The sequence below is a fragment of the Suncus etruscus genome, chromosome 2, assembly GCF_024139225.1.
Source record: "Suncus etruscus isolate mSunEtr1 chromosome 2, mSunEtr1.pri.cur, whole genome shotgun sequence".
In the NCBI taxonomy this organism is placed as follows: Eukaryota; Metazoa; Chordata; class Mammalia; order Eulipotyphla; family Soricidae; genus Suncus; species Suncus etruscus.
In genome coordinates this window covers 2237127-2298074 of record NC_064849.1, presented here as the reverse complement: position 1 = coordinate 2298074, position 60948 = coordinate 2237127, and the positions used below count along the sequence as shown (strand labels likewise).

Sequence of the window (60948 nt, the reverse complement as noted above, 5' to 3'; positions counted from 1 at the left end):
GAGGCTTTTTTTTCCTTTTGTTTTTGTCTTGGGCCACATTCTCCTGTTAGTCTAGGATAGCTCAGGGGGCCAAGTGAGGTGCTGAGAATCGAACCCGGTCATCCGCGTGCAAGGCAAACAGCCTAGCCGCTGTGCTATCGCTCAGAGCCCTAGAATCGCCTTTTCTTTGTTTGTTTGTTTTTTTTGTTTTTAAAGCAAAATCATTGAAAGAACCACCCAGTCCGGCTAGTATTTGATCAGATAGTGAGCTTGTTTGCAGCCCAGGTCACCTGGACCTCAGTGGCCCAAAGGGGACTCCTGACCCTTTTCTGCCCTCCAGGATCTGTGATAACCCTCAGGCGTCATCCTTCGACTATTTTCCCCTGAATGATGCCGCATGAGGGACGCATCCCATCCCATTTTAATCCAGCGCCTGGCTCTTCCTCCCGCTCAGAAAAGGGACCAATCCCCGCGGGCCCCGCCCCGCCCGCCAACGACCGGTTCGAGGACACCACAAATCCCCGGCATGCCTCGGCCCGTCCTCGCGGGAGCGCGGCGGGGAGGGGGCGCACCGTTGCATCCTGGGAGTCGTAGTTTCCGGGGCTGCGCGGCGGCGGCGCGGCGACCTCCGACCTCCGCACCTCACGCCCCGGTGGCACCGACCCCGCAGCCCAAGATGGCGGCCGAGGTGGACTTCGGCGACCTGGAGCTCTTCGAGGCTTTCGACCCGCCGCAGGAGGCGCCTCCGAAGCCGGTGCACACGCGCTTCCCGGACGCGGACGGCGACGCCGACGCCGAGGAGGACGAGGACGAGGGCGCGGGCGCGGGCGCGGGCGCCAACGGGCTGGAGGCCGCCGGGCTGCGGGAGCGGCTGCGCGAGTGCGAGGCGACCGTGGCGCAGCTCCGGGCCGAGAATATCCTCCCGCCCGCGCGGCCCAGTTGCGTTCCGAGGGGCCGGGCCGGGGTCGGGGTGCGCCCTCGCCGCGTTCCACCGCCGTGGGCCTTGGGGGGACCCCGGGCAGGGCGGGCCAGGCCCGGACGCGCTCCTCCGGGCCCAGGACAGGAATTCGGGGTCCCCCCAGGGCGGGCCCCCCGAAATGCTCCCGCGCTGACGTCTCCTGGGCGCTTTATTTCGGGGGGTTGGAAGGTCGGGCCTGCTACTCCCGGGACCCCGATTCCCGGCCTCCCTTTCCCCCCAAATGTCTAACCCATACAGAAGGAATTTGGGGCGTGTGCTCCTGCGCCCCCATAGATTGGGCCCCGACCCATTCTGGGTGGTGTCGCACTTGGGGACCAACCTCTGCAGCTCCCCAGGTTCCCCGGGTTCCAGTGCTCAGCACTAGGGAGCCTTTTCCCGCCTCCTCCGGGGCAGCTTTGGTGGCACCGCCCGCCTGGCTCAACCTGGTTCACCTCGTCGGTTCTGGGGTCCCCTAGAAAGCGGGGTGCGGGAATCTTAAGAGTTTCTGTCCCCGGGTCAAGAGCAGTAGGACAGCCCAGAGGGTGCACCTCTTGCACACAGCAGGTCCATTTCGATCCCTGAAACCCCCAGCAGGTTCCCCTCCTAGAGTGATCCCCGAGTGCAGATCCGGGAGTAACACTCCCAAAATGACAACATGTTGACAGTTTACCAGGATGTCAAAAGTGCAAATGACTGGTTGAATTAGAGGGGGGGGGGTTGTGCCTGTTGAATCCTGGAATAAAGGTTCCTTGACAAGTCAAACATCAAGAATTGAAGAGAAAATTGAATATTCTGACTCGACCAAGGTATGATATCTTGGAATTGACATCCTAGATCCTTTACTTTATATCCTAACATGAGTATATAATCCGTTTCCCTTATCAAAAAAAGTATTTAGGATTATCCTAAATCCAGAGTAAAGATGTTTTTTTGTTCCGTACAGTGATGGGGGGGGGGGGTACCAGTGCAGAGCCTACCAAGCACAGCACCCCAGTGCATTAACATTCTCCTTTAACATGTGATGGTACATTTTGAATTCTCTTAACTGTGTTTAGCTTTTTGTTTTTTTAAGTTTATTTGTAACACAGAATCCAAAAACTTTGTATATCAGAATTCAGAAAAAAAGTTTGACTAAACGCATTGCACAGACACCTTCTCAACACGGACATTTCTAGGAAGTTAGAACCAAGATTGTATAGTATTACTTAAACAAACGATTTCAGGCGCCAGAGCAATAGCACTGTGGAGAGAGTGCTGGTTTTGCATGCTGCTGCTAATCCAGTTCAGTCCCTGGCACCCCATATGGCAGGGGTCTCAAACTCGCGGCCCTCCTACAACATTTTGTGGCCCGCGGCCGCCTTCAAATATCGCAGATTTCGCGATTATTCGCTTACCGAATAATTGCAATAAAAATCGCATTAAATATTCGCATACCCCGAGCAGTTCTGTTCGGGGTATGCAAATGTTTAATGCAAATTTTTGCGATTTTTTTTTCTTACTAATGCGATTTTTTATTGTGAATATTCGGTAAGCGAAATCCCTTATGCGGCCCTGCCTCACCCCGACTTTGCCTCCTGCGGCCCCCAGGTAAATTGAGTTTGAGACCCCTGCCATATGGTCTCCTGAGCGAATCAGCCAGGAGTGAGTCCTGAGCATCACTGTGCGGCTCAAAAGACAAAAATTTAGGGGCCAGAGCAGTGGCGCAAGCAGTAGAGTGTTTGCCTTGCACATGCTAACCCAGGACGGACCACAGTTTGATCCCCCAGCGTCCCCTATCGTCCCCCAACCCAGGAGCTATTTCTTTTTTTTTTTTTGGTTTTTGGGCCACACCCGGTAACTCTCAGGGGTTACTCCTGGCTATGTGCTCAGAAGTTGCTCCTGGCTTGGGGGACCATATGGGACGCCGGGGGATCGAACCGCGGTCCATCCAAGGTTAGCGCAGGCAAGGCAGGCACCTTACCTTTAGCGCCACCGCCCAGCCCCAGGAGCGATTTCTGAGTGCATAACCAGGAGTAACTTCTGAGCGTCACCTGGTGTGCCCCCACCCCATTCTGCTCAGGAGTCGTTCCTGGCAGTGCTCAGTGCCCGAGGCCTCCGGCATTGCCAAGCATACACTCAGCTCATTACTGTTGCCTTCTTTCTGAAACGGGTTCTTCTTGAGAAAACTGAAGTTCTTAATGTATACATGATCTTTGGAGCTCATGACATTTATCTGTATATAAATATCTGTAAATTTTACTTTAATGTCTTTTAAGATTTATGTTTTAACTTCTGTTTTAGTGGAATATTGGTGAACAATACTAAGTTAGATGGACCTTTATTACAGATTCTATTTATGAACAACGTTATTTCAAAGTAAGTATTTTCCCTTTACTAACTATAGTGAGTTAACAGTGTCCCATGTTAACATGCTGTTTTTATTTGTACTTAGCCCATCATTCTTTTTCCTTAAGTTTGATAAATTTATGATTAAGAGCAAGAACAATAGGGTCATAGAAGTCAGTCCTCACTGGGAAAGAGAATAAGAGTAGTAAATGGCAAGATGTGGCCCTTGTAAGCATCTAATAAAGACCTAATAAAAATCACCACTGCGGTCATTTTAATTAATCCTCAATGCTGGGGATGTAGCTTAGGGGGAGGACAAGAAAGAACATGCTTATGAGTTTGAGGCCCAGGCCTCCTGCAGTCCCCAGCACCATTCTTCCTCCTCCAACCCAGGGAACTGAGTTCTTGATTGTTGTCCGCAGAGTTTACCCACGTAATTTGGTTTGGGTTTTGAACCACATCCAGGTTCCTTAGGAATCACCCCAGCAGACTCAAGACCCATCTGGGGTGCCAGGATAGAACCTGGTAGGCTTTGTACAATTACAGGTGCCTTGACCCCTTTCTATCTCTGGCACGCACCATTTTGTGTGTGATTTTGTGCGTATGTTTAGTAGTTTTAGTTGTTATTTGTCTTGGGGCTATATTGAGGATCAAACCCAGGTCTGTCACATGCACGTAGCACTGTGCTATGTTCAGGCCCAAAGGTTCAGTTTTATTAAGCAGGTAGGGCACTTGGCTTGCACGCAGTCTACCTGGGTTCAATCTCAGGCATCCCATAGAGTCCTCCAAACCTCCAAAGCCAAGAGTAACCCAGGAGTGCAGTCCTGAGCACCGCTGGATGTGCCCTCCAAAACAAGCAAAAATACCGTAGAACCTTGTGAAGTTTCCAGCATCCCTTCCTGCAGTACATGCCAAAATGTTCTGAAATACTGTGGGACCGTCCTTATTTTCTGCCCCAGAGCACGGAAGAGATCTTTAGATGTTCCCGGGCCCTCTCAAGGCCCCTCCTTTTTTTTTTTTTTTTTTGGTTAGTGTTTTGTTTTGTTTTTTTGACCACACCCTTTGTGTGGAGCTACTCCCAGTTTAGGGCTTCCGGGTTTACTTAGAACAGTGCTGATGGACCACTTAATGCTGTTCCTGCCTGCAGCACTTGTTCCTGATCCTTAGGAACTATCTCCTGGCTCCAAGGAGCCCTGTGGAAAGTGTTAGCTGTATGACAGGCCATTTCTTTACTTGGTGTTGACCTGGGCAGAAACTGGATGGTGAATCAGCGTCCAGGTACTGGGCACAACACCTCCTGGCTTTGTCATTGCTACCCTATCAGAATTGGCATCTGCTCCTGCTCATACCAATCTCATCACCCTCCTCCTCCTCATTCACCTAGCGCTGTACCAGCAGATATCTGAGAATTCAAAGGGAGAGACCCCCAAGATGCAGTCTGTGAAAAGAAAATTCACTGCCCTGTTGCACCTGAACTAGGCCCTGGTGGCACCTCCTGTGTCAAGTCTTAAAGTATATTCCCTGGTGGGGCTAGAGAGATAGTGTGGAGGTAGGGTGTTTGCCTTGCATGCAGAAGGATGGTGGTTCAAATCCCGGCATCCCATATGGTCCCCTGAGCGCTGCCCAGTGTGACCCAAAAACCGAAAAAAAAGAGTATATTTGCTGGGGCCACAGCAATAGTGCAGCTGGGAGGGTGTTTACACTGGTGAACTGGATTCGATCCCCAGCATGCCAAAATTTCAAATGGTCCCCTGAGCCCAACAGGCAGATTCCAGAGTGCAGTGCCTGAGTATCCCTTGAGCGTCTCTGGACATTGCCCAGAAACAAAACTTTTTTTTCTGAACATTTCTGGAGAAAAATTGAGCTGGGAAAATAAAACTCAGTGATTTTACTTTTAGTACACTTTAGTTTGATTTTTTTGTTGTGTTTTGGATCACACCCGGCAGTGCTCAGGGGTTCCTCCTGTCTCTGCACTCAGAAATCGTTCCTGGCAGGCTCAGGGGACCATATGGGATGCCGGAAATCAAGCCAGATTGGCCAGGGTTGGCTGCATGCAAGGCATACCACTGTGCTATCACTCCAGCCCGTGGTTTCATTGTTCCCAGTTGACATTGATGCAGGTGCACTGGGTGGGTCTGGAGGTTCCTTTCCACTGGAGACTGGAAAGCTGGGAAGGACACTTGCTTCTCTTTCTTTTTTGGGGGGGGAGGAGGGTGGACACCACAGGCAGATTATGCCTGACTTCATTCAGGAAATTACTCCTAGTGGGCTCAGGAGACCCCATGGAATGCTGGGTACCGAATTCCAGTCAGCTCTGAATCCCAGTAAATTCTTTATGCAACCCTATTTCTTTTTTTGGATTCTGTATCATTTCCACATTATGTATCCAAAAATTAAAAGCAATAAATTTAGAGATGTGATCGATTCTTTACAGGAAGGTTTTCTGCATTTAGTATACTACTGTTGCTTTGTCAGAATGATGGGTAATTGGCAACTGTGATTGTTTTTCTCCTAAGAAATAAATTGCTGAGTGTTTGAAGGGGTCAGTGTTAACAAAAATCAGTACTAGCATGTGGTATCTTCTGGGATTCCATTGTTTTTACTCTTGGGTTCTGACCTTTCTGTCCTCTTGTACAGGCAATATCATCAAGAAATAGAGAAATTTGTGTCACATTTAGTAAAAAGATTTGAGGAACAGCAGCAAAATGACATGGAAAAGACTTCCTTTAATCTTTTGCCCCAGGTATTTCGAACTTAAAACTTTGGAATTGGGTTTAGCTTTTCTCTGCCAAATGTTATAGGCTTCCCCCACCCCACCCCCGCCGCCCCAAGGCGATGGCTGGGTGCCCATAAGTCTGCGGCCCCTGGACTTTCTTCAGGCTGTGTCTGCTTCACCAAGGTGCAGCCTTACCCTTTGGGCTTTAGCTGTACTTCCTAATTTAAATTTACTGATTTGGGCAAGAAAATTAACTTTAGGCCAGGGTGGTACATAAAAACTTTATTTCTGAGGTTTAGGAGGCTTTTTTTCCCTTTAAATTTGTTTTTTGTTTGGGCCACATCTGCTGGTGCTCAGGACTGACTCCTGGTTCCTTACTCAGGAATCTCTAGTGGTGTGCTTGGGTGCTGGGAAGCTGAGCTGAGTCAGTTGCATGTAAGGCAAGCACCCTTCCCACTGGACTTTTTCTCAGGCCCATTTCTTGACATTTTGAGCCTTACGCAAGGCTGCTCAGGATCTATACAAACAAAAAACTTAAAGTCGCTCCTGGCTTGGTGCTCAGGAGTTAGACTTTCAGTGCTCTGGGCCTCCTGTGTACAAAGCCTGTGCTCAGTTCATTGAGCTCGCTCAAGCCCTAAAATAGACATGTTCCTTTTTTTTTTGTTACCCTAAAAAAACATTTCCCTGATGTTCTTTGTTCCCGGTTTTTTGTTTTTTGTTTTTAAACAGCTGTTGTCTAGAGTCCTTCATGGTTGAATTTGAGATCTACAATGAGTCAGTGTCAACCTCCCTCCACCAATGTCCCCAGAGTACATCCCAGACACTTCCCTTTCCCTTTGTCCCCTGGCCTGCCATTTTAACAGGCCCCTTTAAGTTTAGATTGTTGGGGCCGGCGCAGTGGTGCTAGAGGTAAGGTGTCTGCCTGCCAGCGCTAGCCTAGGACAGACCATGGTTTGATCCCCTGGTGTCCCATATGGTCCCCCAAGCCCAGAGCGACTTCTGAGCGCATAGCCAGGAGTAATCCCTGAGTGTCACCGGGTGTGGTCCAAAAACCATAAAAAAAAAAAAAAAAAAAAAGGTTTTGATTGTTAAACTTAAGACCTTGATTCTATTATCGTTGACTTTGGTTTGGATATTTAGTTCTGCCCTTACTTATTTCCCCATCGATGCATCCAAGACAACTTGGCCCCTGGCCTACAGCCTTTCTTTATTCCTTTTCATGTTCCTTTTATTTTTTTTGTTTGTTTTGTTTTGTTTTGTTTTGGGGCCACACCCGGTGGTGCTTGGGAGTTACTCCTGGCTATGTGCTCAGAAATCGTTCCTGGCACGGGGACCATATGTCCTGGGATGCCAGGATTCTACCAACTTTGGTCCTGGTTTGCAAGGCAAATGCCCTACCGCTGAGCTATCTCTCCAGCGCCTCCTTTTCTTTTCTTTATTTTAAAACTTTTGGTGGTATTGATGGACTCCAGGGTCACACTTAATGTAAGCACTGTGCTTTATCACTGAGCCACATCTCTGACACCTAAAACCACTCATTTTCTTTTTTTTTTTTTTTTTTTTTGGTTTTTGGGTCACACCCGTTTGACGCTCAGGGGTTACTCCTGGCTATGTGCTCAAAAATCGCCCCTGGCTTGGGGGGACCATATGGGACACCGGGGGATCGAACCGCGGTCCTTCCTTGGCTAGCGCTTGCAAGGCAGGCACCTTACCTCCAGCGCCACCTACCCGGCCCCAAACCACTCATTTTCTTCCCCGTCTACTTTTATGTTTTAATCAGTATACTAATGAAGTTGCTGTGTGGCTATTGAATTTGTGGTAAAACATTAAAATGATATGCCTAGGGTATCTTTTCATTTGGTGAAAGTTAATGTAGTTCTTAAAATAGACATTCCTTGGAGCTAGAGAGATGGCAACAGGGGTGAGGCACTTGTCTTGCACACTGCCTTCCCCTTGAGCACCACCAGAAGTAAGCCCTGAAGACCAGAGCAATAGCACAGCCGTAGGGTGTTTGCTTTGTGAAGGAGTCAAACCCCCCCCCCCATGGACCGGGTTTGATTCCCCGCAATTTCTTTTTTTTTTTTTTTTTTTTTTTTTGGTTTTTGGGCCACACCCTGTGACGCTCAGGGGTTACTCCTGGCTATGCGCTCAGAAGTTGCTCCTGGCTTCTTGGGGGACCATATGGGACGCCGGGGGATCGAACCGCGGTCCGTCCTAAGCTAGCGCAAGCAAGGCAGGAACCTTACCTCCAGCGCCACCGCCCGGCCCCATTCCCCGCAATTTCTGATCACAGAGCCAGGAGTAATCTCTTGAGTTCCACCAGGTGTGGCCCAAAAACAAACAAAAATAAAAGTGAGTCCTGAGCATTGTGACCCAAAAACAAAGGAAACAAACAAAGAAAAATAAATAGGGGCCGGAGAGATAGCATGGAAGTAGGTGTTTGCCTTGCATGCAGAAGAGCAGTGGTTCTAATCCTGGAATCTCATATGGTCCCCCGAGCCTGCAAGGAGCGATTTCTGAGTGGAGAGCCAGGAGGAACCCCTGAGCGCTGCCAGGTGTGACCCAAAAAACAAAAAATAGAGAAATTAATGTATTAAAAATATTTTTTAAACCCTTGATAATCGTTTTAGTAAATCCTTTGATTTTAGCTCAACAGCATAACGTTCTGCCCCTATTATCTTGAATGACGATAATTTATTAAATAAATTATATATATATTTGGTTTTTGGGTCACACCCGGCAGCGCTCGGGTTATTCCTGGCTCTATGCTCAGAAATTGCCCCTGGCAGGCACGGGGGACCATATGGGATGCCAGGATTCGAACCAATGTCCTTCTGCATGAAAGGCAAATGCCTTCTCTCCATGCTATCTCTCCAGTTCATAAATTACATTTTTTAACAAATATTCAACTTTTCAAGCATCGAAATTATGATTTCTGGGCTTTCTTATTTTTTTTCCCAGTGCAGGTGGCGAGGGCATCAAACTTACTTCTGAGTTAAAGGCACCAGCTTGATCACTTAACCACATTGCTAGCCTGGTTTTGGGTTTTGTTTTTTTTTCTAATTATTGATAAAGGTAAGTAGAGTTTCAATTAAGAATCTTTAGCTGTTTATTCTCTGGTTGAAAGTGTTCATTTGTAATTAAAGTTTTTATGATATTTGGTTTTCACCTATCAGACATCTTTTTTAATCAATTGGTTTGATGGCCCTCAGGGGTTTCTCAGGGCTCTACACACTCAGAAATCATCCTGGAAGGTTCAGGGGATATATGGAACCTGGGTTGGCCATATGCAAAGCAAGCACTCTCCCAGCTGTGCTATCACTCCAGCCCCAGAATTTTTTCTTTTTTTTTTTTGTTTTGTTTTGTTTTGGTTTGGTTTTGGGGCATCACCCCTGGTGATGCTCAGGGGTTGTTACTCTTGGTGGTAGCGCAAGCTGTAGGGTGTCTGCCTTTCGTAGGATGGACCCCCGTTTGATCCCCCGGCGTCCCTGGACCCCCCCCAAGCCAGGAGTAATTTCTGAGCACAGAACCAGGAGTAACCCCTGAGTGGGTGGGGTCCCAAAAAAAACGCCCCCCAAGAATTCAGTTTATATACACCTTAATGGTATATATTAGAAAGTAAGTGCAGGGGCCGGGCGGTGGCGCTAAAGGTAAGGTGCCTGCCTTGCCTGCGCTAGCCTTGGACGGACCGCGGTTCGATCCCCCGGTGTCCCATATGGTCCCCCAAGCCAGGAGCAACTTCTGAGCACATAGCCAGGAGTAACCCCTGAGCCTTACCAGGAGTGACCCAAAAACCAAAAAAAAAAAAAAGAAGAAGAAAGTAAGTGCAGGGCCCAGGCCAAAGACTTGTCCCAGAGGTGGGCCACTTGCTTACGTGGCATGTGATGTGTGAGACGGAGAGTTCAATCCCAGGCACTGTAAAATAAAGGGGAGCGGATACTTCCAACATTTAGGATTTAAGAGTTGTTCAAATTGGTTCCCTGGATGACTGATGGAGACTTTTCTTTGTGCCAGCCCTCCAGCGTCCTGCTAGAAGAGGACCATAAAGTAGAAGAATCCAGTTCGGTCAAGAACAACAAGGAAGCGTTCAGCGTAAGTCGGGGACATTTGGGTTTGTAACTGCAGTTCTGTGGTTGCTTCCTGGCCCATGTCACTTGAGTAGCACTAGATGGTCACAGTCTGGCTGGGCAGTGACTAGTGATTTTCTTGTTGTCGTTTTTAGGCCATACCCAGTGGCGCTCAGGGTTTACTCCGGACTCTGCGCTCAGAAATCGCTCCTGGCAGGCTCGGGGGACCATCTGGGATGCCAGGATTCGAACCAATGACTGTCTGCATGAAAGGCAAATGCTCTACCTCCATGCTATCTCTAGAAGAGTGTATAAAAGGTTTTGGTAGAATTTGGCTAATCCATCAGAGGATAAACTCTGAGGTGGCAGCCGAGGGGTGGGGAGGTGTAGCTTTCACCACACATCAGAATCTGATTCCTCGCTGGTGAGCACATTCTAATCTCTAATAACTTCATCCAAAAATAAAATGGTTGAGGCCGGAGAGATAGCGTGGAGGTAAAGCGTTTGCCTTGCATGCAGGACAGTGGTTCAAATCCCGGCATCCCATAAGGTCCCCCGAGCCTGCCAGGAGTAATTTCTAAATGTAGAGCCAGGAGTAATCCCTGAGCACTGCCGTGTGTGACCTAAAAACAAAACAAAAAAAAATGGTTCAAGCAGGTAATCATAGTCTTATATTATTTAATGTCTTTTTTTTTAATCCCTTCATTTTCAGATAGCAATGTTTTTTTGACTTTTCTGCAGGTTATAGGAAGTGTCCTGTATTTTACTAATTTTTGCCTTGATAAGTTGGGGCAGCCACTACTAAACGAGAACCCTCAGCTCACAGAAGGATGGGAAATACCCAAGTATCCTACCTAGTGAATGAAGACCTTTTACACGCCTTGCCATTCCTTGACTTCGCCTTCTAAACAATGATCCAATTTTGCAGCCTCTGCTAACTATTCCTTAATTTAAACGCACTAAGGTACCAGCAAGTCTTCAGCCATATTGTTTCTCTAGAAGGGCAAGAGATACAAGTAAAGGCAAAAAGGTTTGTGCCTCTCCTCTCCGTTCTCCTGTTTTGTTTTTTTTTTATTTGACACAATCCAGAACAGATCAGCTCATTGGCTCTGTTTAAAAACTTGGTAAAGGGGCCAAAGAGATAGCACAGGGGTAGGGCATTTGCCTAGTAAGCAGCTAATTCATACAGACGGTGGTTCGAATCCCGCATCCCATATGGTCCCCTGAGCACCGCCAGGTGTGACCCAAAAACCAATAAATAAATAATAAATTGGTAAAGCTATCTATGGTTTGCTCCTAAGTCAGATGAGAATACACCCACTATTACTGATCCTAGTCAACTGGGGATCTTTCTGCTTGTTTTTCTGATAGAGGTTTGATGTCATGTTGATTATTCCGAGTTTACTTTTATATTTTGGTTTACACTGTGATTTTTTTTCCCCCACTAAATAGGCCAAAGCCGCACTGTTTCAATTGTGGCTCAGAAGATCATCAAATGAAAGACTGTTCGATGGTAAAATTTTCTCATATTAAGAAAAATATCTGTTTTCCACAGGCAACCAAAAATAGGAATTGTTATTGAAAGGTGGCTTTAAGATGACACCCATCCTGCTTCCTGCCATAGGGCTCAGGGCAGGTGGGAAACACTGGGGGACTGGGGAAGCAGACACGGGTGGCCTACAGTGCTGGGATGTTTCTGTATGAAATCCGTAGTTGACAACTTTGTGACCTAGAGCTTTGCCTTGCCCACGGCCAACCCAGGTTCAATCCCTGGCATCCCATAGGGTTCCCCAAGCCTGCCAGCATCGCCAGGTATAGTCCCCAAACCCACAAACAAACAAACAAAAAAGAGTTTTATAAACCAGTGTGCGTAAAAAAAAAATAGGTTTTTTTTGTTTTGATTTTGGTTTTTCGGCCACACCCGTTTGATGCTCAGGGGTTACTCCTGGCTAAGTGCTCAGAAATTGCCCCTGGCTTGGAGGGATGCTGGGGGATCGATCTGCAGTTCTTCCTTGGCTAGCGCTTGCAAGGCAGACACCTTACCTCTAGCGCCACCTCACTGGCCCCAAAAAAAAAGTTTTTTGTTTTTTTTTTTTGTTTGTTTTGTTTGTTTGTTTTGGGGCCACACCCGGCGTTGCTCAGGGGTTACTCCTGGCTGTCTGCTCAGAAATAGCTCCTGGCAGGCACGGGGGACCATATGGGACACCGGGATTCGAACCAACCACCTTTGGTCCTGGATCGGCTGCTTGCAAGGCAAACGCCGCTGTGCTATCTCTCCGGGCCCCCAAAAAAAAAAGTTTTAAAGAAGAAAAATCTCTAGGGCTGGAGAGATAGCACAGTGGTAGGGCATTTGCCTGCATGCCTTCGATCTAGGACAGATGGTGGTTCAAATCCCGGCATCTGATATGGTTTCCTGAGCCTGCCAGGAGGCATTTCTGAGCATAGGGCCAAGAGTAACGCCTCAGCGCCAACAGGTGTGACCCAAAAAAAAAAAAACTGTATAAAAGGAAGAACAATCTTAAACCGGAGCTTTTCTGATGTGTTGTAGTGTTCATAGCCTTGTGTACTGGAAAGGAACCTCTTGTGTTACTTTGCTATCCTTGATTTGAAATCTTTTCAGATCAATACAAGGTTTTTCTAAACAAGGCTTTGCCATGTTCCCCATTACAATGAGTAGTGTTGAGTGAGCTGATTAGTTCAACTTGATTTTTTTGGTTTGATTTTGGGCCACACCTGGCTGTGCTCAAGGATTATTCCTGGCTCTGCTCTAACAAATCACTTTTGCAGGCTTGTCGTCCCAGATGGGATGCCAGGGATCAAACCTGAGCTGGCAACATGCAAGGAAAATACCCTCCTGGCTGTGCTAATCACTTCAGCCTTTGTTCAACTTGATTTTAAAGAGTAGTCCAGGGTCTGCCTCTTTGTTATCTGGATCTCCTCTGTTGCCCCCCCTTCCATCCTGCTTCTCATACATGAAAGCAGAGTGCTTGGCTTGACATTTTTTCTGAAATGCTTCAAAGACTGCCTGATGCCTTTTTCCCCCGTATCTTGGGATTTAGCCTCGCAATGCGGCTCGGATAAGTGAGAAGAGGAAGGAATTCTTGGATGCTTGCGGGGAGACCAGCAGTCCCACTCTGTCACAAGCGCTACCACGAAGAAAGGTGGAAGAGCGGTTTGGGAGGTTCAAGCCCGGATATCAGGTATATGGGTCCTTCTCACCCTGGAACAGACCTAAGCCACCTGACGTAACATCAGGGTGGTTGTGAGTGAGTGAACGTGGCAAATTCTAGATCATGCACATCAGTTCATTCGGCAATTAGTGTACATAGATATATATGTCTCAAAAATATGTATGTGGGGGCCGGGCAGTGGCGCTAGAGGTAAGGTGCCTGCCTTGCCTGCGCTAGCCTTGGACGGACCGCAGTTCGATCCCCCAGCGTCCCATATAGTCCCCCAAGCCAGGAGCAACTTCTGAGCACATAGCCAGGAGTAACCCCTGAGCGTCACATGGTGTGGCCCCCCCAAAAAAAGTAATAATATATATGTATGTGGGTTTTGGGTCACACTCAACTCTGCTCAGGGGTTACTTTCGAGTAAGGGATCACTTCTCAAAGGTCTTGGGACCATAGAGGATGGTGAGGATCGAACCCTGGTATGCCCCATGCAAAGCTCTCTGCCTGCTGTATTATCACTGTCACCCCAGAAGTACGGATAATTTTTGAGGGGCAGACCACACCAGGCAGCGCTCAGGAGTTACCCCTGGCTCTGCACTCAGAAATTGCTCCTCATAGGCTCAGGGGGAACATATAGGATACCAGGACTCAAACCCATGATCGTCCTGGGTCAGCCATGTGCAAGGCAAACACCCTACCACTGTGCCATCACTCAGCCCAGTAAGTGTGTTTTCTTCCCCATTTGCTTATATTTAGCGAGGAGCTTCAGGATGCTCTGGGGGTGACTGACAAGAGCCTCCCACCTTTCATATACCGGATGCGGCAGCTGGGGTACCCACCAGGATGGCTGAAGGAGGCCGAGCTGGAGCACTCCGGCCTCGCGCTCTATGATGGGAAAGGTAAGACAGACCGGCCTGCTGGTGTCTTCTTTTAAGTTTTGAATTTGAATACAAAAGAAGAGCTCTGGCTAACACCATAGCTGTGCTGCTTTAACTACCCCAGTGGCATTTACTTATTTAGTCAATGAAGAACTGAGTTTTCTTCAAAAGTTCCAGTTGGCCATCTGGAATCTCAAGTAGCTACCACAGCCACAGTGTCCACTCTGGCTTTTACAAAACTTTCTTAACAGTAGTAGCTAGAAATACATCTATCTATGGAACCACACACACAGAAGTCTGCTTTGGTTTTGAATTTTGAATCACAACTGGCAGTACTCGGGAGTTATTTCTGGCAAACTCAGAGAACCCCATGGGGTGCGGATTTTGAACCTGGTTCTGCCACATGCAAAGCAAGCAAGTGCCTTCATTGACACGAGGCTCTGGCTTTGGGCCTCCTCACCCTTGTTCTTTATTGAGTCCTCTATCCTACATTTTTTTTTCTTTTTTCTGTTTCTCTTTTTTTGGGGGGTCACAACTGGCCTTGCTTGGATTCCTCCTTGCTCTGCACTCAGGAGTCACTCTCGGTGGGCTCAGGGGACTATGGGATGCTAGGGATTAACTGGACCGGAGAGATAACACAACAGTAGGGCATTTGCCTTGCATGTAGCAGACCCAGGATGGACAGTGGTTTGAATCCCGGCATCCCATATGGTCCCCCGTGCCTGCCAGAAGCGATTTCTGAGCACAGAGCCAAGAGGAACCCCTGAGCGCCACTGGGTGTTTTGGGGCCACACCCGGTGGCCTCCCATAAGCCACATTCAAGGCAAACACCTTACCTCTACGTCACTGCTCTGGACCTAAAGTAACTTAATTTTTATTGGAGTGTGTCAGAACTGTTTGACAACTCTACTCAGTCAGTGGTCTAGGCTGATTTACCACAGAGCCATTTCCCAAATGGTTGTGCCGCGGGAGTGACACTGCTGTGGTGTGTGACAGATGGCAGCGATGACGGGGAAGCAGACGGCGGGGGAGCTCAGCCACACAGGAACATTACATACGATCTGTCCAAGCTGGTCAACTATCCTGGCTTCAACATATCCACTCCGAGAGGAATTCCTGACGTGAGCACATCTGACATGGGGGATGGGACATTGTTATTACGTTGAAAAGTTGATAAGGTGCTCGTTGGCCTTTCTAATAACAGGGTCTGGCTTCTCTGCTGGGGTGAAAGGCAGGAGGCACTAGACGCTGAGCCACTTACCGCCTACCCAACTGAGGGATTTGACTTTTTAACTTCTTTAACTACAACTGTTGTTTTGTTTTGGGGTCACACCCAGCAATGGTCAGGACTGACTCCTGTCTCTGCCCTCGGGAATCACTTCTGGTAGGAACCAGGGGTCCATATGCGATGCTGGGGATCAAACTCTGGTCGACTGTTTGCAAAACAAGCTCCCTGCCTGCTGTGCTCTCTCCAGCCCCTAAAATCTTAAGTCAACTCTTGTGCTCAGGAGCATGCAGCCAACCCAGGTTCAGTCTCACCACCATGTTCCTCATAGCATGGCCTTAGGTGGTCCTTGATCATAGAGCTGGATTAAATCCCTGGGCACCACCAGGAGTGGCCCAAAAACACACAAGAAATGTGTCTTCCCTGGCTCTGCTCCTTAGTCCTGACTGGCCGACCGTGATGGACTTTGCGCTTTCCCAGAGCCCTGAAATATATACTAGATTCGTGATCGCATCTGCTATTGGAGTTGAGAGAGAAGTGAGTGGAATCCAGGCTGGAGATGAGAACTTTTCCCTTTGGTGAGGGAAAGGCTGACAAGAACCTGGCAAGAGGCCTGTCAGCAGGAGCAGTGAGTCTGGAGAAGCACCAGGCTCACGGCTGAGCGGCCCTGTCACACCTTTGGCTCCTCATAGAACCTTGTGGGCCGATTGAAGTCGTCTTAGTATTCAGCCCTGATGGTTCTATCAGCAAAGCTGCACGGCGTCTTCCCAAAGGGAAGGTGCTCTAGGGGGTGGGGAGGTAGGGTGTATTGAGATTGTTTTGAGCTCACTCTCTTCTCTCTCCTCTCCTCTCTTTTCCTCGCCTCTCCCCTCCTCCCCTCCCTCCCCTCCCCCTCCTCTTCTCTCCTCTCTTCCTTTTCCCCCTTCTCCCCTCCTCTTCCCTCCTCTCTCTCTCTCCCCTCAGGAATGGCGGATGTTCGGCTCCATACCCATGCAGGCCTCTCAGCAGAAGGACGCTTTTGCCAGTTACCTCACTGCCAACTTCCAGGCTGTAAGTAGATTTCCAGGTTGTGGTTTCTCCTGTTTCATTGCATCTGGCTGTGGGATTTTCGAGCTCATGAGAGTCTTCCTGGCCTTTGGCCTTTTCTTGCTTGGGCCTTAAAGCTCAGTTTCCTGGCCAGTCCAAGAGAAGAGTCAGCTAACTTGACAAGTGCCCTAGGTTGGCTCCACAGTGATTCTGGGTGTTGCGTCACAGTGAAGGGATAGGCTTTGTGCTGCATGTACCCCATCTCTAACCTGCATTTCCTTGGGCTCCCCACTAGCCAAATATGAAGTCTGGCACCAAGAGGTCTTCGTGTCAGTCCAGTCCAACAAGTCCCAAGAAGCAGAAGAAGGAAGGCCTGGCCTCCTTGCCCGCCGACATGGAGCTCGACTCAGGTGGGTTCAACGGTGGTGGTGGTCGAGGTTCCTGCAGAACTAGGGGATCTTGATTTCACCCTTTCTGACCAGGGGTTGGAGAGATAGCATGGAGGTAAGACGTTTGCCTTTCATGTGGAAGGTCGGTGGTTCGAATCCTGGCACCCCGAGCCTGCCAGGAGCAACTCCTGAGCGCTGCTGGGTGTGACCAAAAAAAAAAAAGTCTCTGACCCAGCCCCCACTGGGTTTCAAGCTTCCTGGGCATGGGTTGTGGGTAGGTTGGGGTGTCTTTAGAGCTGGGACCCAGATTCCTGGTCTGCTGTCCCAGCTCTGCTCACTTGCTGCATCTCTTCCTCTAGGGGACCAAAGGAACAGCCTGCTTCCCTCCCTCAGCTTTTGTGTTATTTGTTTGGTATTTGGGTCACACCTGGCAGCGGCTCTGTGCTCAGAAATCACTCCTGACAGGCTCAGGGATGATATGGATGCTGGGGATCGAGCCCGGGTCCGTCCCAGGTCTGCCATGCACAAGGCAAATGCCTTCCCCACTGTGCTATCGCTCTAGCCCCTGATTCACATTTTAGGGGTGGGATTTGGGCCACATCTGGTGGCACTCTGTTGTGTCAAATAATTAAAGATTGAGCTGGATGGAGATGGATTTCTCTTTGCCATCCCAGGCCACGTGGCTCCGCAACCCCCATTCAGCCGGCGGGTCCCAGGTTAAGGTGAACGGTGGAATCAGACTCACAGGCAGGCATCAGGAAGCATCAGCTTTATTCATCCCTATCCACCACATGGTGTGGTCTCTATCATAACCTTTCAAGCACAGCCATTCTTCGCTAGCCCTGCGTCTTAACTCCCTTTCAGCCACCTTCCCTTTGGGCTCCATGCTGGTCAAAGACCAGAATGCAGAGACCCAAAAGCCAGAGAGCCCTGCAGGGCAAACGGGCTAATCCCCTCGCTCAAAAGGCTATCTACTTATTCCAGGAATGGGCAGGGTCATGCAGGGTAAGGTCACACATAATATCTGGTTCCCAAGACCCCTCCCAGAAATGGGTGGTCTCAGGTAGCTACACCTAAATCCAGGGTGGAGTTACCAGCGCTTCAAGGGTTACTCCTGCTCAGCATTTAGAATTTCTTCTGGCAGGCTCAAGGGACTGTATGGGATGCCAGGGATTGAACCCAGGCTGGCCACATGCAAGGCAAACTTGTAAAACCACCCTGCGCTGATGAGATAGTATTAGAGATTGCACGTGGATGCTTCTAAGCTCCACTAGGTGTCACCCAAAACACCCCCCAAAATTAATTTTTATATATATATTTGTATATATATATTTTTTTTTGTTTTGTTTTTGGGCCACACCCAGTAACGCTCAGGGGTTACTCCTGGCTATGTGCTCAGAAGTTGCTCCTGGCTTGGGGGACCATATGGGGACACCGGGGGGATCGACTGCGGTCCGTCCAGGCATATTTGTATATATTATTATATAATTTGGGGGGGCTCACATCCGGCAGGGGTTACTCCCTGGCTCTAACACTCAGAAATTTGCTCCTGGCAGGCTCGGGGGACCCTATGGGATCCTGGGATTCCAAACCAATGTCCTTCTGCATGCAAGGCAAATGCCTTACCTCCATGCTATCACTCCTGCCCTTTTATATAATTTTTTATATAAGTTTGGGGGCCACCCCATATGTGCCTAGGCCCTTACTCCTGACTACTCAGGAATCACTCTCTAGGCAGGCTTCTGGAACTATATGTGATGCTGGGGACTAACCCCAGGTCATTTGTATGCAAAGCAAGTTCTCTACCCACTATACTGTTACTCTGGTCCCCCAAAAAATAGATTTTAGGGGCCAGAGAGATAGCCTGAGGGTGGCCATTTGCCTTTTATGCAGAAGGACGATGGTTCTAATCCTGGCATCATATGGTCTCCCAAGCCTGCCAGGAGCGATTTCTGAGCAAGAAGCCAGGAGGAACCCCTGAGCACTGCCGGGTGTGACCCAAAAACCAAAAAAATGAGTTAAAAAAATAGGATTTTAAATGCCACTCAAGAGCTCCCTTCTAGTTCTATTTTTCATCCGGAATTATGCCTCAATGCCTTAGTTCATATGTTCTGAGATGAGATTCCAATTGGTACTGAACCAACTCTGAGCACTGTCCCGTGTGGACCTAACCCTCACTCCTGCCCCCAAAGAAGTTACACCAATCAAAAACCCAGCTCAGACACTTTCTTGGGGTGCCTGAACGGCTAGCAGCTGTCCTGGGGCTCCTTGATTGGGGACTCGACGACACTTGGTCATGTACCTAGGAGTCAAGCACCTGTTTTCTCCTCCCAGGCAGCTTCCTCAGGGCTGCCAGAGGCCCAGCTGCATCTGGGGTCTGCCCTCTACCACTTCTTTCCTTGCTTCCTGCAGATGCTGATGGCCCGCCTGGCTCTCTGAGTGCCGAAGCTTCCAGGTTCCAGCCTCCTTTGCCCCCTGGCACTCCCCTATCCCCCCTCTTCACTCCACCACTTCCCAAGGGCACCCCACTGCTCACGCCCAACACCTCGCCGCACACCCAGCGGGCCTCTGCCAGTGTGGATGAGGATGCTCTGACTCTGGAAGAGCTGGAGGAGCAGCAGCGGCGAATCTGGGCAGCCCTGGAGCAGGCCGAAGGCAGCCCCAGCGACATGGAGCTTCCTGGCGACACCCCCTTCACTGGCCACTCTGTTGCCTCTTCCCCTTGTCCTTCTGCACAGGAGCCAGACCTCTCTGGGGCAGAGAGAGAAGCGCCTGGAAAGCAGGCGTCCGAGGAGCCAGAGCTCGCAGACTCTGGGCTGGAGCAGCCTGAAATCAAGCCCTCTAGTCCAGGGCCCAAGGCTCCAGAGCCTTGTCTCTCGGAGTCCCAAGGCGCGCTGGGTAACGGCAGCGCTCTGTCGGACTGTGACATGACGAATGGGAACAGCCAGAAGCCCCCAGAGATGGACCCCCAACCCTCCCGCCCCTGCTGAGGTGACGCGCTCAGATGCCAGCCCTTCCCCTGCTGTCAAGACACACAGTCCTGTCCCGGACATGAGCAAGTTCGCCACCGGGATCACGCCGTTTGAGTTCGAGAACATGGCAGAATCCACGGGCATGTACCTCCGGATCAGGAGCCTGCTCAAGAACTCGCCTCGGAACCTGCAGAAAAACAGGAAGTCCTCCGAATAGTGGCTTGCCGCAGCTGCCCTCAGAGCCACAATTTAGTTACAGTTGTAGCTGCTCCCTGGTCACTCTGGAAAGACAAGACTGATTTCGCTGTGCATCCATGTGCACGATGATCCGAGGCCTCGCGAGGGGCCCTTTTTAATTAACAAAGGGAAAAATCGGGCTTGGCTGGCTTATATCTTATTCTCGCTGATGGAAATCGGGGGGTGGAGGGGAGGTAATGAGTTGAAACCCAGACAGTTTATTAAGGTTTATACTATATTTGGAAGTGAATGTCTGTGGAGACCAATGGTTTTTATGTCTTTTGTACATCGTTTTTCCCTTTCTATATTTTGCTAATTATCTTGTACATACATTTAATATATCCTTTTTTTACAGAAACTTCCCACCGTTTTAAATTCATATTTCAAATCTGACAACCATTGAGAAAATTCAGGGATGAGCAGCTCTGTCCCAATTGGGGTATTTTTCTAAGTGATTTAGATGCATCCGTTTGAATACCACTTGACTTCTTCTAGAACCTCATTCTTCATATAACCTTGTTATGCCGGTATGCCCATCTTTGTGTATAGGGTTTAATAAATTAGTTTTCATATAACCTTAAGTCTTTAAATACCAAAACAGGTACCCACAGTTAAATTAGTATTTATAGGCCTTTTTTTTTTTTTTGGCCACACCCACCGATGCTCGGGCTACTCCTGCCATGCGCTCAGAAATTGTTTATGGGGCCGGAGAGGTGGTGCTAGAGGTAAGGTGTCTGCCTTGCAAGCGCTAGCCAAGGAAGGACCTCGGTTTGATTTCCCCGGCGTCCCATATGGTCCCCCCAAGCCACGGGCAATTTCTGAGCACTTAGCCATGAGTAAGCCCTGAGCATCAAATGGTGTGGCCCCAAAAACCAAAAAAAAAAAAAAAAAATCAGAAATGGTTTATGGATTGGGGGACCATATGGGACACTGAGGGATCAAACCACGGACCGTCCAGGCTACTGTGCGCAAGGCAGGCCTCCCACCACTTGCGCCAAGGCTCCGGCCCCTAGCATTTATAAGCCTTTTATGTCTTTTTGTTTTTGATTTGGGGGGAGCCACACCTATCTGTGCTCTGGGGTCATTCCAATTCTGAACTCGGGAATCACTCCTGATAGGGCTCAGGGAACCATTTGGGGTGCTAGGAATCAAACCCAGGTTGACTTCACAAAGCAAGCAAGTGCCCTTCCCATTGTACTGTCACTCTGGCTTCAAAACCTTTGAAGTTTGAAAATAACACGGTTGCAGAAATTGATAGTAAAAGAAATAGAAGCCTTTGCACATTTGGGTGTTGTCTGTGGATTTCAGCCATTAAAACAGCAGTTAAAAATTCCTTTAAGTAGGGGCCGGGCGGTGGCGCTGGAGGTAAGGTGCCTGCCTTACCTGCGCTAGCCTAGGAGACGGACCGCGGTTCGATCCCCCGGCGTCCCATATGGTCCCCCAAGCCAGGAGCGACTTCTGAGCGCATAGCCAGGAGTAACCCCTGAGCGTTACCGGGTGTGTCCCAAAAACCAAAAAAAAAAAAAAAAAAAAAAAAAAAAAAAAAAAAAAAAAAAATTCCTTTAAGTAGGGGCCGGAGAGATAGCATGGAGGTAAAGCATTTGCCTTTCATGCAGAAGGACAGTGGTTTAAATCCCGGCATCCCCTATGGTCCCCTGAGCGCTGCCGGGTGTGACCCAAAAACCAAAAAAAATTCCTTTAAGTTGGGGGCCCAAAGCAGTGGTGGCAAGCGATAGGGTGTTTGCCGTGCATGCACTAACCTAGGAACGGATCACGTGTTCTATCCCCCAGCATCCCATATGGTCCCCCAAGCAGGAGTGATTTCTGAGCACATAGCCAGGAGTGACCCCTGAGCTCACCAGTTGTGGCCCGAAAAGGAAAAAAATGTTCCTTTAAGTTGAAGATAGAGGGACCAGAGCAGTAGTACAGCAGCAGCAGGCACTTGCCTTGTACATGATCACTCAGGTTCAGTCTCCAGCACCGACTATGCCCCCCCCCCCCACGCCAGGGATTATCCCTGAATACAGATTGGATTAAACCATGAGCATCACCAGATATGGCCTGAAAATAAAGTGAAATTTTGGGGGCCAGAATGACAGCATAGCATTAGGGCGTGGCCTTGCACGCTGCTGACCTGGGTTCAATCTCTGGCATCACATATGGTCTACTGAGCCTGCCAGGTGTGATTTCTGAGTATAGAACCAGGAGTAACCCCTGAGTGCTGCCGGGTTTGGCCCCAAAACCAAAAAAGTAAAAATAAAATGAACGATGTAACTAGAGTTGTGGCTACGCAGGGGACAATTCCTCTGCACATAAGAGGTTCTGGCTTTGACTGTGTCTCCCCAAAAAGTAGTTTATTTTGTGGGCTGGAACATTAATACAACAGGGAAGGCAAGTGCCTGGCATGTAGCCAACCCAGGTTAAACTCCTGGTCCCCCTTATGATCTCCCAAGCCCCAACAGGAATGATCCTGGAGCACAGAGCCAGGAGTAAATACTGGGTACCACTGTGTGGCCCAAAAGCTAACAAGTTAAAGAATGGAGCCCTGGGATCAAAGAGATTGTCTAAGGACTAAGCACCATGTCAGCTGCAGTCAGCCCTGATTCCATCCCAGCCCTGAGCAGGAGAGATAGCACAGCAGTAGGGTGTTTGCCTCACAAGGAGGAACCAGGTTAGTATCCCATGTGGTCCCCAGCCTGCCAGGGGCAATTTCTGATTACAGAGCCAGGAGTAACTTCTGAGCACCTCTGGGTGTAGCCCCAAAACAATCAATGAATAAAGTTTAAAAAAAACCCACAAAGGGCCCGGAGAGATAGACAGCTGTGTTTGCCTTGCAAGCAGCCGATCCAGGACCAAAGGTGGTTGGTTTGAATCCCGGTGTCCCATAGGGTCCCCCGTGCCTGCCAGGAGCTATTTCTGAGCAGACAGCCAGGAGTAACCCCTGAGCATCGCCGGGTGTGGCCCAAAAACAAACAAACAAACAAAAAAAAAAAGCCCACGAAGCCCTATATATATGGTCCTCTAAGCACTGGTCTTTCCTGACCACAGAGCCTGGAGTAGCCCAATCCCTCTTCTCACCACCTCTAACAGAAGAATAAAAGCACAGCTAGCCTTTCAACAAAAATAATTTTTCTAGCTTTGAAGACTAAGATGATTGATTAGCAAAGATGAAACAAAAATGTCAATGCCAGTTGTCAGGGCCTCCTGCCTGCCCATCTTTGCATCCTCGGCCTGGCTGCAGGCTGGCCTTGACCTACCTGGGGTTCCCACTTCTCATTCAACAGAGGAAGAAAAATAGAACCAACAGGAATTGTTTTTAAGGATTTACCACAAAAAGGAAGGAAAATGCTGTAAAAGGCAAGCTTTCTTTGCATGGCATAGGATATTCTAGAAACAGGACATAGTCTTTTTTTTTTTTTTTTTTCTTTTTGAGCCACACTCAGCGGTACTTAGGGCTCAACTTGCCTTGCACTCAGGAATTACTCCTGGAGGTGCTTGGGAGACCATATGGATGTCAGGGATCAAACCTGGGTGAGCCAATGTACAAGGCAAGAGCCCTCCCTTCAGTACTATCTGGCCCCACATTCTTTTAATATTTTAAATTTTTTTTTTTTTTTTTTGGTTTTTTGGGCCACACCCGGTAACGCTCAGGGGTTACTCCTGGCTATGCGCTCAGAAGTCGCTCCTGGCTTGGGGGACCATATGGGACGCCGGGGGATCGAACCGCGGTCCGTCTCCTAGGCTAGCGCAGGTAAGGCAGGCACCTTACCTCCAGCGCCACCCGCCCGCCCGGACCCCTATTTTAAATATTTTTAATACTTGTTTTCTTGTCTATCATCCCCATATTTGGAAACTTGAAGTGACAAGATTTATCTTGGGTTAGGGACTTGCCAACATTGAAACGATCAGGGGACCGGGAAGGTGGCGCTAGAGGTAGCAAGCGTTAGCCAAGGAAAGATCTCGACGGCAGTTTGATTCCCCCAGCGTCCCATATGGTTCCCCCAAGCCAGGAGCGATTTCTGAGCGCTTAGCCCAAAAAAAAAAAACAAAACAAAAAAAAAAAAAAAAAAAACGATCAGTTGCAGGGATCGATAGCACACCAGTAGGCCATTTGCCTTGCACAGGAACTATGGTTCTATTCCTGGCATCCCATATGGTCCCCTGAGCCTGCCAGGAACGATTTCTGAACACAGAGCCAAGAGTAACCCCTGATCGCTCCGGGTGTGACTCCCCCCCCCCAAAAAAAAGAGGGGCCTTGGAGGTGCTCCCTCCCCAGCACCACCAAAATCAGAAGGGGTAAAGGAAATTCCCTAGCCTGGCCCAGAATCTTAAAAGGCTTTGAAAGGGCCTGCAAGCTCTGTTAGCTTATCTGGATGCCAGAGATTTTCTTTTTTCTTTTGGTCACATTCAGGGGCGGTACTCAGGGATTACTCCTGGATCGCTATCTGAAGTTAACTCCTGGCAGGGACTGTTAGGGATGCCAGGATCCAACTCAGGTCAGCCTGGGCAAACCCTCCCCCCGCGGTGCTATCGCTCCAGCCCCCAGAGAGAAAAATGTTGACAGTTGTCCCAGCCTCACACCGCTTGACATTTCTGCCTTTTCACAACCACCCAAGGAAGCAGGTACTAACTTGGGGTTTTGTGTATTTGCTTTTGTTCACCAGGGATCAAAGGGGGACCTTAACATGCCAGGCATGAACTCAGCCCCCTAGCCACATCTGCAGCCCGAGGCAGGCAGCTGGCAAGGACCCTACTACATCTAAGTTCAGGTGACTCACCCCAAATCTGTGTTCCCACCCACTGCTGCCCTGTCAGACACTGTAGGAAAACACCATCTTTGTTCGCTAATATAAGGGGCCTGTGCAGGGGCTCGAGAGGGAGAACACTTTCCTCTGAATAAAGCTCTTAAAGAAGATAAGTTAGGTGGGTGATTTAAAGCTCCCAGGAGAACACATAAGTTTCCGTGTTCCTTAACGAGGCATGTTCTAGAAAGAGAAATCCCTTGAGCTATCAGTAGAGATAAGAGGATTTCCACACCAAAATGAGCATGAAAATATCAGTAAATAGCAAGAGTTAAAAAAAAAACAGAGAATGGGGCCCGGAGAGATAGCACTGCGGCGTTTGCCTTGCAAGCAACTGATCCAGGACCAAAGGTGGTTGGTTCGAATCCCGGTGTCCCATATGGTCCCCCGTGCCTGCCAGGAGCTATTTCTGAGCAGACAGCCAGGAGTAACCCCTGAGCACTGCCGGGTGTGGCCCACCCCCCCCAAGAAAAAAAAAAACAGAGAATGGGTAGAGCGATATAGCTCAGCAGTAGGATGTTTGCCTTGCACTCAGTCAATTCGGAATGAACCCAGATTCAAATCCCAGCATCCATATGGTCCCCAGAGACTGCCAGGAAGGATGATTTCTGAGCACAAAGCCAGGAGGAACCCCTGAGCACCACAGGGTATGGCCCAAAAACAAACAAACAAAAAAACCGAAGATAGGGCCAGAAAGAGCATAGCAGTAGGGTGTTTGCCTTGTACACTGTTGACCAGGACAGACCAGGGTTCAATCCCCAACATCCCATACTTGCCAGGAGCCATTTCTGAGCACAGAACCAGTAGTAACCCCTGAGTTCTGGGTGTGGCCAAAATAAAAAAAAAGGGAAGGGGCCAGAGTCAGAACTCAGTGCTAGGGCGTTTGCCTTGCACAAAGCTGACCCAGGTTCAATTCCCGGCATCCCATCAAGGCTGCCAGGAGAGATTTCTGAGCACAGAGCCAGGAGTAACCTCAGTGCCGCCAGGTGCGGCCAAAAAAAATGTAAAAGATTGGGCCAGAGCCATATAACACAGCGGGTAGGGCTTTGCTTTGTACACTGCCAACCTGGGTCCCCCAAACCTGCCAGAGATTATTCTAAGCACAGAGCCAGGAGTAACTCCCTTGAGCGATGCTGGGTGTGGCCCCAAAGCATAAACAAAAAGTGAAAGGTTTAATGATGGAGCCCTAAGCTATAGTACATCAGCTAAGGCTTTTCCTTTCCTATGACCAACCAGATGCGATCTGCTGCACCCTAAGCACTACCTGGAGTGATTCCTGAGCCCAGAGCACCCCTGGGTTTGGCCCTCCCAAAAAAAGAACTGTTCATTACTAGAGAAAGGTATCTGATGAGTGACCTCTTCCAAGTGTCTCTCGGGAAAAAGAAAATCTTGTTATCTTTCTAAATGCTGAAAAACATCCCAGAAGACATTTTAGTAAGAGGGGAAGGGTTTGCCCTAAGAAGGTATCTCCTCTCAGAAACTAGTTCTAGGGGGCGGAGTGGTAGCGCAGTGGTAGTGTGTTTGCCTTGCATGGGACTGACCCAGGACGAACCTGGGTTCAATCCCCAGCATCCCAGATGGTCCCCAGAGCCAGGAGCTATTTCTGAGCGCAGAGCCAGGAGTAACCCCTGAGAACCGCCGGGTGTGGCCCCAAAACCAAAAAAAAAAAAAAGAAAGAAAAGAAAAGAAACTTGTTCTGGCAGCTGAGTTTGAGTATTTGGAGAATAGAAGCGGGTGGAGGAGCGAGGAGCTGTTCGAACCTGTCCTGCGTGACTGGTATCCAGGTGTGGGCCGGTGAGCTCACCACAGCCACTTGTTCTTGTTGTAGAAGGGCTTGGAGCAGAGGTGGGGTTCTGCAGCGGCCCAACTTCGCCAAGGCGAAAGGAATGTGAAACGTCATGTCACCTCGTTGCCAAAACAAGGCCAGCACTGTGCTGTCATGTGTGGATAAGTGGAAAGAAGGCGTCTCACTGAAGAGCAAAGGACCGATCTCTTTCCCAAAAAGACTGCACCAAGGTAAGGTCGGCTTGCTAGCAGATTTGTTTTCTTCAACTTAATATATTCATTTGACTTTTTAAGAGTATATAACTTATTAGGCGTGGCGCTCAGGGATTACTCCTGGCTCTGCTTTCAGAAATTACTTCTTTTTTTGTTTGTTTTTTGGGCAACGCTCAGGTTGTTCCTGGCTCTGTGCTCAGGAATTACTCCTGGCAGTGATCTAGGGACCATACGAGATGCCAGGAATTGAACCCAGTTAGCTGCCTGCAAGGTGAATGTCCTACTCTCTGTGCTGTTACTCTAGTCCCAAAAATATATAATTTTTTGTTTTATTTTGTTAAGGGCCCTGGTGTTTTGTTTATTTTGTTATGCCCTGGTGGTGTTCAGGGCATATTCCTGGTTCTCTGCTCAAGGATCCCTCCTGGCAGGCATCAGGGGGGATCCTATCGGGTGCTGGGATGGAACCCAGGTCAGCTGTGTGCAAGGCAAGTGCCCTTCCCGATATGCTGTTCGTCCAGTCCCCGAAAACCAAAATTCTAACCAAAGGAAGAAACAAATCATGGGATCAGAGGTCCTGACTATGAGGGCCCTGCCAAATCATCAGGGCTGACCTCAGCAGCGAGCTGTGCTGTTCCCACTCCAGAGGCTGTGCATGACTCAGACTGAAGGTGACAAGTGTCCCTCACTGGCCTGGGCCAGGCTGTGGAATTGGAGGCTCTCAGATTTCTCCCAGGGTAGATCCCTCTGTCCTTCCACGCGCTGTCCTGCCCTGCCTGGCTGACACGGGTTGTCTGCGTCATTTCAGCTGATTTTCCTTCTCAGCCAGTGTAGATGCTGTGTGGGGCAATGGATGGTGTCAAAGCCTGACACCCTCACTTTACTCCGCTGTCAAAATTCCTTTCAGAAGGTTTCAGAGACAATGGGTGAGCTGAAACCTAAGTCTGTGGGTGATTAATTAGGCTGGAAGGAGCCAGAGTGGCTGTAACACAATGTGGGTCCCCAACTCGCTCAGAAGGTCCTGAACTTTCCATTACACATCTCACAATGGGCCCCCCCAAAGGACAGCACAGTGAGGAGGGCGTTTGCCTTGCACATGGCCAGCCCTGGTTTGATCCCGGCATCCCATATGGTCCCCTGAGCCTGCCAGGAGTGATTCCTGAGCTCAGAGTCAGGAGCATGGCTGGGAGTGGCTCAAAAACCACCAACCAAAAAAGGTCTCACAATGGATGGGGCTGGGGAAATAAGACTACAGGGAAGGTGCTTGCCCTGCACATGGCTACCTGGGTTCGATCCCTGGCAACCCCTCTGATTCCAACCAAACCCCACCAGGAGTGACAGGAGTGAGCCTTGAGGATAGCAGGACGTGTGGCTCCCCGTCACACACACCCACATAAACAAAACAAGCTCAAATTAGAGCACTAGGGAGTTTTATTTTAGAAATGACTTGAAGTATTTTCCCTGTTTGCAAATATCTCTTTATATTTGGTTGCCTAACTCCACCCGTCTCTCTTTCAGCTGCTTTAATATCACCTGATTTAAAATTCCCAATGGGGGGTTGGAAAGATTGCACAGCGGTAGGGCGTTTGCCTTGCACGTAGCCAACCTAGGACTGACCTGGGTTTTATGCTCAGCAGCCCATATGATCCCTCAGGCCTGCCAGGAGCGATTTCTGAGCATAGAGCTAGGAGGAACCCCTGAATGCTGCCAGGTGTGACCCAAGGGAAAAAAAAAAAAGAATGTAAGTTTCAGGGGCATGAGCGGTAGGGTGTTTGTCTTGCATGCAGTCAATTCTGGATAGACCCATGCTTGGGTTCGATTCTTGGCATCCCATATAGTCAGTCCCCCCAAACCCCTGCCAGGAGTAATTTCTGAGTGCAGTCAGGAGTAGCCCTGGAACACCGCTGGGTGTGACCCAAGAACAACAACAATAACAACAAAAAAAGTAAGTTCTAGAGAATTGGAAGATTTTTTTAAATGTTATTTATTGGGGCTGGAGCAGTGGCGCAAGCAGTAGGGCGTGTGCCTTGCACATGCTAACCTAGGACGGACCATGGTTCAATCCCCAGGCGTCCCATATGGTCCCCTGCAGGGAATCTGTGCTGTTAAATCCTTTGTTAGGTGTCTGTGAATCCACGAATAATCCCCAGATTGAGAAATTACTTCCCATCCTCTTGCCCCTTTCAGGGGGAGATCTTGGTAATATTTATCCGCAGCAAATAATAATCCACACAGACAAGAAGGATAGGGCGTAAAAGATTGGGCAAAGAGAGAGAGAGCGAGAGAATCCTCTTGCAGCCTGCAGTTTTCGCAAAAGGACCCCTGTCCCCTGTCCATCAAGCTATTTATTGCCAACTCCACAGCGCCCCCACCTGGAAGGTCTAGGTGGGGCAATAGTCACAGAACAATCCTAAGGAAATATTTTTACAGACAACAATTCCAAGAATAATCTTATGGAAACTTTTTCATATACTACAGTCCCCCGAGCCAGGAACAATTTCTGAGAGCATAGCCAGGAGTGACCCCTGAGCATCACCGTGTGTGGCTCTCCAAAAAACTTTATGTATTGATTGATTAATTGATTGATTGGTTGGTTGGTTGTTGGGCCACACCCAGCGGCATTCAGGGGTTACTCCTGGCTCTGCTCTCAGAAATTACTCTTGGCAGGCTGGGACACCATATGGGATACTGGAAATCGAACCAGGTTCCTCCCGGAGTGGCCGCATGCAAGTCAAAAAGTCAAATGCCTTCCGCTGTGCTATCTCTCCAGCCCCTGAACTGGGGTCTTTTCAGTTGCCGAGAGGCGCCAGGCACAAGGACATTCTGGCATATATGTTTGTTGATCATGTGACCAGATTTGAAATTGCCGAATTCTACCTGGGGTTTGTCTCTGAGAGTTTCGCTGACCTGGTGGAGGGGTGGCTTCAGGCCACCGGAAAAAAGGGACTCACTGATTCCTCTACCTCTTTCTTTGTTCTGGGCATCACAGCTGAAGTGGCCAGTGCTTACTCCTGGCTCTGCTCAGGGTTCACTCCTAGCTGGGCTCAGGGAACTTTCCCTGCTGTCCTCTCTCTCTAGTCCCACATCTGAAGTTTTGAAACTATTTTGCAACTAACTTCTTTGGGAACTGTAAGAGCTTAAGTCTCCAGAATAAGAAAAACAGTTAAGCAGAGAAATGAGTCAATAGTTAAGATCAGACTGGCCCGAATAACAATGTCAGGAGTAATCCTAACAAACACTCGCTAATTTTAGCTCACGCTCCTGTCCCCAAAGAACAAACTGCGCTTCCAAGGAATTGTTTGTCTTATGATCAGCCCAGAATACCAGGCTCAAGTCTAAGTCTAAGGTTTCCATGTTGGGATCAAGTGAAAAGTGGACAGGAGGGACCGTAGCGATAGCACAATGATAGGATGTTTGCCTTGCACATAGTCGACCCAGGACGGACCCGAGTTTCATTCCTGGCATCCCAAAAGGTCCCGCTAGCCTGCCAGGAGTGATTTCTGAGCACAGAGCCAGGAGTAACCCCTGAGCACCTCTGTGTATGATCCCTCCCCACAAAAAAAGTGGTCAGGAATTGAATCCCACCCACCTGATAAAGGTAGCAGGCAGCAACCCTGCTCCAGATGCTTGAGTGGGCGTGGGTTAGGCTGCTGGGGGTGTGATAAATTCTTGCTGACTGCATGGCAAGGGAACCCTGGGACCCCAGCTAAAGGCCAACAACTAACAACTCTGCTGTCTTATCAGGACCAGTATGCTTTAGAAAAATAGATGAGAGGCCCAAGAATAACTGAAACTTGGTCCAGAGTGATAGATAGCACAGTGAGGAGGGCATTTGTCTTGCATGAGGCCAATCTAGGTTTGATCCTTTGCATCCCATAGGGTACTCCAAGCCTGCCAGGAGTAATACATAAACACAAATCTAGGAGTAATCCCTGAGCACCGCTGAGTGTAGTGGGAAAAATAGGAAACATAAAGTGTCTTAAGGGGCCAGAGAGATAACACAGTTGTAGGGCATTTGCCTTGCACGCAGCTGACCCAGGATAGACCTGGGCTTGATTCCCAGCGTCCCAGATGGTTCCCCAAGCCAGCCAAGAGCAATTTTTGAGCACAAAGCTGGGAGTAACCCCGATCACCGTCAGGTGTGGTCCAAAAACAAACAAACTTGTTTGTTTAACGAAAAGAAACAAAAAAAAAAAAAACAAAACAAAAAAAAACAAACCACCAAGGGGCTAGAGTGGTGGCGCAGAGTGGTAAGGCGTTTGCCTTGCCGGCGCAAGCCTAGGACAAACTGCGATTTGATCCTCTGGTGTCCCATAGGGTTCCCCCAAGCCAGGAGCGATTTCTGAGCGCAGAGCCAGGAGTAGTAACCCCTGAGTGTCACCAGGTGTGACCCAAGAAAACAATAAAAAAACAAGATACTTTTAGGGGCTGGAGTGGTAGCACAGCGGTAGGGCATTTGCCTTGCACACTGCCAACCCAGGACGAACCCATATCTGGGTTCGATCCCTGGCATCCCATAGAGTCCTGGAGACTGTCAGGAGCGATTTCTGAGCGTGGAGCCAGGAGGAAACCCTGAGCATCTCTGGGTGTACCCCTTCAAAAAAAGAGAAAGTTTTTTTTAGAAGGCCACACCTGGCAGTGCTGAAGGGTTACTCCTGGCTCTGTGCTCTGAAATCACTCCTGGAAGTGTTCAGATGACCATATGTGAGAAGATGGAATCCCGGTTGAACACTCCAGCACCTTAAACAAGAGATTTCCTTCTCTCAAACACGGAAGTCCAGGCTGGGGAGAGGGCGGAGGTGGGGATAGGGGTGGATGTCTGTTGTGGTGTCAGGAGAAGCTTGGGAGGGCAGGCAGAGGCCCTGCACATGTCCCCAGGCACATGCAGCAAATGCTTTCCTGTTCCGGTCCTTAGCTGGTAGAGTTCCTCCTCCCTCTACACAGGACACTCTTCCTGTGTCTCTGCATGGTCTTTCCTGTCAGGCACCTCCTTTGCTTTCAAGTCCCTTTTTTGGGACCGAGAGATAGCACAGCAGGCAAGGCCTTTGCCTTGCACGTGGCCAACCTAGGTTTCATCCCCAGCACCTCACGTGGTCTCCCAAGCCTGCCAGGAGTGATTTCTGAGTGCAGAGCTATGAGTAACCCCTGAGCACCGCTGGGTGTAGCCCCCCAAAATAAAACACACTCACATGTCTCTTCACTGCAGATCAGCTACATGCTGCTGAATCAAATAGGGGCCTCTCCTACAGCCTAGGGGGTGGGTATCCCCATTGCTGTTCCTCAGAACAGAATCAAGCTGGATTCAGGGCCTTGGGATGGTACCCCACCTTCATTGTCGGGGACCCTGGAGTCTGCTCTGTAGTCATTCTTAGTCACAAGGAGTCAACTTCCCCTTGTGGCCAATATTACAGCTGCAGCCATCACGCCCTGAGTCCCACTCAGTAGGTAAAAGAAACAAGCGAGATTCGTCCACATACTGGGACCTGGTCGCTACTTCAGCGTGAACCCAGAGACTCTGGTCAGTCACCCAGGAGACTTGGAAATAGGCTCCTCATTTGGAACGTCCTTGGAAGAGGAGAAATCACGTGTGTATGTGGGAGGGGACACACAGCAAGAATGTTCTATGGGCATCTTTTCCCATGTGTGAAAACAGAAGCCAAAGCTGAGCAGGGAATGTAACAAAAGCAATTCTCCTCCAAGCCTGTTCCTGGCATGCTGAGAACCAAGGCTTTGGGGAGAAGGTTTCAGACAGTCTCCCTATCTTCTTGACCTGCATATGCATATGCAACTTCATCTGCGTCTTTTTGTTTGCTGTTTGTTTGTTTGTTTTGAGCCCGGCAGCGCTCAGAGGTTACTCCTGGCTTCTATGCTCAGAAATCGCTCCTGGCAGGCTCAGGGGACCATATGGGATGCCGGGGTTCGAACCACTGACCATCCTGGATCAGCTGCGTGCAAGGCAAATGCCCTACCGCTGTGCTATCGCTCTGGCCCCTATTTAGCATTTCTTGCTGCCTGGAGGAATCTGATCCAGAAGCAGAGTTCTCCCATGGGATGAGCTTGGGAGACCAGGAGCCACCGAGGGAGGAACAAGCACGCACCAAAGGGCCACAGTCCAGGAGCTCTTCCTGGCTCTCAGCCAGAGTTCCTCCTCTCTCAAGGTTGGGATTGTTCCACCTGTCTTTCACCTCCAGATACTTCTTGGGAAATTCCAAGAGAAAATAAATGTATACTGGCAGCTCTCATACAGGTGTCAGTCAGTCAGTCCTTCCAGCCCTTTGCTAAGACTTGAGTGAGGGCCAGAGATGGGAGATAAGCACTGAGCTTTCCAGCACTGGGAATAACAGAACTGTCCAGGATCCTGGATCCACGGAAGTAGTTATCTTGCACCGCATGGCCGGGCCCAGACGTGTGGAGGCACAGCCTTCACTGCCACATACCTTGGCGTAAATCAGGAGTCCAAAAAAAAAAAAAAAAAAAGAAAATCAGGAGTCCAGTCCAAGTTCACTCATTGGATTAAGTGATAGTAGTTACTTATTTCCCTTTTGTTATTTATTATTCCTTTATAAATATTATTAGTTTTTATTTTTATTTATTTTTGGTTTGGGCCACACCTGGCAGCATTCAGGGGTTACTCCTGATTCTGCACTCAGAAACCACTCCTAGAAGGCTCAGGGAACCATATGGGATCCAGGGTCAGCTGCCTGTAAGGTAAACACCCTATCTCTGTGCTATCACTCAGACTCTATTTTTATTTTCTTTTTTTTTTTTTTTTTTTTTTGTTTTTTGTTTTTGTTTTTGGGTCACACCCGGCGGTGCTCAGGGGTTACTCCTGGTTGTCTGCTCAGAAATAGCTCCTGGCAGGCACGGGGGACCATATGGGACACGGGGATTCGAACCAACCACCTTTAGTCCTGGATCGGCTGCTTGCAAGGCAAACACCGCTGTGCTATCTCTCCGGGCCCTCTATTTTTATTTTCTTTGGAGCTTCTGCAGTGATGCTGGGGGCACAGGAGCTACACCTGGGTTTCTGGATGGAAATCCAGCTCTGCGGGCCTGCCCTTTCCTTCAACCCTTTGTGCTTGCTTCTTGGCCCAGTATAGTCTTTTTTGTTGGGGGGGGGCGAGGGGGAACACCCAGTGACACTCAGGGGTTACTCCTGGCTATGTGTTCAGAAATCGCCCCTGGTTTGGGGGACTATATGTGACGTCGTGGGATCGAACCGCAGTACATCCTAGGTTAGCGCGTGCAAGGCAAACGCCCTATCGCCTGTGCCACCACTCCAGTCCCAGTATTGTCTTTTTTTGAGGGAGAAATCTGAGATTTGGGCGCTCAGGGATTACTCCTGGCTCTATGCTTAGAAATGACTCCTGGTGGTCTCAAGGGATCATATAGGATGCCTGGGATCAAAGTCAGGATGGCTGTGTGCCAGGCAAATGCCCTCCCCACTGTGCTATCTCTTGGGACCCCGTATGGCCTTTTTGGGGGCTAATATTTCATTGCCGTAGAAACTGACATATGTATGCATGTATTTAACTCCGTTCTACTCTCTGGCTATGAGGTGTTCCTGTGAACATTTGTACCTGGTTTTGAGTTTACTCGCTGAAAATACAATCATCTTTACCTCACTCAGCAAATAGTTGTTGAATTCAAATAAAAATTCACTGCACTGGGCCCGGAGAGATAGCACAGCGGCGTTTGCCTTGCAAGCAGCCGATCCAGGACCAAAGGTGGTTGGTTCGAATCCCCGTGTCCCATATGGTCCCCGTGACTGCCAGGAGCTATTTCTGAGCAGACAGCCAGGAGGAACCCCTGAGTGCCGCCGCCGGGTGTGGCCCAAAAACAAAAAAAAAAAAAACAAAAAAAAAAAAATTGACTGCACTGGGCACAGCGGGGAGGACATTTGCCTAGCATAATGCGGATTTGATCCCCAGCATCTATAGGGTCCCCTGAGCCTGCCAGGAGTGATTTAGTTTTTTTCCATTTGTTTGTTTTGGTTTTTGTTTTTGGGCCACATTTGGTGGCACTCAGGAGTTTTTCCTGGCTCTGTGCTCAGAAATCACTCCTGGCAGGCTCGAGGGACCCTTTGGGATGCTGAGGATGGAACCTGGCTCAGCAACTTCCAAGGCCAAATGCCCTACCACTGTGATATTGCTCCAGTAATTTATGAATGCAGAGCCAGGAGAACCCCCTGAGCACTGCTGGGTATGGCCCGAAAACCAAACACACACACACAGAAAAAAAGAAAAAGAAATTCACTGCACTGAATACATGCTTTTCAGCAGGAGGTTCTGGTTCAATTCCTAGCACCTGAGCATTGCATCAGTGGCCGAGAGCCAAGAATTGTCCCTGAGAATGCACCTCCCCTCCCCTAGGGGAAAATGGAACTCTTGCATCAACCACTGATTTCACAAGTATTTTGTTTTACTGGATTTTTGTGTATGTGTGTGGCCCGCACCCAGCAGTGCCAGGGTTTACTCTTGCTTCTGTGCTCAGGGCTCATTCCAGGCAGGGCTCAGGACACCAATAGGCTGCCAGGGATCAAACCTGGGGAGAGCATATGTAAGACAAGTCCTCCACCTGTTGAACTACCTTTGTGGCCCTGGTTGATGTTCATTTTAAAAATCACTGTGGCTTTATGTGAAAAAAAAAAAAGCCATTGATATTAAAGAAGAACAAAACAACTTATTTTATTCTATTTTTTGATTTGGGGACTGCTCTCTCCCCCTCCCCCCATCACTCTGGGCCCTGAGCTGCTTCTTTAATCCAAATCTGGCCACTGTTCGACTGAGCACAGCCAAGGTCCTGGCAGCAGTGTGGGGACGCCCGGTGACATTCAAGGCAGGACAGAAACTCAGTTGTCAAACTGGCTCTGTGGTCAGGCCTGATCCCTCGTCAGACTGAGGAGATTTGAACCTGGTTTCAGCAGGATGCCAAGTTAACCAGTAGAACAATCTTTTTGGTTCTATTTTAGTACCATATTAAAGTTAATTAGCATTAATTAATGGGGATAAGGCATATTACCCTGTCTCCCCGAAAATAAGATAATGTCTTATACTGTCTTATAGGGTACACATTTATTATTAAATAAAAATAAAGGGAATTTAGGGGCCGAAGAGATAGCATGGAGGTAGGGCATTTGCCTTGTTCGAATCCCGGCATCCCATCTGGTCCCCCGAGCCTGCCAGGAGCAATTTCTGAGCGTAGAGCCAGGAGGAACCCCTGAGTGCTGATGAGTGGGGGGGTTGGGTCACACCTGACAGTGCTCAGGGGTTCCTCCTGGTGGGCCTGGGGGACTCTATGAGATGTCAGGGAATGAACCCTGGTCAGTGCATGCAAGGCAAGCACCCTACCCACTGTGCTATTGTTCTGGCCCAGACAGCTTTAGAAAGTGTGATAGCAGGGGGCTGGAGTGATAGCACAGTAGTAGATAGCACAGTAGATAGATATGTACAGTAGTAGATAGCACAGATAGCGTCTGCCTTGCAATTGACCAACACAGGACAGACTTGGTTTCGATCCCCTAAGAGTTGGGGATTGGAGCCGGAGAGATAGCATGGAGGTAAGGAGCTTGCCTTTCATGCAGAAGGTCATTACTTCTCCCCAACCTGCCAGGAGTAACCCTGAGCACTGCCCGGTGTGACCCAAAAACAAAAAAAACAAAAAAAAAAAGAGAGTTGGAGATTGATGGTGAATGCAGGTGGGGTGGGACCAGCAGGTAAACATAACTCATCCAGAATTTCATTCATTTCCCAAGGCCTGAGTGATAGTAATAGGCCGGGCGCTTGCCTTGCACGCAACCCACCGTCTGGGATTTAATTCCTGGCAACCGAGAAGATTCCCCAAGGCTACCAAGAATGATCCCTGAGCACAGAGCCAGGAAGGAGGAAGCCAGGAGCACCCCTGGGTGTGGCCTGACACCCAAAACAAAAATTAAACAGAAAAACAACTAGGGGGCCTGGGAGTGATAGCACAGCTATAGGGCATTTGCCTTGCACAAGGCATGGACCTGGGTTCGATCCCCAGCGTCCCACATAGTCCCCCAAGCCAGGAGCGATTTCTGAGTGTCACCAAAACCCACCCACGCCCCCCAAAAAACCTAACTAGGGGGCTGGGAGTGATTGCACAGAGGGAAGGGCATTTGCCTTGCATGTAGCCAACCTGGGTTTGACCCCTTGCTGAACCTGGATTCAAACCTTGGTATCTTATAGGGTCCCTTGAGCAGTCCCTGGATACGTGTGGCCCCCAAACCCAAATCCAAAACTGAAAATCAACCCCTTTATGCATTTTGCCTGTTTTTACCTCCCCTAGCTCTCAGCTGGCCCCTGAATCCAGTTCAGGGAAAGAATCTTGGGGTGATTCTCAGCAGGGACAAGGCAGTGGGGTGGGGTCCCCTCCTCCTGGGATGCCCTGACAGCTGTGACTTTCTCCCCTCAGCCAGGCCTTTCTGGGGTTGCCATGGACCGTGGGAATGAAATGCAAACTGCCAAGGCTCCCTCCGGGTGGGCACCAGGCGCAGGGGGCCCCTCGGTGGTGCTTTCTACAGCACCCAGGGGAGGCCTTTTTGCAAGAGGTGGGGAGGCAGAAGTCTGGGGGCTGCAGGGCTGGAGAAAGGGGCTTTAGCTCCCGGTGAGTTTCGAGTTTCAAGGGAGTTTGAACCCCCTGCGCCGTCTTTCTGGTCAGTCTGGGGAGCTGCGGGGAGGTCTGCCTGGGTTCTTTCCCTGGAGTGGGGTCCCCCAGAGCACAGTCTCCTCTCAGTTGCTCTCCAGGGGATTTCTCATTAGATGGCAGGCGGTGTAGATGCTGAGAACTGGCGGTTGTGACTTGCTTAACTTAACTGGGGGGCTGGAATCAAATTCCAGCTGCAACTGGAATTTTTCCAGCACCTTCTCTCATGGGGCGTCCCCGGGTGCGAGGGCAGGAGACCCCCTGGTAGGGGACTGGGCTCTCCCTGTCCCATCATCTCCGTCCCCAGTGTAGGCCGAGAGCCAGCTGCCTGGAGTTGGAGTCTAGACTGAGTTTTTTGGGGAGGCTTCACTCGTTGTCCTGGGCCAGGCACAAGTCGCAGGGCCCGACTGAGGTCTCACTCGGGTAGGTACCGGGAACTTGGGCTAGGCCAGAGACTTGGGGCTCTGGGTTTGGATTCGGATGGGGGCACTGTCCTAGGCATTCCCTGCCAGGGTGGCCCTGGGTGCGGGGCTGATCCAGGGCCCGGTCAGGTCCTGGGGTTGCTCAGGGCCAGGCCGGGCCAGGTCCTGGTTTGCTCTTGCCGGGCCGGGTTGGGTAGGGTCGGGCTTGGGGGCAGAGCCCCAGGTTGGGTCGGTCCAGACTGGATCGGGATCGGGTTCGGGGTCTTGGGCTAGCTCGAGCAGGACTGGGTCGAGTCGGGTTCGTGTTCCAGATCCTGGCTTGCTCTGGCTGGGTCTGGTCTGCTTGGGTTCGGGTTCAAGGCCCCGGGCTAGCTCTGGCAGGGTTGGGTCTTTTCGGGTTTGGTATCCAGGCTAACTTGGGCCGGGCTGGGTTGGGGTTGGGGTCCCGGGTTGGCTCTTGCTGGACCCGGTTGGGTTCGGGTTCGGGTTTGGGGTCCTGGGCTAGCCTGGGCCGGACCTGGTCAGTGTTGGGTTTGAGTTTGGAATCCTAGTTTGCTCCAGCCAGGTTGGGTCAGGGTCGGGCTCGGATTCGGGTTTGGAGTCCTAGGTTACTTTGGCCGGGCTGGGTCAGACTGGGTCAGGGTTGGGTTCGGGTTCGGATTCGAGATCCTGGGCTGGCTCCAGCCAGGCCGGATTGGGATCTGGGGTTTGCTCTGGCCGGGCCGGGTCCGATTGGGTTCGGGTTTGGTTTGGTTCAGTTCGAGGTCCCGGGCTGGCTCCGGCTGAGCCGGGCTGGGTCGGGGTCCGGGATTTGCTCTGGCGGGACCGGGTGTGGTCGGGTTCGGTTCGGTTCGGTTGGAGGTCCCGGGCTGGCTCCGGGTGGGCCGGGCCGGGTCAGGGTCCGGGGTTTGCTCTGGCCGGGCCGGGTGTGGTCGGGCCCGGTTCGGGTTCGGTTCGGTTGGAGGTCCCGGGTTGGCTCCTGGTGGGCCGGGCTGGGTCAGGGTCCGGGGATTGCTCTGGCCGGGCCTGGTGTGGTTGGGTTCGGGTCCGGTTCGGGTCCGGTTCGGGTTCGGTTTGGTTCGAGGTCCCGGGCTGGCTCCGGGTGGGCCGAGCCGGGTCGGGGTCCGGGGTTTGCTCTGGCCGGGCCGGGTGTGGTTGGGTTCGGGTTCGGTTCTGGTTCGGTTCGGTTCGGTTCGAGCTCCCGGGTGGGCCGGGCCGGGTCGGGGTCCGGGGTTTGCTCTGGCCGGGCCGGGTGTGGTTGGGTTCGGGTTCGGGTCCGGTTCTGGTTCGGTTCGGTTCGGTTCGAGGTCCCGGGTGGGCCGGGCCGGGTCGAGGTCCGGGATTTGCTCTGGCCGTGCCGGGTGTGGTCGGGTCCGGTTCGGTTCGGTTCGGTTCGGTTCGAGGTCCCGGGCTGGCTCCGGGCCGGGACCGGCCTGGCCCCGCCTGTCCTCCGGCCCGCGACGTCACCGCGTCCCCGCCCAGCCGAGCCGAGCCCCGCGCCGGAGCCGAGCCGAGCCGGAGGCGGGAGGCGGGAGGCGGCCGGGCGGCTGCGGGCAGGTGGCGGCGGCGGCGGCGTTGGCGGAGGCGACGGTTCCGGCCACGGTGAGCGCAGCGTGGCCCTGACCGAATCCCGACCCGAATCCCGACCCGAACCCCGAGCCCTGCCCGGCCCCTCCGTGCCTCCCGCCCGGCCCGATCGCCGGCACTCGGCGCTTCCGCCCGCTCGGGCCGGCCCGCTTGGGTTCGGGGATCCGGGCCGCCGGCGTTGGGCGGTGCCGAGCGGGCCGGGGAGTCGGGGTGCGGCCCGAGGGAGCCTCAAGATGGAGCTGGGGCGGCTCGGCCTGGCCCCGGCCCGGCCCGGCCCGGCCTGGCTCCGGCGCCTCCAACCTGGCCCGGCCGGTCCCGCTCTCAGGCGCCTCCTTCCCGGTGCCTTCACCCCCTTCCGGGTCCCTGAACCCCCTTCTCTATTCCTTAGCCCCCTTCCCTGACCCTGAATCCTCTATTCCCAGCCCCTGAACCCCTTTCTGGTCCCTGAGCCCCCTTCTCGGACCCTTAGCCCTCCTTCCCTGCCAGGCCCCAGCCGTGGGCCCAGTACTCAAGCCCCCTGGGTGGACACACTGGGGGAGTCCTCAACAGCTGCTCCCCGTGGGCCTCAGACCCTTCCCACTCCCACCCCAAGACAGGCAGTGGGCACAAGAGCCACCGACCCGAGTCCTGCAGGTCACCCCATTCTCAGCTTGTGTCCCCGGCCGGCCAGGTACCCCAGACAGATGCCACTTGTTCAGGGGTGCTGTTGGTAGCATTTGGTAGCAGAGCTACCGGGCCTGCAGGTCCTGGGGCTGCTTCTCCCTCCCCCTTCCCTGGGACCCAGACACCCCTCGTCTGTCTGTCTGCCCTCCCTGCTTTTGGGGGCTGCAGAAATTACACGTTTTGGCGGTCAGTGGGTCAAATACCTGCTTTTAGCAAAACTTGGGGCACCAATTACGGCCCTGGAAATGGAGGGTGTGTGTGTGGGGAGAATTCTGTAATTAAATCTCCTTTTTAGACCCGCCGAAGTCTGGGAAGGCCTAGAAAGCCGTCAGCCGGTTCCTCCTGCCTGTTCCAGTCCCCTCAGCCCAACTTTGGGGGTGCATGATCTCATCTGTCACAGGAACCCCCTCAGTCTCCCAGTTCCTGAGCCACGGGGCATGTCACTCTGCTCATCCTGGCAATTAACCGAACAGCCAGCTGGCTTTGGCCCAACTCTGGGCAAGGCTCTTTCTTCCCTTGGTATTTGGGTCCCTTTATCAGCTGACCCAAAGAGGGTGCTATCATTAGGTCCCTTTTACAGGTGAGGCACGGAAGAGTCAGGCCCAACAGAGTCACAGGGTTGCTAAACTGCAGGGCCTGAGGCCACCTCGGACCTTGGACAACCTGACAACCTGACTGGTTGTGAGGGAGACTTTGGGAAGCAAGGTTGGTGATTTTTTTTTTTTTGGAGGGGGTCACACCCAGTGTGAGCTCTGAGCTCAGAAATTGCTCCTGGCGGGCTTGGGGACCATATGGGACGCCGGGATCCTGCAAGGCAAATACCCCAGCCCCTTTGCTATCTCTCGGTTTCCAAGGCTGGTGTTTTTAAGAATGTCAATGACAGGCATGGTGGCTGGATGTGCTGCTGCTGTTGGACTTGGGAGGTCTGAGGAAGTAGGGATATATGCCTGGAGCTTCCTCTGGAGCCTTGTGTGAATCTGGGTGGGGTTGGTCGGTCAGAGGATCCATTCTCTTTCCCTCCCTGGAGGCTAGGCCGAGCTTGCTGCTTCCTGCTGCTGAAGAACTGGGACTTTGGGGGCCGTCGTTTATGTGACCAGCTAGGGTCCTCCCAGTCCAGGCTGGACAGTGGTTCTACATCTCGTGTCACCTGTCAGTGCGCAGGTGAATTTAAACCTAACTCCATCAGGATTAGTTATTTGAACTTCCTTTATTGTTTTGGTCTCTTAACAGTGCTCAGAATGAACATGGGGTCTAGTGTGTAGGCCCCACACTCCCACACTGAGAAGCTTTTGTTTGGCTTGTTGAACATCTTTCCAGTCTTGGCTTATTTATTTATTTATTTATTTATTTATTTATTTATTTATTTATTTATTTATTTATTTATTTATTTTTTGGCTTTTGGGTCACACCCGGTGGTGCTCAGGGGTGTTATTTCTGACTCTGCACTCAGAAATCACTCCTGGCAGGCTCAGGGACCATATGGGATGCCGGGAATCGTCCTGAATCGGCTGTGTGCAAGGCAAAAGCCCTTGCTATCTCTCTGGTCTCTCTGGCCCCAAACCTTGGTGTTTTTTTTTTTGTTTTGTTTTTTGTTTTTTTTGAGTTTTGGATCATGCAGCAGTGCTCAGGAATTATTCCTGCCTCTGCATTCAGGAATCACTCCTGGCAATATTCAGGGGACCATAACGGACAATGCCGGGATTGAACCTGGGTCAGGGTTGGGCCCACACAAGGCAAAAGCCCTCTCCACTGTGCGATCCTTTGGCCCTACTCTTTGTTTGTTTTGGTGTTGGGGTCACAGCCTGCCGCTCTCTGGGCTTCCTCCTGGCTCTGCATTCAGACAGGCTTGGGCGGGAGATGCTGGGCATGGAACTCCATCAGCCTCCTGCAAGGCCAATAGCCCTCCCTGCTGTGCTAGTGCTCTGGCCCCTTTATTTATTTATTGGTTTATTGAAGGGGAGTGTGGGAGTGTCTTTTGGGGGCCAGGACTTACTCTGTGCTCAGGGATCACTCTTGCTGGTTGCTTAGAGAATCTGATTTGGTACCAGGATGATGCCAGCTGGGTACAAGGCAATCATCTAGCCCCTTTATTAGCTCCTAGTACCTCAGTGTTATTTATTTATTTACTTTTTTTTTGTTTGTTTTTTGGGCCACACCTGATGTCGCTCAGGGGTTACTCCTGGCTATGTGCTCAGAAATCGCTCCTGGCTTGGGGGACCATATGGAACGCCGGGGGATCGAACCTAGGTCCATCCTGGGCTAGTGCAGGCAAAGCAGGCACCTTACCTCTAGTGCCACCACGACGGGCCCTAAAAAACTTCTTTTATTTTCTTTTTTTTGGGGGGTGGGTTTGGGTCACACCTGGCAGTGCTCAGGGGTTCCTTATGGCTCTAGGCTCAGAAATCGCCCCTGGCCCCAGGGGACCACCATCCTTCTGCATGAAAGGCAAACGCCTTACCTCCATGCTATCTCTCCGACCCATTTACTTATTTTTTTTATTTTGGTTTGGGGGGCCATACCTGGCGGCGCTCAGGGGTTCCTCCTGGCTCTTCACTCAGAAATCCTTCCTGGCAGGCATGGGGGACCATATGGGATGCCGGGAATCGAACCAGGGTCTGTCCCGGGTTGGTAGCATGCAAGACAAGTGCCCTACTGCTGTTCTGTCACTCTGGCCCTATTATTTTTTTTTAATGTTTTCATTTCTTTTTTATTTATTTATTTATTGATTAGAAACTACGTGATCTATAAGCTTCAAGATTTCACTCTTCTCTTTGGTGCCTGGGATTGAACCCAGGCCTCCCTCATGCAGTATAAACACCAGTGTCAGGTCACCTGCCCTCAAGTCTGACATCATAAAAGTCAAAGCTTTCTTTATAGGCCCGCCCACGAGTGGCTTGTCATCCTGTGACCCTGAGACCTTCAGCACCCAGAGTGTCCCTCAGGGGGTGCCGGAAGGATAAGAAGGGGGGGAAGGGGGCTGGAGAGATAGCATGGAGGTAAGGCGTTTGCCTTTCATGCAAGAGGTCATCGGTTCGAATCCCAGCGTCCCATATGGTCCCCCGTGCCTGCCAGGAGCAATTTCTGAGCATGGAGCCAGGAGTAACCCCTGAGCACTGCCGGGTGTGACCCAAAAACCACAAAAAAAAAAAAAAAAAAAAGAAGGGGGGGAAGGGTGGAGCGATCTGGGGTGATCATTTGTGGTGCTCTGTGTCTGCTCCCTTAAAGGAGGATTCCAGTTTGTTTTTGAATATTTTCCAGAAAGGGGGGCGTTGGCCAAGTAAGCTGGGGGACCACGCCCCAAACCAGCTGCTTCATTGCTGCCCTGGGCTGTCTGTTCTGTGGGAATAGGACTCAGTCACTGCTAATGTCATGGGCCCAACTTCCGGGAGATCGGAGCGGGCATTGCTGCCCATGCCCGGGTCCCCCACGGCACTGTGCCCCAGGAGAATGCTGATTCCTTGGTGGGTGGGGTACCGCGTTCCCTCTCTGGGGCTCCCACTCCTAATGTGGCCACGGCATTGGGACTCACTTATTGGTGTCTTTTTATTTTTGGGTCACACCTGGTGGCGCTCTGGGGTTCCTCCTGATTCTGTGCTCAAAAATTGCTCCTGGCAGGCTCAGGGGACCATATGGGATGCTAAGGATTGAACTGGGTCTGTCCTGGGTTGGCTGCGTGCAAGGCAAATGCCCTACGGTATGCTATTGCTCTGGCCCATATGCCTAACTTCCACAGTCACACTGAGTTCTGGAGTTACTGTGAACCCCAGCCCATTCCTCCTTACCCCATCTCACCCCCGGCTCCTTGAGTCCTTTGTCTGCCACAGTTCCTGGCCTGGCCTTGTCTTCTGCCCACCAGGCTGGCTTTCCCCTTCCCCAATCTCCAACCTGTTGGGTCTCTTGTTCTTCCTTCCCCGATGGGCCCCCATTTCTCAAACAGACAGACTGACAGGGCCGGAGGACGGGGACCACTGTGCACGCAGTACCACATCCTGTCTCTGTTCTGGGGTGCCCCTGACCCTGCCAATCCCCTCTCCTGGGTACACGCTGGATTGTGATTATGCTCAACACCCTCACCCGATGCCTGCTCTGCTCTGCGTTTCTGGCTGTTTCCAACCTCTCGGCTGAGCCTGCACAGCGTGGCGGCTGCTATTGGGCTTCTTTACCTGCAAGTCAGTATTTTCTTGCTCCACTGGTTTGAAGTGCTATTTCCCCCGTTTTGTCTGAAGACCAGTGATACCATTTGCAGTTTTATTTATTTATTTATTGTTATTTTGTGTTATATATATATATATATATAACACCCAGAGGTGCTTAGGGGTTACTCCTGGCTCTGTGCTCAGAGATTACCTCTAACTGGCTCAGGGGACCATATGGGATACTGGGGATTGAACTCTAGTGAGTTGCATGCAAGGCAAGCCTCCTTACCCACTGTGATATCTATCGCTCCAGCACCTACCATGTGCAGTTTTATATCCAGGGGCCTACATCTGTCATTTTTCTCACATGTGCTTAATGAAATAGGAGAGACCAAAGGTCCTATTCCCTGGTTTTTGGGCTGTCCTTTTTCTTTCCTCTTTTTTTTTTTGGGTGGGTGGGGGTTCACACCTAGCAGTACTCAGGAGTGTATACCCAGATCTGCACTCAGGGATCACTTCTGGTGGGGTTTAGGGGACCATGTGGGATGCTGCGGATCAAACCCAGGTCAATTGCATGTAAGGCGAATTTTGTTTTTGGGCTGCACCTGGCAGTACTCAGGGGTTACTCCTTGCTCCGTGCTCAAAAATCGCTCCTAGCATGCTCGGGGTACTTTATGGGATGTGGGGATTTGAACTGGGGTTCGTCCTGTGTTGTCTGCCTGCAAAGCAAACGCCTTACCGCTGTGCTATTGCTCCAGCTGATGCTTTTTCTTTTCTTTTTTTTTTTTGTTTTTGGGTCACACCAGCAGCGCTCAGGGGTTACTCCTGGCTCTATGCTCAGAAATAGCTCCTGGCAGGCTCGGGGGACCTTATGGGATGCCAGGATTTGAACCACTGTCCTTCTGCATGCAAGGCAAATAAATGCCCTACCTCCATGCTATCTCTCCGGCCCCTGATGCTTTTTCTTTTTTTTTTTTTTTGGTTTTTGGGCCACACCCTGTGACGCTCAGGGGTTACTCCTGGCTATGCGCTCAGAAGTTGCTCCTGGCTTCTTGGGGGACCATATGGGACGCCGGGGGATCGAACCGCGGTCTGTCCTAGGCTAGCGCAGGCAAGGCAGGCACCTTACCTCCAGCGCCACCGCCCGGCCCCCTGATGCTTTTTCTTACGGCTGCTCTTTCATGTGCAGGCTGAATCAAGTCCATGGCTGGTACCCCTGTTTTCACTGCATCATTGTTCACGTAACTAGGTTCTGGGGAGTCTAGTGGAATCCCCAGGTGCTGGACTGTCCCCCCCTTGCCCTGTAGCCATCTTGCAGAGTCTTGCAAAGTGTCCTCACTGGGTTTGGAACACGCTGCTGTGTCTCGTCACAGCTTCTCCCAACTCTGACACTGACTAAGGACCAAAGTCTCGGTTGGCCTTTTTGGCTGCCTCAACCGACCCATGCTATCCGTGACCTTGAGGGGAGTGAGTCACCGCCTGCTTTGCAAAGACGGGCTGTGAACAGCCGCTGGGTCCAGTGTGTGCAGGAATCTGTGGCAGGGTCAGGCCTGCAGACGGACAGATGGACACATGGGCAAGCCCCGCACTCTGGGCTAGCAGATGGGCTAGAAGCCAGCAGGCTCTGATGGGTTTTGAGATATGCCTCTAAAAACACGTTACATCCCCCTTCAGCTCCCTTTTTTAGGCTTTTTTTTTTGGCTTTAGGGTCACACCTGGGAGTGCTCAGGGGTTACTCCTGGTTCTGCACTCTCAGAAATTGCCCCTGGCAGGCTTAGGGGACCATCTGGGATGCTGGGATTAGAAAACACTGTTCATCCTGAATTGGCTACATGTAAGGCGGGGGTCTCAAACTCGAGGCCCACGGGCCGTTTGCGGCCCTCCGTACAACATTTTGTGGCCCTGCCCTAGAGGAATCTTTTTGTTTTGTTTTAGTTGTTTGGGTCACACCCCCCAATGTTCAAGGCTTACTACTGACTTTGCACTCAAGGATCACCCCGATTTCGCCTCCTGTGGCCCCCAGGTAAATTGAGTTTGAGGCCCCTGATGTAAGGCAAACACCCTACTGCTATGCTATCTCTCCCGCCTAGTTTCCAGGCTTTTCTGCATGGTTGGGTGTTGAAAGCCGCTGCAGACTGGCCTTTCCCTGGGAATCAAGTGGCTTTGGGCGGAAGGAGCTAATACAATAGTTGGTGGCCCGAGTCTGGTTACATGAGGCTCTGGGAGTGGGGACAGCAGGGCAGAACACACAGACACTTACATAACCAGCTCCAGGACTGCCCTGGACCTGCAGCCAGTGTGGTGGCCTCGGCCTCTGCCTCTGCGTGCTTTCCCCCGGATGCAGCCATATCTTTTTCTCCATCTGACTTGGCTCTCGGGGCACTCGTAGGGAAGAACGGGAGCTTCTGGACACAGCATGACAGCCTGACCTAGGAGATGCTGCTGGTGGCCTGTCCCTGGCCCTTGGGCTCTACTCCTTTGGCCTCATGAATGGGGAGGATCGATTGATCAATTGATTCATTTGGGTTTGGTGGCCACACCAGGCAGTGCTCTGGTCTTACTGTATGTAGCACCTTGCTACTACTCAATCTCCCTGGATTCTTTCCATTTTTTTTCCCCTTTATTTGCTCTGATTTTGGGCCATGCCCGATAGTGCTCTAGGGTTATTCCCGGCAGGCTTGGGGACACCGGGATCAAAGCTGGGTCACCCACGGGCAAGGCAATCGTCCGACCTGCTGTGGTATCTATTGCTCTGCTCTCTGGAGCCTTTTCTTTCAGTGGCCACAAGGCTTTTCCCTTGGAACTTTGCCAGGGAGCTTGGGATCTTCCCAAGCTGGACAGTGGTGCAGGAACGGTTTGTGGCAGGGACGCTTTGCCAGTCCAAGGGGGACTGAGTTTCTGAGACACACCCCATGTAGGATCAGAAGTCTTAAATAAAGGTCCCTTTCCTGGGGCTCACACCTGGATGGGAACTTGAGAACTGGGAAGCCTCGGACCTCTTTCCTATAGTGAGTATTCTAGGGCTGCCTTGGGAGCACTGTGGCGGGGATCGAACCCGGACCTGTCTGGGTCAGCAGCGTGCAAGGCAAATGCCCTGTTGCTGTGCTATAACTCCAGTCACTCCATTTGACACTTTTTGGTTTTCTATTTTCTTTGTTTGCTTTTAGCTATATCTGGTGGTACTCAGAGGTTACTCCTAACTCTGTGCTCAGAACTTACTCCTTACAGGTGCAGGGGACTGACCCAGCGGGATGGCGAGGGTATCGAATTCGGGTTGGCTGAATGCAAGGCAAACGCCCTCCCCGCTGTGCTATCGCTCCAGTCCCACTTTCTGGTCTTCTTGAAAACAGATGTGGGCTGGAGCGATAGCACAGCAGGAAGGATATTTATCTTGCATGTGGCTGATCCAGGTTCGATCCTTGACATTCCATATGGTCCCCCGAGCCTTCCAGGAGCGATTTCTGGGCACAGAGCCAGGAATAACCCCTGAATACCACTGAGTGTGACCCAAAAACCAAAAAGGAAAAGAAAAATACAGAAGCTGCCTCCCAGAGGCCAAACCTTCAGAGCCTTATTTGTGGCATCACCTGCATGACCTCACAGCTGGCTTTGCTCAGGGCCAAACCCAGCTGCTGGCTGGACCAGGCGGCTTGACTTGGCCCAGTGTGCAGGCACCAAGTGGCATTGGGAGGTCTGTGTGCCAGGCGGGCTCCTGCTCCCCTGCCGCTCCCCCACCCCAGATTAAAAAGCAGCAGCAGGCATTGATATTCTTTAGACCTCCGGCTTTTCCTGGCAAAGCTCTGATGGTAAGAGACTCACCGCTTTAAATAACCCTGGTAGGACATTTGGTGTCCTCATAGCTGGGGGGGACCCCTGGCTGTGCACTAGCCTGACTTGCGCTGGGCTTAGCTGGCACTGGCTCTGTTCCCTGCAAATGCAACTTGCTGTTGTTGTTGTTGTTGTTGTTTTTTGTTTTTTGGACTGCACCCTGTGACGCTCCTGGCAGGCACGGGGGACCTTATGGGATGCTGGGATTTGAACCTTTCGTCGTGGGTCAGCTGCTTGCAAGGCAAATGCCCTACAACTGTGCTATTTTTTTTTTTTTTAGAGACAGCCTGTAGTTCCGGGACTGCCTCTTCTTCTTCTTATTTTTTTGGGGGGCCACACTCATTTGATGCTCAGGGGTTACTCTCGGCTAAGCGCTCAGAAATTGCCCCTGGCTTGGGGGGACCATATGGGATGCCGGGGGATCGAACCGAGATCCTTCCTTGGCTAGCGCTTGCAACGCAGACACCTTACCTCTAGTGCCACCTCACCGGCCTCAGTTCTGGGGCTTCTAACCAGGGTCGCTGCTATTACTAAACCCCAGGCCAGTGCATACTCTTTCTAGGCCCCCAAAGGCTCTCCAATCTGTTCATTTGTGAACAGGATCAGGTTAAGGTTAAGACCAACCATTCTCTCTGGCCTTGTTTTGATTCGTTTTATTTTGTTTTGTGGCCACACAAAGCAGCATGTGGGTTACTCATGGCTCTGTGCTCAGAAATCATTCCTGTTAGGCTCAGGGGACCCTTTGGAATGCCAGGAATGGAACCTGGATCGGCCACATGCAAGATAAATACTCTTCCTTCTGTGCTATTGCTCCACCTCCAGCCCTCCTGTTTTGATTGTAGTTTCTTGGGGCACACCCGACTGTACTCAGGGTTTACTCCTGCTGTGCTATCTCCCTGGTCCCTATCTTGATATTTGATGCCAATTTGAGACAGATTATAGGTGATGGCTAATAACAGGAAATAAATACCGTTCCCCTCTGTGCTGTGCTTTGAGGCTATATATAGTTCTGCGCTGTGTCCAGAGCTTCTGACATTTTTTTTCAGAACGGAAGTCGGATTTTAATGTAACTTCCTGTTAGAACAGCCTGCGGTGGTGCCTGAGCAGAGAGTGGGGTTCTTGGAGTCCTAAGGAATAAAAAAAATGGCCCAATAAAGGCGCTTACCATATGCAGATGATGTTGTTTTAATTTCCTCAAACCTTCCAAGTTCCCAATGTGAAGACACTAGACCGGGGTGGCGAACAAGTTCGACACAAAAAGCCCAAATTTTAAACTGTGAGAGTCAGAGAACCACACCACGCAGTGACCTGCCAAAACAGACAAACACTCACACAAAAGCATCTAATTTTAACAGTAATCTGTTAAACACATATTGCATTTTGCCATTTTGAGTGAGGATCAAAATCCTGCAGTGATGGTGAGGGTGTGCTGCGTCCTCCACACTAAGAACTCACGGCCAGATGTGACCCAACATGTGCCACACGGGTCCCCCCGCTCGCTGGCCCATGCAGTTGTTTCCGAGGGATGGGAGACGGGACTCCGCGCTGGGAGATCTCTCCTCAGAGGTCCCTCCTCAGAAGCAGCAGAACAAAATCCAAACTTGGCAAAGAGCCACAGTATACAAAAGAATGATAAGAGGCAAAGAGCCGGCCACCCCTGCACTAGACAGATGTGTGGGAAGCATTTGGGTCGGTCCAGGCGAAATAGTTCTACCTCTGAAATCCCTGCCGAGTCAATCTGTCATTGTCACGGTGAGAAGGACGTTTGTCTTGCAAGCAAGTGGTGAAGGGTTTGATGGGCTTGATCCCTGTGTCCCGTCCAAGAATGTCCCCCGAGCCTGCCAGGAGTAATTTCTGGGCAGAGCCAGGAGAAACCCCTCAGGCACTGCTGGGTGTGGCCCCCCAATTAAAGAAGGACAAAACAGATTTTTTTTTAATACCAAAGGAGACAGGTCTCCTGGGATATTTGCTTCCCAGAAAGGAGCAGAGAGGAGGTGCTAAAGCCTTGGCGCAGGGCATAAGGCATCTACCTTGCATGCGCTAACCTAGGATGGACCAAGGTTCAATCCCCCAGTGTCCCATATGGTCTCCCAAGCCAGGAGCGATTTGAGCGCATAGCCAGGAGTAACCCCTGAAGGTCACTGGGTATGGCACAAAAACAAAAACAAAAAAAGGGAGCGGAGAGAAATCTTGGAGTTGGGTGCTTCCTGGGGCAGAATGTTTGCTTCTTTCTGGCCTGCTTTGTCTCTCTCTTCTTTTGGGGGGTGGATTTTTGAGCTACACCAGGTAGTGCTCAGGGGTTACTCCTGGCTCTTTGCTCAGAAGTCGCTTCTGGCAGGCCCCTGTGGCAACCTAGAGCCTAGCCCCTTGGGGTGTCTGGGTGGGGGGTGGGGAGAATGAGGGCTTGAGTTGGTCACTTCCAGCTCTGAAGTTTCTCTTGTAAGCTGGAGGAGCAAAATCTAGTGAGGTGGTGCCGGCAGGCTTGTGCGCTGTGCGCGCTCTGGAACCCCAGTGAGATGGCCGAGAGGTCTGGACTCCCAGACCTAAAGCGGAGCTGCTTATGGGTGCAGAAAAGGGAGGGGAGACTCCTTCCTGCCCATGAGCACCCAGAGACTCCGCCACGGCCTTACAATGAGGCGATTCTCCTTGGCATGGGGACCTGCCCGCCAGAGGTTCACACGAGGGCACTCCGCCACTCTGCTTTTGCTTTTCCTGGGCTTGAACAAACCTGTTTTGTTGGTGGGTTGACCGGCTGCTCGTTCGAGGTCAAAATGCAGAAAGAAAAGAAGTGGACAATATGTGAATGAACTGAAGCAGAAGCCTGCAGACTGGCCGGGCCTTTCCTGGGCGTCTCTCAGAAGGACTCTTGACCTGGTGCCCCAGTGTCCCTGCGGGGGAGAATGTTCTAGAACAACAGTGTCCAGCAGCACTTCCCAGGGTGCTGGACACTTTTTTTTTTTCTGTTTTTTTTTTGGGCCACACCCGGTGATGCTCAGGGGTTCCTCCTGACTATGCGCTCAGAATTTGCTTCTGGTTCGGTGGACCATATGGATGCCAGGGATCGAACTTTGGTCCATTCTAGGTTAGCGTGTGCAAGGCAGATGCCCTATCGCTTACACCACCGCTCTGGCCCCAGGGGTTATTATTTTTATAACACAATAAAACAAGTGATTATTTTTAATGATGAAATAAAAAAAATGGGAAGCATAGTGAAGTAATAACACAGTGGGTCATTTGCCTTGCATAAGGCCAGCCTGGGTTTGATCCCTGGTATCCCATAGGGTTCCCTGAGTCTGCCAGGAGTGTTACTGAGTGCAGAGCCAGGAGTAACCCCTGAGCACAGCTAGGTATGGTCCCCCCAAAAATAAGATAAAAATAATAACTCCTGACTTTGCATTTAGGAAATACTCCTGGCAGTGCTCAGGGGATGCTGCAGATCAAACCTAGATCAGAACATGCAAGGCAAACACCTTTACACACTGTTATTGCTATTGCTCTTATTTTATTTTATTTTATTTTTTTCTTGGCCTTACCTGGAGGTGCTCAGTGGTGACTCCTACCCTCTGTGTGATTGCTCTAGTCCTCTTGATTTGATTAAAAAATATGCTAAATGGGCCAGAGAGATAGCACAGCGGTAGGACGTTTTTCTTGCCTGCGGCCTACCCAGGACGAACCCAGGTTCAATCCCTGGCATCCCATATGGTTCCCTGAACCTGCCAGGAGCCGTTTCTGCATGCAGAGCCAGGAGTAACCCCTGAGCATGGCTTTGTGTGGCCCTCCCAAAAAAGAGATGCCAAGTTTGAGGGCTGGGCTAGAGCTCAGCAATAGGACCCTTGTCTTGCATGTTTGAGGTCCTGGGTGTGATCCCTGGCACCATAAGATAGGCAGGAGCCAGATAAAACTTGACTGAAGCCACACTTAGTGGCATCCGCTTTTGTCATTGGTCAGACTGATAGGCAGTTTCTGTTTGGGCAGTTTGCTCATACCCCAACATGTACCCCAAACCCCCAAAATAGTGGAGAGGCCTGGGGCTCCTTCTAGGGCTCTTGCTGTTGAGTCTTTGGGTTTTTTGGTTTGTTTATTGGGCCACACCTGGCGGTGCTCGGCTTCCTCCTGGTTCTGTGCTCAAAAAATCTCTACTGGCAGGCGTGGGGGACCCTATGGGATGCCGGTGATCGAACCCGGGTCGGCTGTGTGCAAAGCAGAGACACCCTACTCCTATGCTACATCGCTCCAGCCCCCATCATGCTGTCCCGTCTGTCTGTAGCTGCTCCCTGCTTCTTCCTGACTCGGCTGTTTCTAAGAATCTGGGGTGAGCCGACGTCATCCTTCTTGCTTGGTCCCAGCGCTGTGATAGTCAGGTCGGGGTGCTCCTGACTTGGTCTCTGGAAACCTGAGTCCTGCTTGGCAGCCCTGTGTCTCCCAGAGGGGAGGATGGAGATTTGGCTGCAGGCCCGGCCTGAGTCAATCTCTCTCCGAGACAGGGAGTCAGGTGAAGATACCCCAAATGACCAGGGAACCCAATCTGCAGCTCTGGCCCTGCACCAGGCCTCTTGCTCGTTCTGGGATGGGGAAGGAAGTGATTGAAGGTTGTTTCTGTGGCGAGGGATCTGCTACTTCCTTATTCCACTTGCTCCTCTAACTTGATTCTTTTTTTTTTTTTTTTTTTTGGTGTTTGGGCCACAACCGCCGCCACTAAGGCTCTGTGCTCAGAAATCGCTCCTGGCAGGCTCCAGGAACTCTATGGGATGTCAGGAATCTGACCCAGGTCTGTCATGTGCAAAGATCAGCTCCTTCCCTGCTGTGTAGGCATCCAGCCCTGAGTTCAGACCATTTATTTATTTGTTTGTTTGCATTTTTTGGGTCACACCCAGTGACGCTCAGCGCTCAGGAATTACTCCCAGCTCTGCTCAGAAATTGCTCCTGGAAGGTTATGAGAGCCCTATGGGATGCTTGGGATCGAACCTGGGTTGGCCACATGCAGGGCAAATGCCTTCCCTGCTGTGCTCCAGCCAGAGTTCAGACTCTTTTTCTTTTCTTTTATTTCACCTTGTAGTGCTGAGCAGGTGTGGTGCTGTGCCCCAGTGGCCCCGCCTCAGGTTCCCTCATCTCCGCCCCCCTCTGCCCACTGCCAACCCTCCCGTCTTGCTGACGTGGCGTCGGGTCTAGGAATAGCTGAGCCCACAAGCTGTGGAAGGCCTTAGGATATTCCGTTTTAGAACCAGGCTTCTGAACATAAAGCAAAAATCAGCACCCTAACAGCGCCTCTCAGGATTGGAGCATCTCCTCAGGATCATTTTTGTTTTCTTTTTCTTTTAGGTTTTTATTTTTGGGCTTCCCTGGGCAGCACTCAGGGGTTATTCCTGGCTCTGCACTCAGAAATTGTTTCTGGCAGGCTCAGGGGACCCTATGGGATGCCGGGGATCCAACCCGGGTCTGTCCCAGGTTGGTAAGTGTGCAAGGCAAACACCCCTACCATTGTGCTATCATTTGGGCTCCAGGCTTAATTTTCTTTTCTCTTTTTTTTTTTTTTTTTTGCGGGGAGGGGGTGGGCACACCAGTGAATGCTCAGAGGTTACTCCTTGCTATGGGCTCAGAAATCGCTCCTGGCTTGGGGGACCATATGGGACACCGGGGGATCGAACCGCGGTCTGTCCTAGGCCAGTGATGCAAGACAAACGCCCTACCGCTTGTGCCACCACTCCAGCCACATCAGGCTTAATTTTTTTTTTTTCGGGCAACACCCATTTGATGCTCAGGGGTTACTCCTGGCTAAGCTCTCAGAAATTGCTCCTGGCTTGGGGGGACCATATGGGACGCCGGGGGATCGAGCCGAGGTCCTTCCTTGGCTAGTGCTTGCAAGGCAGACAGACACCTTAACTCTAGCGCCACCTCGCTGGCCCCCAGGCTTAATTTTGTTTTTGTTTTTGTTTTTGTTTTTGGGCCACACCCAGTGACGTTCAGGGGTTCCTCCTGGCTATGCGCTCAGAAGTCGCTCCTGGCTTGGGGGACCATATGGGACACCGGGGGGATCGAACCGCGGTCCGTCCTAGGCTAGCGCAGGCAAGGCAGGCAGGCACCTTACCTCTAGCACCACCGCCCGGCCCCAGGCTTAATTTTTTTTTACAAATTATGGAAAGGGAGAAAGAGAGAGAAGACAGAAGAGAGAGAGAGAAGAAAAAGAAATAGGTACATAAGGGAGGGGGAGAGGGGAGAGAGAAAAAGAGGAGAGGAGGAGACAGACAGTGGATACATGTGGCTGACCGGATTGTGCCTGGGACTGCAATCCTGGACCTGACCCACCTGGAGGCCCCCCCCAGCTCCCCTAGGGCTCTTTGGAGGACCCCCCACCTTGTCATGCTGTTCCCCCCAGTACATGACCAGTTTTGGTTCTGCTGACTGGCTCGGCCGCTCCCTGCATCCCGCCAGTCAGTTCCATTTTAAATGGATCTTTTTGGATCCTGGGATGTCGATGTCAAGCAGGGGAAGGCTCAGTCACAGGGCGATCATTTTTCATTGATCATTTGTCTGTTTCTCATTTCTCGTTCTTCCTTTGTCCGTCTCCATGTTCCCCCCACAGACAAGGTGGCCCCTTTTCCATGGCAGTTCCGAAGACTCGCCATGGTCCAAACCTCTCAGGCTCTAAAATGTGCATCTTAGTTTCTGGAATTTTTAAAATTTGATTTATTTTGGGGGCAGTTGTGCACAGGCATTAATGCCGGCAGTGTTTGGGGGCACTTATGGGATGCCAGAGATCGCACACAGGTCAGCCGTGTATAAGGCAAACGCCCTCTCCGCTGTCCTTTTGCCCTGGTCCTGTGCTCAGGGGACACCTCTTGTGTCCAGGTGCTCCAGGGATGACCTCAAGTTGAGGCCAGGGGCTGACAGAACACTGGCAAGATGTTTCCCGAGACACAGCCCATCGCCATCCCATCCTATTCATTTTTGGGGTACAGCCACTTTCACAGGCCTCAGGGGCTCTGAGTCAGGGGGAGCTTATTCATGCCTCTGCAGGGAGCAGATTGGGGCTTCTGCTTCACCTCCACTTGGCTGAGTGCCGAAAAGCTTTGTAAGAAAGGCAGGTGAGTGGTCCCAGCCAGACCCAAAAACCATGTCCCAAAAGGTGCCAGTGCCTGCGCCTTTAAGAGGGCTCCTTCGTCCCAGCTGGTTGAACGTCGGTTAATTATAGATATCTGTTTACTTAGGGGGTCACCCCTGAGCAGGCTCAGGAGACCCCCTCGTGATGATTGGATCCAGCCTGGGTAGACGACTGGACACAAGGCAAATGCCCTCGCCACTGTCCTCTCTCTCTGGCCCCCTATATCATGCTTTTATGTTGCGTATTGAATGAACCTGTGCATAAAGAAATGAGTTAATATTGACAAGTGGCCATCAAACTTGCATGGGGAGAAGTGAATGAATGAAAAGTGGGAACCTCTCTCCTCTCTCTTTCCTTCCCCTTTCTGGGCAGTTTTCCACGCCCTTTCTTTGCCCTTTGTGGTTCCCAGCTCGGTGCTGAGCTGATGTTGGTTGATGCAGAAGTGTAGACGGAGCATATTACTCGCCTCGGTCTCTACAGCAGATCCTTGGACTCCAAGGCCTCTCGTGTGGGGCAAGCACTTGACCTCTGGTTCTCATCCTGCCTCGAACAGCTGCATTTGGGGTCCTGAACTCATTCACTCTTTCACTCTCATTCTCTCGCTCTCTCACTGTCTCTCCTCTTTCTCTCTTTGTTTGGGGAAGGGGTTCTGAGCTACACCTGGCAGTGCTCAGGAGTTACTTCCGGGCTCTGCACTCAGAAATGGTTCTTGGCAGGCTCAGGGGACTCTGTGGGATGTCGGGGCTTGAACCTGGGCCTGACCTGGGTCGGCCAAGTGCAAGGCAAATGCCCTACCACTGTACAATTGCTCTGGCCCTTTCTTTTACTTTGCCTTTGTTTCTTTCTTGTTCTCTCTCTATCTCTGTCTCTGACTCTCTCTCGCTCTTTTTGGATCTAGGAGCTGCTGCGACAGTGGCATCCATGATTGGGGAAGGATAGTGGCCTCCGACCCACCAACCATGAGTCTACTCAGGCCTAGTGGGCTCAAGGCCCCCACCAGGATCCTCAAGCCTGGGAGCTCGGCCCTGAAGGCACCCACAGCAGGTAAGAGGGGCACAGCTTTGGGGCGGATTGGAGATGGGCACATCACGGAGAATTTTGTGGTTGATTCCTTTACTTACTGAGGCCCCAAATCACACTTATTAAAAGTCTCTCTGGGGGGTGGGTAACAGAGTGGTAGCACAGTGGTAGGGCGTTTGCCTTGCGTGCGGCCAACCCAGGACAGACCCCGGTTCAAATCCTGGCATCCCATATGGTCCCCGAATCTGCCAGGAGTGACTGCTGAGTGCAGGGCCAGGAGTAACCCCTGAATGCTGCCATGTGTGACTCAAAAACCAAAGGAAAAAATGATGCTCATCTGCAACCCCAGTATCATGAAATGTGACCCAAAGACTGAGTCCACCCCCCCCACCAGAGGAGGGACCAAGTTTGGACCCCAGCACTATGTGGCTCCCTGGGCATCACTGGAAGAAACCCTCAATCTCAGAGCACTGCGGGTATGGCCCCTGAATCCTGAACCTCACCGGGACTGAGCACCCCCTCTCTTTCTGCCTGCCCTTTCCTTGCAGTCGCTGCTGCTGTGGAGAAAACTGTGGCTAGTGAGAAGGCCCCCAGCACGCCACCCACGGGGCCACAAGAGGACTTCGTGGATGACTTCCGTGTCGGGGAGCGGGTCTGGGTTAATGGGAACAAGCCAGGCTTCATCCAGTTCCTCGGAGAGACCCAGTTCGCCCCTGGCCAGTGGGCCGGGATCGTCCTGGACGAGCCCATCGGCAAGAACGATGGCTCGGTGGCGGGGGTGCGCTACTTCCAGTGTGAGCCCCTGAAGGGCATCTTCACCCGCCCGTCCAAGCTCAGCCGCTCGGCGCAGGCCGAGGACGAGGCCAATGGCTTGCAGGGAACACCTGCCTCCAGGGCCGCTTCGCCGCTCACCTCCACCCCCGGCCCCCCGAAGACGGCCCAGCCCACCGCTGCACAGCCTCACATTAGCAACCTCAGCAAAACAGCCAGTGAGTCCGTCTCCAACCTCTCTGAGGCCGGCTCGGTCAAGAAAGGGGAGCGAGAGCTCAAAATCGGGGACCGAGTGCTGGTGAGTGCTGGGCTGCCCCGGCTCCCATTTGGGCCCTGAACCCTGTGGGTGGCATGTTGATGACCGGCACCCTTTCCCCTGGACTGTAGGATCCCAGGACAGATCAGAGGGCTGGCTCTGCGGGGTGTGGATAGAAGAGCATGATCTGGTTGGGCCAACGGAACCAAAGCAAGGGCTGGAGAGGAAGTGCAGTGGGGCGCTCGCTGGCTCTGCACACTGCAGACTCTGGTGCCATCCCACACAGTTCCCTGAGCACTGTCTCAGAGGGATCCCTGAGCACAGCGTCAGTAGCACAGAGTAGCTGCTAGGCGTGCCCTGGCACCCCCAAAACCAAAAAACGTTCAGCAACTGACTTAGATATATAGATGAAAGTCCCATTTCCCCCAACTGGTGGTTCATTTTTGGTATTTCTGTTTGGGGCCTCACCTGGGTGACACTCAGGGCATGTGTTTTGTTTTGTTTTGTTGGGCTACACTCAGTGGTTACTCCTGGTTCTCCATTCAGAAGTTGCTCCTGGCAGGCTTGGGGGACCATATCGGGTGCCAGGGATTGAACCAGGGTCCGTCCCACGTCGGCCATGTTCAAGGCAAACACCCTATCACTGTGGTATCACTCCGGCCCCCAGAGCTGGTCTTGTTGCTGCTCTCAGGGACCATGCAAAGCCACCCCCCTGCCAGACCTGTGATCCAGCCCCAGCTGTGGTTTTTTTTTTTTTTTTTGGGGTGGGGGGAGCCACACTTGGTGGTACTCAGGTCTGATACCTGACCGGGTTCGGAGGACCAGATGGTGGCTGGGCTGGGTCAGCTGCAAAGAGCGTAGAGCTGAGTCTTTTTTTCCTCTGCTGCCTCTCAGGACCCAGGCATACTCAAGGCTTCGTGTTGTGTCGGCTGGGGCTGGTTGTGTTTGTTGGCTCGTGGTCACTTGCCCTCTGGACTTTGAACCAGGCACTCCTGCTTTTTTTGTGCAGCTATAAGAACCGCTCCTGGCAGCCCTGCAGATGTGCTCGTGGTGTGTGTGTGTGTGTGTGTGTGTGTGTGTGTGTGTTTTCTCACAAGATTAGTCTGTGGTGGGGGATACCAGGCCCTAAGCACATGCTGGGCTGGTTGTCATGGGTCCCTCCCAAGTCTATTCCTGTGCACAAGTCACTGTGTGGTGGAAATGCTTTGCCTTCCATGACTTTTCTTCACATTTCCTGGGACACACGTCCCATTTTCAGAAACCTATCAGCCCCTGTGGGAATTGACCGAGATCAATTCCTAGTGGTGGCGTTTGCGGCTGGGCCACACAGACAAGACCAGACAAGGCCAGGAGTGACCCAGAGCTATTGGCTTCTCCTGGGGGACCACATGAGTAGCTGCAGTCAAGTTGCAGTATCTGGGTGGAAGGGGGGGGGGAGCAGGTGGCCGTGGTAGAGAGGGGAGTCCTATGTTAGCTCAGTTTTCTAAGGAGTCCACAAAGGAGTTGTGGGAATGTCCAGCAGTGGCACAAGAGTTTTGTGATGTGGTCACAGCCATAACACGGTGAAGACGCCTCCTGCTGCTGTCCGTTCTTTCTGTCTTGATGCCTGTTCCGAGGCGGGACTTTCCACCACCATAGCCAAGTGTCTCTGGGGGTGACCCGGCCTCACTCTTCATCACTCCTGGCAGGTTGGCGGCACGAAGGCTGGTGTGGTGCGCTTCCTCGGGGAGACGGACTTTGCCAAGGGCGAATGGTGTGGCGTGGAGCTGGACGAGCCTCTGGGCAAGAACGATGGTGCTGTGGCCGGAACAAGGTGGGTAGCTGGGACTGGGCATTTCCTCTTCTCGAAGGCCCCACAATCACAGCTGGACCCCCCCTCCCCCATAGCCGCTGCAGTGATGCGTGCAATTTAGAAGAAGCATTGGGGTCCCCCACTCTGTTGATGTTTCGTGGGTCCTCTTCTGGCAGTGCCTAGGCACCCTGCAGAGGTGCGGGTGGTACCCGAAACATCCACATGGGAAGCCGGTGCTCTGCCCTTGGGCATCACCCGCCCTATAGTGCCCCCCTTCCTACAGCATCTCCTGAGGCCGTCTCTCCTGACAGAGGGGCCTGTCACATTTGACATGTTCGGGTGCCAGTGTGAGGGACATGTGTGTACGAGTGTTTTTGTGTGTGTATATAACTGTATAGTGAAAATATGTGAGTGTTGTGCGGGGAAACCTGGGAGTGCATATGTGAGTATAAGAGTGTGTGGGTCTGTAGAAATATGTGAATGATGGGGCCGGAGAGATGGCACGGAGGTAAGGCATTTGCCTTGCATGCAGAAGGATGGTGGTTCGAATCCCGGCATTCAGTATGGTCCCTCGTGCCTGCCGGGAGCGATTTCTGAGCGTAGAGCCAGGAGTAGCCCCTGAGTGCCGCTGGGTGTGACCCAAAAAACAAAAAAAAAATATGTGTACATGAAAACGTGAGTGTATGCGTGTGAGTACAAGTGTGTGTTTATGGATGAGTGTAGTGGGAATATGGGTGTTGTTTAAGTGTGTGTGAAATTGGGCCCGGAGAGATAGCACAGTGGCATTTGCCTTGCAAGCAGCCGATCCAGGACCAAAGGTGGTTGGTTCAAATCCCGGTGTCCCATATGGTCCCCCGTGCCTGCCAGGAGCTATTTCTGAGCAGACCTCCAGGAGTAACCCCTGAGCACTGCCGGGTGTGGCCCAAAAACCAAAAAAAAAAAAAAAGTGTGTGTAAAATTAGTGTGGGTACATTTGAGAATGTGTGGCAGCAAGGGACTTGCGCACGCGTGCGTGCGTGCGCACGAGTGTGTGTGTGTGTGTGTGTGTTTGTGACTGTGTGTGTATTCGTGGGTGTGAAGCTGTGGGATTCCCAGAACCCAGTTGGGCCCAAGAGAACCAGCCACTCTCTATGTCAGGAGGGTCTTTTGCTCACCGTCCTTGTTCTCCTCATCCAAAAGGTATTTCCACTGTCAGCCCAAGTACGGCCTGTTCGCTCCGGACCACAAAGTCACCAAGATCGGCTTCCCCTCCACCACGCCGGCCAAGGCCAAGGCCGCAGCTGTGCGACGCGTGATGGCTTCAGGCCAGGCCATGAAGCGCAGCCCGTCCGCCTCCTCCCTCAGCTCCGTGAGCTCCGTGGCCTCATCCGTGAGCAGCAAACCCAGCCGGACCGGACTCGTAAGTGGTCCCTTCCCTATTTGCCTGGTGCTGGAAGCTGGAGTTCCCCCCGTGGAAGGGGAAAAGATGGGGGTTCAGGAGGGTCACAGCAGGTGGCAGGCAGGTGACTGGAGTAGGGAAGAGCCTTTTCTTCAGGAGCTTGGGGCCTGGTGTCAGGCCCATACAGCTTGAGGAGAGTGGGTTGGAGGCCAAAGGGGTGGGTTGGGGCCAAGGTGGACCACGAATGTGGATGTCCCAAGCAGGAGCAGATGCCCCCGGGTGCGTCTGATTCTGGCCAGGAAGGACTCAGGAGAGCCTCGAGCTTCATGTCTGTGTGCATTGTCTGCTCCTACTACCCTTCATCTCCCCTGCTTCTCGCCTTCTCCCCGCTCCTCCCTCCTCTCCTCCCCTCCCTGTCCCCCTCAGTACACTCAAGAGTCTTTGGCTTCTTTCCTCTTGAGACTCCCCAGGGAAGAACAGTGATTCGTGTCTCCCCTCACGTTCCCCTGCTCAGACACATCCAAATCTGTCCAAATGTGGGACAGTGGCCTGAAGCCACCCCCTTCTCTTGTCCCAACATAACATGCGT

At 51.4% G+C, this 60948-nt stretch overlaps 2 protein-coding genes across 2 annotated transcripts in view; both read left to right on the top strand.

Moving 5' to 3' along the window:
* Positions 1-630: 630 nt before the first annotated feature.
* On the top strand, positions 631-20513 carry ZCCHC8 (zinc finger CCHC-type containing 8). Its single transcript, XM_049767888.1, has 15 exons — positions 631-895; positions 1703-1743; positions 3218-3292; positions 5900-6005; positions 9993-10070; positions 10787-10890; positions 11010-11075; positions 11498-11558; positions 13105-13253; positions 13975-14138; positions 15117-15217; positions 16285-16371; positions 16643-16757; positions 19149-19688; positions 19729-20513. Exons 1-15 carry the CDS (start codon positions 656-658, stop codon positions 19923-19925), a joined length of 2124 nt encoding a protein of 707 aa, XP_049623845.1. The 5' UTR covers positions 631-655; the 3' UTR covers positions 19926-20513.
* Positions 20514-39376: 18863 nt separating this feature from the next.
* Positions 39377-60948, top strand: part of CLIP1 (CAP-Gly domain containing linker protein 1) — a 315265-nt gene continuing 293693 nt past the window's right edge. Inside the window, exons 1-5 of the mRNA XM_049767747.1 lie at positions 39377-39431; positions 56041-56186; positions 56711-57231; positions 58878-59002; positions 60161-60380. Coding sequence (XP_049623704.1) covers positions 56102-56186; positions 56711-57231; positions 58878-59002; positions 60161-60380 — 951 coding nt within the window. The 5' untranslated portion in view covers positions 39377-39431; positions 56041-56101. The remainder of the gene's footprint in view (positions 39432-56040; positions 56187-56710; positions 57232-58877; positions 59003-60160; positions 60381-60948) is intronic.

Coding starts and splice junctions, on each gene's coding strand:
- ZCCHC8 (XM_049767888.1), top strand. CDS start 656: ATGGCGGCCGAGGTGGACTTCGGCGACCTGGAGCTCTTCGAGGCTTTC. Junction 14,139..15,116: donor TAAGACAGACCGGCCTGCTG/GTGTCTTCTTTT, acceptor ACGGGGAAGCAG/ACGGCGGGGGAGCTCAGCCA. Junction 16,758..19,148: donor CGACATGGAGCTCGACTCAG/GTGGGTTCAACG, acceptor TGCTTCCTGCAG/ATGCTGATGGCCCGCCTGGC.